Consider the following 68982-nt stretch of genomic DNA (forward strand, 5'->3'; position numbering starts at 1 on the left):
ACGTTGTATCACGATTCCAGAAGTGTTTGCCAAGTCCTTTCACAAAATAAATCGTTTTCCCTTTTTTTCTTTTTTCCTCTTCTTATCTTTTTGTATATTTTTTTTATTTTAAATCTAAAATATCTATGACTTGATCTTCCTCAAGTTTACTCAGTTGAGTTCTTGAGAAAAAGCTCTAGTCGTTAATCCAAAAACTTAAACTCAGAAAGTTATATTTCTTAGAGAAAAATGAGAGCCAAGTCAAAAAGTCCCGTTTTTGGTGTAGAATGTTGTATTTATATGGCTAGGGCAACAGAGCATAGTCGCGTCACGCAGGTAATAGATGCGTGGCGCGCCCGTAAGCTGCGTGACGCGACTTACTTTTCGTACAGTTGCCGCGTATCCATACAAACAGTGCAGGCCGTTGCACGGGCGCGCGCCAGAGGTGTCAGCCCTATTAGAGCTGCGTGACGTAGGTAATAGTGCCGTCACGTAGGTAATAGCTGCGTGACGCAACCCTAACGCGGGTCAGACTCGTTTGGGCCGGTTTGATTCAAAATTTGGTTTAAACACTTCTGGTTGATCGTGATGCCTTATCCCTTATCCTCATATCATCATCGGGTCAGGTGGGGGCATAAAATTACGCATCAACACCCAAGTAATTTTAATTAATCAACACTTACATTATAACTCAATTAACTACTCACAATTACTAAATTAAATTAACTAAATTAATTAACTACAAATAATAAAATTAATTTAATTAACTAATATTACTAAAATTAAATTATACCCAATATATATATTGTTGCCGGAATTTTGATTAACCGAAAATGGAGGCTGGTGGCCAGAGGTCGACTGGCAGTGGCAGAGAGAGGCGGAGGTGGCGCGAAGGAGCTGGACAGGCTCGTTTCTGGTGGTCAGAGGCATGCTGAAGTGATGGCTGGGCGGTGGTGATGGCGCGACGAGCTGGATGAGGCGCGATGCTTGCTCGATCGAAGGCAGAGGGAGGTTGAGTCTACTCGTGCCGCACGATCTGATCCAGGGAGCTTGCGGAGTCGCTGCGACATGGAGCGACTGGATGTGGCGCGCGGAGGAGTCCGATCGAGCTGGAGGTGTCGCGCGGCGCTGCTACAGCTCTGTCTCGCCAAGGACGCCGACGCAGTGAAGGGAAAAGGAAAGAAAGAAAGAAAGAAAGGAAGAAGAAGAAGAAGAAGAAGAAGAATAGAGGAGAGGAGAGGATGGCAGTGGCGCCGGTGGTGCTACGCGGTGGTCGGAGGCGTAGGAAATGGGTGAGGAAAGTGAGGCGTGTGCTGGAAATAGAGGAAGAAGAGAATTCTAGATGGTCTGGGTCGAACCGGTTCGATTCGGTTCGATTCAGCCCAAATCTTTGATTTTCAATTGGTTTACGGCTTTTTCAATCGGTTTTCGGTTCAGTTTCTCACAGTGTTCACACTAAAATATTAATATGAATTTCCAGGCTATCGGTTCATTAAATTTAATTGAAAAATGTTTTGAAGATAAAAATTCGGGTTGTTTCATTCTAAAAGGATTGGGTTTTTTTTTTGTTTCTAAAAAGTGAAGATTTAGAGTACATATAATATATAATGCAAAAATACAATTATATAATATAAAATTTTTGTTACAGCGACTGCAAAAATAAATTTTGCAAGAAAATAGATATAATTAAAATTAAAATATCACAAATTTATTAATCATCATAAGTTATATTTTTCATGGCTTGAGTAACAAATTTGAGATTTCAAATCAAATAGCTCTGATATTTTATAATGGTGAAAGAAGAGTTATGCAATCTCAAATTCTTTATTATAGTTTTAATTCTTAAAACTCTTTCAAATTTACAATATCTATTTCAAATATAGATTCATAATGCATCTAAATTATTATAAAAAAGTATTAATTATTTTTATTATATTAAATTTAGATATAAAAATAAAATCAATATTTTTTAAATTTCAAATATTCATCAAAGTTTTTAATTTATAATTTCATATTGAAAATTTTTTTATTAATAACAATAGTTAAGCCTTATATTTATTCATCCATTTATGAATAAATATAAGGCTTAACTATTGTTATTAATAAAAAAATTTTCAATATGAAATTATAAATTAAAAACTTATCAAAGTAATTCAATGATAATATTTATGAAATAATATTTAAATACCCGCGTGGGAAAGCATAAAATTACAACTAATATATATATATATATATATATATATATATATATATATATATATATATATATATATATATATATATATATATAAACCTATAATTCAAACACTGGTAAAACCTAGGTATTCTACTTCAGATTTACCTAATTCTAGTCAATCATTTAAAATGAAAAGAGTTGATTATAGTAATACAGTTCCACAAGCTATTTATAACCCAGTTGACAATTACTTAAATCAACAATCCAACTTAGTAAATACTTCACCTGAATCACCAACAGCTTCAACTATAACTGAAAATGTTAGTGAAATAAATCGTGAATTAAATGTTTTAACTAAAGAAGATATTAATAAAGACCTTATAAAAGAAATTACTAAATCTAAAAATTTAATGAAGTTTAATAAAATTTTAAAAGATTATAATTTCGATGATTTAAAAGAAGAATATTTAAAACACCAAGTTGAAACTCAAACTAAACTTAAGTTTCTAGATTGGTTTTCTTCAGTAAAAACATGTTCTAATAAAAGTATAAATCCTATTACTACTAGGGATAAAAGACCTGAATGGATAGTAAATGATAGGATAATTCAAAGTGATGTTCCTCCTAAGGCAATTAGTAAATTTAAATATCAAGATAATGATATAATATGTGCACCATATAAAATGGCTAGAGAAAATGATTCTGATAAAAAATTAATTGAGCAAAATAATTTTAGTAATGCCAGTTTAATTTGTTTAAACACTCAATTAAAGCGGATTGAAAATTTATTAGTTAATCAACCAGTTATATATATATATATATATATATATATATATATATATATATATATATATATATATATATATATAGTTTTATGCCTATTTTGCTTTCTTTCTTTTTTCTTTTTTTAAAAAAGACTAGGTTTGAATTAATATAAAATAAGACTTTATTAATAATAAAAATGGAGTAATTACATATTTGTTAGATTTTGATCAAATGAACTAATAAGGATTCTAATTTTTAAAATTAAACCATCCATGCATTATCTATCTATTATATTAGTAAGTCCTTACCTACAAAATTCTTGCTTTTTTTTTTTTCTTTTAGTCGGTATAACAATAGCAATAATAAAAAATATATATAAATCGAATATATATATATATGCAAAAATATCTTTATAGTAAATGGACGAACCAATATGGTTCTTATCAATGTATTTGATAAAATTCTAGAGACTGTATGCTAATTTACCTCTTAAAAACATTTTTGACGTTAATGATTATAACACAGAGATCAGATAATTTAATTTGAAAATTAAAATTTCTTAATATTTTCTCTATTCTATAATATTTGTCACATTTGAAAAAATAATTTGTTCTAAAATATTTTCAATGAGTAATAAATTCATTTTTTTCATATTTACTCTTAGTTTATGACCAATAATTATTATTTTATTTAATGATTTTCTTAGACAATTAATATTAAATTAAAGATAATATATTCAATTTGTTTAATAAGTTATTGTAATTTAGACAATTTGATAGTTTTTCATGGAGAGTGAAATTCCAAATGTGAAAAGTATTATGGAATAAAAATATTAGTATAATTCATCTAATTTGAGGGACTAAATAGTAATTATACTTTGGGGTATAATTACCACGCAGGTACAGAAACGGCAAAAGCTGCAGCTAGTAAAGAGTCCATGTGGTCCCCCCAAGTCCACCGCTTTTCTCAAGTCAAAGTCCAAAAAATGAGCGTGAACTGTGAGCTTGAACTTTAAACCGATCTTTGGAATTTCTTGATTTTGTTACAACTACTCTGGTTTCACACTTACCATTCTATTTAATGAATCAATTCTCATTTTCTTCAACACTCAACCAATTCTTGATTATTATTTACTGCTGTTTGTCATCTCTCATTTCAGCCTTTCTTTCTTCTTACTCCCCATTCCAACCAACTTAAAAAGTCCTCAGTTAAGGTATGTCTCTCGTTTTTAACCATTTCTTGCTTCTATGTCTGTCGTCTTTATCTGCTGTTTTTGCTCTCAACTCTGATGGGTCTACTCTATTGTCACTCTTAAGGCACTGGACTCATGTGCCTTCTTCCATACATTCAACTTGGGATTCTTCACACTCTACTCCTTGTTCATGGTCAGGCATACAATGTCACCCTACTTCTTTCACTATACTCACTGTGAACCTTTCTGGTTATGGAATTTATGGCCAACTGGGTCCAGAAATAGGAAATTTATCTACTTTGCAAACCTTGGACTTGAGTAATAACAATTTCTCTGGTCAAACACCCTTTCAGTTAGCTAGTTGTAGTTTACTTGAGTACTTGGATTTGTCCACCAATGGCTTTACTGGACAAGTACCTAATAATTTTAACTACCTGCAACATTTACGTTTCTTGGGTTTCTACTCTAATTCACTGTCTGGCAAGGTACCTGAATCATTGTTTCTTATTTCGAGTTTGGAATCCGTGTATTTGAATAATAACAGTTTCACTGGTTCAATCCCTACTAGTGTGGGTAACTTGACTCATGTTCAAGAACTATGGCTAAATGGCAATAAGTTATCTGGTACTGTTCCAGAGACAATTGGGAATTGTAGTAAATTGCAAAGGCTGTATTTGGGTGAGAACCAGTTGGTTGGTTCTTTGCCAAAGACTCTCACTAATCTAAAAAGCCTTGTTTTTTTATTTCTAGCTCATAATAGTTTTCAAGGTAGCATTCCTTTAGGTTTTGGCAATTGCAAGAATTTGAGTGTTTTAGACCTTTCATACAATTGCTTCAGTGGGGGCCTCCCATCAGATTTGGGAAATTCAACTAGCTTAACAATCTTAGCTATTGTTCATAGCAACTTAACAGGCAGCATTCCCTCTTCCCTTGGCCTGCTAAACAAGCTCGTTGCTCTAGACCTTTCTGAAAACCGATTGTCTGGGAAAATTCCCCATGAACTTGCAAATTGCAAGTCCTTGACACGCTTAAATTTATATAAAAACCAGCTTGAGGGAGCGATTCCTGCTGAATTGGGAAAGCTGACTCAGTTGAAGGACCTTGAATTGTTTACTAATAATTTGAGTGGGGAGGTTCCAATAAGCATTTGGAGACTACAAAGTCTTGAGTATTTCCTCGTGTACAATAACAGCCTTTCTGGTGAACTACCTGTCGAGATGACTAAGCTGAAGCTTCTAAAGAACATTTCTTTATATGATAATAACTTTTTTGGAGTCATACCCCAAAGTTTGGGAATCAACAGCAGCTTATTGCAGCTGGATTTCACTAATAATAAGTTCACCGGTGAAATTCCACCAAATCTTTGCTTTGGAAAGCAACTACGGGTTCTAAATTTGGGTCATAATCAACTTCAAGGCAGCATTCCTTCTGATGTTGGAAGCTGTTCGTCACTCTGGAGATTGATCCTTAAAAATAATAACATTTCCGGGACCCTTCCTGAATTTGCAGAAAATCCAAGCCTTTCTCACATAGACATCAGTAACAATATCATATCAGGCTCAATTTCTCCAAGCCTGGGCAACTGTTCTGGTCTTACTTCTATTGACTTCTCCAGGAACAAGTTGACAGGGCTTGTACCACCTGAGCTTGGCAATCTTGTAAAGCTTGAGGAGGTAAATCTTTCATATAACCAACTTTTTGGTTCTTTACCATCTCAGTTATCACATTGTCACAAATTATACAAGTTTGATGTGGGCGTCAATTCATTGAATGGTCCAATTCCCCCGAGTCTGAGGAATTGGACCAACTTATCCACTTTAATTCTGAGGGAGAATCAGTTTACCGGAGGCATTCCGCATTTTCTGTCAGAACTGGAAAGGCTTACAGAACTACAAATTGGTGGAAATTTATTGGGAGGTGAAATTCCTTCTTCGATTGGATCATTGAAAAGTTTACAATATGCATTGAATCTCAGTAGTAATGGATTGACTGGTGCAATACCTTCAGAGCTGGGAGATTTAATCAAGCTAGAACAACTCGATATATCTAACAACAATCTTGCCGGAACATTGAATGTTCTTGGTGACATCCATACATTGATCCTAGTAAATGTCTCATACAATCTCTTCACAGGTCCAATACCAGACACCTTGATGGCCTTGCTTAACTCATCTCCCTCATCATTTGTGGGCAATACTGGCCTATGTGTCAATTGTGCTCCGTCAGGTAGCTTCACATGTGATGGGAATGGAAATTTGAGATCATGTGCAAGTCGATTAAGCAATAAAAAAGGCCTTACTAAAGTTGAAATTGCAATGATAGGCTGCGGTGTGGCTTCTGCCTTTGTTCTTCTTGGACTGGCATGTACATTTGTCCTGCATAGAAGGCATAAGCAGGACGCGGAGATTGCTGCAAAAGAGAGGCCAGATTCACTATTCAGCAAAGTGATGGAAGCAACTGAGAATCTAAATGACAGATACATTATTGGAAGGGGAGCCCATGGAACTGTTTATAAAGCTTCATTAGGCAAGGACAAAGTTTTTGCTGCAAAGAAAATTGCTTTTAGTAATAACGGAGGAAACAAAAGTATGGTTAGAGAAATTCAAACCATAGGGAAAATCAGGCACCGGAATCTGATCAGGTTGGAGGAGTTTTGGTTAAGAAAAGATTATGGGTTGATTCTCTATAGACAAATGGAAAATGGGAGCCTTCATGATATTTTGCATGGAAAAAATGCTCCATCAACTCTCGAATGGAATGTGCGCTTCAGAATAGCCATTGGAACTGCCCATGCATTGGCATATCTACATTATGATTGCGATCCTCCAGTGTTGCATCGAGATGTCAAGCCAGAAAACATTCTCTTAGACTCTGATATGGAGCCTCATATCTCAGATTTTGGTATTGCTAAGCTTCTGGATCAATCTCCTGCATCGGCACCCTCCAGCTTGGTTATAGGTACACCAGGATACATTGCACCAGGTAACTTCTTCTGAAACATTCTCCTAGAATCTGCTAGGAACGCTGCTTCATTTGGTACTCATATTTGTGTTGATTTTGACAGAACATGCATTTATAGAGACGAAGAGTAAGGAATCAGAAGTTTATAGCTATGGAATTGTTTTGCTTGAACTAATAACAAGAAAGAAGGCATTGGATCCATCATTCGGGGAGCAAACAGATATTGTGGAATGGAGTAGGTGTGTATGGAGAGATACAGAAGATATCAGAAGGATTGCAGATTCAGGCCTTGCGGAGGAATTCTATGATTCAGATATAGTGGAACAAGTAACTGATGTGTATTTGTTGGCCTTGAGATGTACTGAAATTGAACCAAGAAGAAGACCTTCAATGAGAGATGTTGTCAAGCAATTACAAGGAGCAAAAGCCCAAAATGGGTCATTGCACATTTGTTCTATTCAAGATGCAGAGATGTGTATTTGAGCACAAGGAATTAGTTAGCAGATCAGTCATAATTGCTTGTATTTCCTTTCTGTTTTAATAATATCATACTAATACCAGGCTTTCAATTCTACAATAGTTGCTCTTGTTGATAACTAAAATATAATAATGAACATTAGAAAATTACGACCTAATTTTGTTATTTTTTCAATTAGATTCAGAAAATGAGAAATTTATTGGAAAATCAATGCACTTTATTTAATCAAGCAAGTTAGGATTAATGTACAATTTCAAATGAAAAATTAGAACCACGTCTTAACTGAAAATCAGCATTGCACTTGGAAAAGTGAAATGGGTTGCGAAGGAACAGAGACTGTTGGGCTGTTAAACTCGTGATCCCCGTCAACAGCTTTTTTTTTTTTTTCTACTTAAACTTTGTTCGGCAATAACTTTTTAAGTAGTTTTTAGCGACTAATCAAAACGTTATAGTGTTTCGTAACATAACGTTTGAACTAGCTTTTATAGGTTAAAGTAATATTTTATAAAAAGTTAACTCATATAAACAGAACCTTAATCTTTCCAATGCTTCCTGACAAATCTCATTAAGTCAGACATCTTCTATCTTCTGACAACACAGTGCAATATTAATGTCTATTATGCAAACTATTGCCAATTAAATCTAGAAATTAGAAACTTGGGTCTGTTCGGCAAAATTAACTGTTTTAGTAGCTGTTAGTTATTTTAGTAGCGTTTAGCAATTTAAGTAGCTTTTCATAAAACGAAAGCTAAACGAGCTGTTTGAGTAACTTTTCATAAAATGTTATGAGTTAAATGTTACATGAGTTAACTTTTCACAAAACGCTACCTTAATCTATAAAAATTAATCCAAATGCTTTATTTCAAACGTTATGTTACCGAATACTATAAAAAGTAGCGACTTAAAATGTTGTTGTATCTGCTTTGCAAACCTTAAACCACTTTTCGATTAGGTAGCTGTAGATTACTTGAGTAGTTGGATTTCCTTCAGTGTTGGGTATAATTAAAATTTTGAGGTATTTGTCCAGTGAAGTTACAGATGTGTTTTTGTGGGTCTTGACATGTACTGAAAGGGAACCAAGGAAAAGACCCTCAGTTATAGATGATGTTAAGCAATTACAAAACGCAAAACTTTCTTCTATTCAAGTATTTTTAACTGATAGATAATTGATTTTATTATAAGTAAAAATAATATTAGACTTTCTATAATAATTTGTTGGTGGTGGTGTGCCCACTCAAGTGGGACCCACACAATTTGAAAAGAAAAAAAAAATAATAAAAACGTGCCGTTTGAAAAAGCAAAAGGTTGGTTGCCAACTATTCAAAGGTCGGCAACCAACTACGAAATTAATGGAACACGACTCTCTCATTCCCTCTCCTATAAATAGGAGAGGATGTTTCTCAGTTTAGAGGTACCAACAAAATGTGAGAGAAGAATTAGAGAGTTCAGTTTTAAGAAAGGGTTCTTAAAACTAAAGGTTTAGAAAAATAGTGAAAATTATTGAGGTCTTTTTGGGAAAAACTTGTGAGTGCCACTATTTTGTATTACTCTCTTTGTAAGCCTACTATTTTTAATAGTGGAAGAAATATTCGGAGTTGGTCCCGTGGACGTAGCCTTAAACAGTTGAGGGTGAACCACATAAATTTCTGTGTGTCCCATTTCTATTTTTCCGCTGTCGTAATTATTTTCGTAAGTTTATTGCCGGTATCCTAACATAATTATCTTAATTTGATAAAAAATTATTAAATATAATTAACATTTAACATTCAATATGATAATAGTTACTGCAAAATCTTCCTATTTTGTTAGCTTTTTCAAATTAGGTTAGGACTAATGTAGAATGTAAAATGAAAAACTAGAACCACAGTTCAACTAAAAATCAGAGTATCAGGTGCATTGAACTTGAAAGAATAGCTTAGTCAAAGAATAGATACATAATCGAATTCAGGATCGAATAAAATATTCAGCATTTACAGACTCAAACTGAACTCAACCATGAAGAGATTCCCAGACTTCACAAAAATTGAGAAGATGAAAAAAATGAGATCAAACCATATGCTAATCTGCTTAGTGCTTACAAATCCTTCAAGGAATATATTCAACGAGCCAAATATAAACAAGGGTTTAGAACTTTGTCTTAGGAACTCCCATGAGATCTGACAGATGAAATGGATTGTGCAGAAACAGAGGCTGTTGGGCTGTTGAGTTCTCGGTCCCCATCAACAGCTTTTGGTTTTCCACTTAATCTTTCCAATGCTTCTTGACAAATCTCATTAAACCAGTCATCCTCTGGCAATACACTGCATTAAAAGTGGAAAACGAATCAGGTTTTGTAAATGCAATCCATTTAATGTCTGGTAAGCATATTGAAGAAAGCACATGAATGTAGAATTTGAAATAAGGAGGATAATAATGTAGAATCCTTCAAGGACAATTGGTCATCTTCTCATATAATTTGCTTCCACTTAATTACCCTAAAGCTTAAACTGCACATACAAATTGCAATATATATTTGAATTATTACGACTCGTTCTCACACTAGTTCTGGGTCCACTATATACATATTGTATAACGCAATTCTCCGTAACTAGCCCCATCACTTGATCCCCATGCAGTGCCCAATAAGCAGAAACATCTATGCAGCATCAAGGGGCAATTGCCTTCTATAATTCTCTAACGGAGGGAGAAAATATTTAACTCCGTAGATGTATAACCTTATTGTTACTATAAAGTTATCCTGTTGAGAGAGGCCCAACACATTCGCTCTCCCAAATTTGGAAAAAAGAAAAAAAAATTGTGGTGCCTCCTGAAATTTGAAAATCCACCTCGTGAAACCTTAAACTTCTCTTTTTACAATAATATCACACGTTGTCGGGCTAGTAACAATGATTTTAAGATTTTTAAATTTTATAAGTAAAATAGTGATTTTATATATGACTGGTATAACTATTGATAAAAAAATAGAGAAATAAATAATTCTCCATCAATAGAGAACTCCTAATTTTCCTCAAAAAAAAAAAAAAAAAAAAAAGAGATTTCCTAATTGACTTTGACATAGTAAACTTTTTACAACAGTTTTGCTAAATTAAATAATTTATGATTAAATCTTACATAAATAAAATTATAAAATATTTATAAGACATATTTATTTGCATAAAAATTTATTTTTTATACTAATGTTTAAATATTTAAGCTAATTTGTATATTCAAGCAATCACCTTCTTAAACTCAATTCAAGAACACACAGTAGCAATCACCTTCCAATGTTTCAATTTGATTTCTAGTGTTTTTCATTTTTTAACGTCAAAGATTTGCTCTACATTTTATCTATTCCAAGAAACCTTAATTTTATTGAGCACTCCATTGATATACACAAAATCTGCTAAGAGCTAAGGGGAAAGAAAGATAAAGCTATGTATAGTAGAGAAGATGGAGCAAGAAGAAGGGAGGGAAAGAAAAAATGTTGGGTTAATTTAGGGTTTAACACGGTGCCGTTTTTTGGAATCTTGGGTTAACTTAACCTAAGGTTTTGACATGGTTCCCATTATATTAATTTTTTATTCACAACCTTAAATTTAATATTGATTTGGGTGCTAATATATTCATGTTTCAAAATCAGGATGTTCTTGGTACAAAGATCAATTTGGAGTGTTTTTTTGCAACAAATCGAATAATTTAGGGTATTTTTATATGAATATATTGCAGGTTCATGAGTCATTAGCTGCTGATTTATCGTTAGTTCAAAGAGAGAAAGAAAAGAAATTGAGTTTCACAGGGATAATTAATGGCGATTTGAATAAAAAAATGAAAATTTTAAGAAAATTTGGCTTTTAGCGGCAAGAGAGGAACTGCCTCTATTTTTAGCACTCCTAGTTCGAATTCATCTTTTCAACAACAATCAATTATTATTATTATTTTGTTTTTGCCATTTTTCTTTAGTAAATTAAATAAATTAAAATTTGAGATTACTTTTTATTAAATAAATTAAAATTTTGACACCAAAAATCTGTATTGTTTTCTTAAGAAATTATTTACCTAACACATATAAATATTGAATACATAAGATCTTATCTCTGATATCCTTTTATTTTTTTTTTAATTTTCATAAAAATTAACTTTGTTATTCTTAAATTATATACTTAATTAACTTAATTAACACGATCTCCTTAATTATGGCTTATGAAATGCCACGTATTATGCTATTAGGCTACCTAACTCACTCCATCGCGTGTGTTTTTTTGTTTCTATTTTTTGGCGTGTCCAGGTGTGTATAGATTATAAAATATAGAATTTAGGGCAGCACAAGATCACTTTAAAAATACAGGAGGTTATAAGACTTTTTGGTGAAAGTTCAGAAGACAATTTATGTATTTTGGCCCACAATTAAATTTGAATTTTTGTTTTTATTCATTGGGTATAATTAAAATTCCTTAGTTTTAGGAGTGTGCAAAGAGAGGTATTGTGGGATTATATTTTTGTTTTTTAGATTTTAATTTATAAATGGATTTAGATTTTCAAAATGAGCTAACATATTAAGCATAGACCAATTTAATATTATGGTAATTGTTGAATCTATTTTGTGATTTTCGAGGTTTAGGCTTTGTGTTTTGGATTTGGGTTTACTTGATGTATGATTGATAATGTCCCAACTAATATTATTTTATGTAATTAATTAATTAATTAAAAAGAAAGGCATAACGAAGTGAATTGTGATTGAGAAAAAAAAAGAGCACTCATTAAGTGTTGTTCACGTACAAAGGTGGGAGATAAAAAAAGACCGATTGCGGTTGTTTTTATTTTCTTTTTCAAGCATTGTCTATTTATTTTTAGGTAATCACAAGCTCTTTTTTCAATACAAACAATCAAACTCTCTTTTCAATATAAATTTCTTTTACTTTCCAAGCAAATCAAAGCTTTCTTTACAATTTCATTTATCAAATTTATTTTAATTATATAGTCGATAAAATGTATATAGTGAATCTAAACCCACATTCTAGAAGTCAAATCAAACGCACTTTATTTTTAATTGGTTTGCTTCAGATACTTGGCATATCTGCAATTAATTTTCCAATGTCAACCAGTGAATTCGTTGCTTTTTTCCCGGAAAGAACCAACACTAATAATTCTAAAAATTTTTGAAAAGATAATTTTAAAATGATAGTCAACAACCTAAAACAAAAAAATGTCTACCATTGACTGGAAATGAAAGACCTAAAAAGGAAGAAAAGAGTAATTTCCAAGTACCAACTCCTATTCCACAGCCTTTCTCAAGTCAAGCGGAAAAAGCAGCACGAAGTCTGAACCCAACATTGAATTTCTTGCAACATTAGAAAAATGTACAAGCTTCCATTTGTTACTTCCAATTTTATTATGTCTCAACCATTAGGCCTGAATATATTTAACCTATTACAATTTGATAAAAAATTCTTATGGCCTCTTAAATTTTAAATCCACGTCGTGAAACTTTAGACTTCACCTTTTTTAATAATCTCATACATCGTCGTACTAGCAACAATAATTTTTTTAGAATTTTTTAATTTTATATGTAAAATATTAATTTTATATATAGTTAGTGTAAGTTTTAATAATAATTTTCACTCAACTATTCAAAAGTGTTTAATTGATGTAATTTTACACATTGAGGTGTTCAATTAGTCGAATTAAAATGTTCTGTAATTTTATAAATTAAAATATTAAATGACTCAAAATAAAAATTGAGAATGTTACAAGATTTTTCATAAAAGTACAGAGGTTAATTTATATATTGAGCATCTAAAGAAAGCCCAATATATATATATATATATATATATATATATATTATGTACAAAACATACGTAAAATCAGAATTGTTTTGCCATGAAATTTATATATATAAAAAAAAACAGAATCTACAAGTACTAAACTCACCTGAATAATATGAGTGCCACAAGATGAATTTGTTTTTACTAATAGATTGAATCTTAAGAATTTTAATTTGGGGTTGAAAATATAACTTTAGAACAATAAAGAAAAAACTTCTAAAATTAAATAAATATTTTTATGGGCTTCTACTTTTGTAGAGAAATAAAATAATTCTCTACCCATGGAGACCTCCTAATTGACTTTATAATATATATAAATATAATCTGAAATAAGGAGAAAGCTCAAGCATTCTATTTTTCTTCTTTCATAAATTTTTACATTTTTCTTTAATTTTCTATGCCGTGATTGGATGACTTAAATATTTTAATTATTATTTTGCGATGAATTATCTATATTGAATTATTTAAATTGTTGAATTGTCTACATATACTTATAATTATCTATGCTAAACACGATTCGAATTGTTTAAATTATACACTCCACCTCTAGCCATTCTTGTAGTTTTTATATAACACTACGCCTTATATATATATATATATATATATATATATATATTATGATTTCAAATATTTGATTTTTTTTTTCGGTTTTTGTGTCTATCTACAATTCTATTAGATTCAATATTCATGGTTTTAAGAGACCTGAGAATATATTTAGTGACTTTATTCACGAGTTATGGCCGCTGGCCACCTGCTTCTTCTTTTTTTAGGCTTTGTGTGTCTTACACGAAGGCTTAAGAAGAAAGTGCTGTAAACATGATATTTTTTGCTTCACCATGCCACGAATATACTTGGTATTTTTTTTTTTTTTTTTAGATTCATGATTCGCAATTGACCATTTATCTTACTAAATATAAATAATTAGTCATTACAGAAATGCAAAATTACCTGATATGACATTTTATTTCAACACAAGTGACAGTATTTTTTCTTATTTGTGTATTCTTTTACTATTTTCGTTTAGAACTTTTTCTGGCCCGTATACTTATTGTTAGTTATCAAAATTTAGAATTGGGAGTATTTGAAAATTTTTTCTCACTTGGAGTAAATTTAGGTATATATATTGGAGTCAAGATAAATTATATTACGATAAGCATCACAGGAATCCTATATGACTTGTTAGTTAAAGTTTGTTTAAGAGTATAATATATATATTTATATATTGTTCTTTTATGTATATTATCATCCCCGAAAAATATTGGTCATTTTATTTCCAACAAATGTTTAAATTTGAATGGGTGAATTGCTTAAATATGAGCTGTTGGACTGCTTAAGTCCGAGCAGATGGACTATTTATGTCCGAACTGATGGACTGTTTATGGACAGCTTAAGGCTGAACCGGAGAATTGGTTATGTCCGAACTGATGAGACTGTTTATGGACTGCTTGAGTCCGAACTTTATAATTGGAAAACTGCTTAAGTCTGAATTTGTCGATCTCCATTTGGTTGTGCTACCTGCGCTTTTATCATGATATAGAGAATAAAAATTCTAGACAACAAACTAATTAATAAAATTGCTCTGTATTAAATGAAATGGAGAAAATAAATAAATATCATTGTCTTATAATTTCAATTTAAATTTTCATTGGCAATCAGTGGTAACTTACCATCCTTTCATCCACAGAGAGAAGATAAAACGTGTAGCTCGATACTAAAAGCAATGATATACTCAGCTAAATAATAATGAAATTGTAATGTAATGTTACAAAGCAATATTGCATGTTGTAAAACTACATTTTTTTTTTTTTTGAGATATCAAATTAATTCTATAATCTTTTGTAATTTTCAATTCATTAAAACACCAACAATGGTATACTCTTCCATTCTAGGTTGCTTAGGAAAGCATAATACCCATGCTTAGTGAAATTTGAAGAAACTAATGTAATTCATGTTACCTTTTTTTTTTTTTTTTTTTTTTTAAAGTGCATAAGCACAGCCAGCCATGTGCGGTTTACCAACCATTTAAAGCATTTAATTAACCCAACATAAATATAAAATGAAATAATTAGTCACCAAAAAAGCAAAGCCAGGGAAGCTATTTATACATAGAATTCAATTTCAAATGCAGGAGCATTCTTAGGGGTTTAGCCAAACAAGTTGTATTTTCACTATGCTGGGTTTTACCAACTTACTTGTTAGGTGTTAAATGACTAAAAACTGTACACATAATTTGTACAATGCAATTAGTTATCAATTCTAATAGTACATGCTAGAGTGTGAAAAGGCATGGTTTGGTTCCACTATAAGCATTATTTTTGCCTATTCTAACAACTCCTTGGTCGTTATTTGCTACAAGACAAAGGTCAGACTTGTTTGAAGTCAATTCAAACATGTTTCTTCTCTAAGCATCCATTATGGGAAAAAGAATAGATAAGCTCCACTATGACACAAACTAAAAATAAAAAGGAAAAATTATGCATAATATAGAAATGCTGCCATACCATTTTAGTTCAAGACTCAGTAAAGAATTTGGATTGGGATAGAACAGAAGGATGCAAGGGAACTCATGCAACATGACCCACTTATATTCTGAAAAGGTTTTGATTGAAAGTTATAATTTTTGGAAATGGATCAAATGCTCTTTGCTTACCCAGAACAAACTCGAGATTTTTTTTCTTTTGGCCCATAAACTAATATCCTTCCGTCTGTGACACGGAAAATCTTGCCAAATTATCTTTATGAGAGGCAAAAAAATGACAAAAATTTTAAAAAAGAAAGAAAAACTACAGTGCAGGCAGAGATTTTCTTAAAGGTCGCCTATTTTTTATTAATACAAGCTGAAAGAGTAAACAGCTTTGAAAATGACCAAAAACTAAATAAATAAAAAATAAAAACCCATGAACCTCGTGATAAGCCAGGAATCTTAACTTGTTTTTTTTAGCTTGACATGAAGAATTCCAATACCATACAAACTGACATTTAGTCAGATCAAATACCAGTTTCAGCTAACACAAAAAAGATACAAATATATAGCAAAATTAGAAAAATCTTAAATCCCAAAAAGAAAAAAATGTAGAGAAAAGATACAGAAAGTACCAAGAGGCAAGAAAGCCTAGAAACATATACAATCTGTTGCTTTTCCTTTACAATCCTAGAAGAAAGAGGAAAAGGGAATTAAAGCATAGGCAAGCTGAACCGGAATCGAACCATACTGTAGATGAACTAGAATTGATGGTCCAAAATTTTGAACCGGAATCGGCAGTTCAAGGGCTGATTAAGATTTATGTGAATGTTAAAAAATGAACCTGAATCGGCCCGAAATCGGCGGTACCAATCTGGTTCGAACCGGACGCCTAAACAAAATTATTTGTAGCTTAAAATTTTTTATAAAAAAATTCATATCGCTCGATTTGATTGTAGTTGATTTGATTTATGGTGAAGAGAAGTACACAATGGTACATAATTTATAAAAAATGGTGAAAAAAAATACACATGATTTGACTTAATTTTTACAAATTGACTTAATTTGAATTAATTGGATACCCAAGTAACTCATCCACCTAACCATGTCCTTCATGGACCTCCTTCATACAATTCTGAATATGACTTGTCCCTCAGATTTTTACAGGTTATTTTCAGTCTCTACCAAAACAAAATAAAACTTATCTCTTTACCAAACCCATCACTTCAAAGAAAATCTATCACTCTGGATTTTTTTTTTTTCTAATATATTTTAACTTTAACGCTCAGATTTTTAAAATGATTTTCTATATATAATTTGATAAATTTTTTTTTTTTTTTTTTTTTTGCAGATGCATTATTAATTCTCTCTCCTTTTCTTTTTCTTTTTCTTTTTCTTTTTCAATTTGACCAAGTTTAATGAGATTCTTTTAAATTGTTGATATGAAATGCTAACTCATGCATGTAAATGGCTTATATAAAACATGTGGTTTCGAAAAACGTACGTGGACTTCATGTTCTTTTTACTCGAATCATATGAGTGATATAGTTATCTATGTTAGAATTTCCAGTGAGTTTTTTCTTCCAGAATCTTAAAAATGATCAGATTGAAGAAGAAAAGAGTTCTGTCTATCAAACTAATGTTTCATTCTTTTAGTTTTAACTATTCAATATCAAAAATTTACTAGTTTGATTAATTAGGATTCATGCTCGATAAAGGTGAAATGCTCTCTTCTAAATATTTAAAGGGATTTCATATCTAGTGTTCGAATTTAAAAACTCTAATTAACAAAGAAAGGACTTTTGTCTATCTCATCTCTCTTTTTCAAAGCAAATGATGTTTCAAATTTTAATAATTGTATGCCATTCATCTAATAATTTTACCCTTAAATTCTAATAATTGACCCCAAAATTATCGTTTTTATTCTTTCAAATGTGTAATATTGGAATTATCTATTGTTTATTTTTTATTTTCATACATCCAATTCTAAATTCCTTCTAATCTCAATTTTCCCATTCATAAATTTACTTCATTTGATTTTTTTAATAATTTTCTTAGTATTTGAAATTAATAATTTCTAACTCATTTCATTAATTTCATATTTCATTTAATCATTTTTTTTTCCATAATTCCATTTAAAAACATGGCACACAATTCACAAAACTCCAAGGGAAAGGGAGTTGCTCAAAGGGTGGAAGAAATTGATTCAAATGATCCATTGATTGATTTTTCACCACAATTTAATGATGAAGTTTAATATCAAACTCTAGTTGAGGAACATTATATTCGTCGTCATCCACCACAAGAAGCAACATCTCTTAATATTTCAATGGGTAAACCACCAAAATCAGATATTTTCAATAAGCACTTTGCAAAAATTGTTCAAAATAACGGAGAAATCAATGCGGTTCTATGTAATTATTGCAAAAAAGAATATGCATTCAAGCTTCGAGGAGGCTATGGCACTCTGAATAGGCATTTAAAATCACATTATCCAAGTGAGGTAGGAATGGATGTAACTCAAACTCAATTATCCCCGTAAAGGTATAGTGATCCTAACACTCCTCTATTTAAACATAGTGATGAAACTAATAAAATTGAAATGGCTAAAATGGTTTGTCTGGAACGATTATCTTTTTCATTTGATAAAAAAATTGGATTTAATAACTATTGTAAAAAAGCATTAAATCCTTTAGCAAAAAAGATATATAGAAATACACTTAAAAGGACTATCTTATCTACTTATTTGAAAAAAAGAAATTTAAAAAAATGTATTTGCAAATTTTGATGGTAAAATTGCTATTTGTTGTGATATCTAGTATAATGCATGGCAAAATCATTCTTATATGGGTGTTACTTCCCATTGGATTGACAATGAATGAAAAATTCAAAAAAGAATTATTGCACTTAAGGTTTTTGATGACTCTCACACCGCCCATAATATTTTTACGATGTTAAATATTATTTTAGAAGAATATGGTTTGACTAAAAAAATTTTTACAATTGATTTTGATAATTCTAGTACAAATACGACATCAATAAATGAATTAAAAACTCTTTGTCAACCCAAATTTGGTGGACAATTTTTTCACACTAGATATGCTTGTCACATTTTAAATTTATGTGTTCAATATGCATTAACAACATTAAATATATTTTTACGTCCAATAAAAAAATGCTTTAAATCATTTATGGACACATGGATATGTTAGAAAAGAATTTTAAAATTTTTGTCACTTTATGGGAAAAAAATATAAAAAATTTTTAAGAGATATTCCCACATGGTGGAATTCAACTTATAAAATGTTAAATGAGTCTTATGAATATAAATATATTCTTTTTTCATTTATGCAATTGCATGCATCACATTTTCAACTTTATCCAACCAATTGGACTATTCATAAAAAAATATTAGATATTTTGCAAGTTTTTGAAAATTGTTGAAGAATTTTTAATGGTGTTTATTATCCTACTTCCCATTTATTTCCATTTCATTGTTTGGCCATAAGTAATGCCATAATTGAAAATGAAAATGATGATGATTTACAAGAATGTATATTCATGATGAAAACGAAACGGTTAAAATATTATACTGAAATTCCTGATTTAAATTCAATTGCATTTTTCCTTTGTCCTAGATTTAAGTTAATTGCATTACAATAATTTTTTCATCTTTATTATGGATCTTATAATATTGAAGTAGATTATTTTTCTCTTACTAATAATATTTTAAGGTATGTCCGTCAATTGTATGATGAGTATTCTAAATTAGTATCTCCCATTTCTAAGTATCATATCCACAAACTACTCAATCCACTAAATTTCATTTTATATAATTTACTTTCATGCAAAATGTTTCAAAAAAACCAAGGGAGGGTCCACATTCATACATAGAAATTGAGACATATATTAGCACAGATTTTGAGTATTTAGGTGATGATGCGGATGAAGACCCAACAAAATTTGATATTTTAGGTTAATGAAAAAAAACATGCAAATCGCTTTTCAGTCTTAGCTTTAATTGCAAAAGATATTCTTGCTTGTCCAATTTCTACTGTTGCAGTGGAATAAGCTTTTAGTGCAGATGGACAAATTTTAGATCCAACACGGTCAAAATTATCGCCAAATAATGTTAAAATGCAAGAATGTATTGACGATTGGACTAGAGCGGCGCGTTGAGAACTCAAGACCAATAAAATTCAAGCGATGACGATAATTCCGACTCATTAACGAGGACGAGTAGCACCGATGACTAAAATTAATTATAATAATTGGGAGGTTATTTTCCATTGTAATAATAATAAAAAAAAAAGAACTACATGAGCTTTAATTTACTCTAATTCCCAAGAAGATACGTAGGCAATTAAATTAAAATTTTTAAATTTTAATTTAATTCAATCCCAAAATAAAAAAATTATAATTTTCTATATTAGTGAATTAGCAAAATTTGTAAATTTAATGTAATAATAGTTCTAAGTTAATAGAAGTTTTTCTTTTAAAATTTTATAATAATTTAGTTAGTTAATAAAATCTAAACATTTTAAAATTATTATTTATTTATGAATTGAGAATCAAAATTTTATTATTTTTTTTAAAAAATTGTGTAATACTAGAACCAAATCGAAACCGTAATTCGAACCATCGGTTCATCGGAACCGTGCCGAAGGTTTAAGGGTCAGTTCCGCTTCAAAATTTTAAACACCTCGAACCGACGGTTTAATGAGACAGACATATAATGATGAACTCATAAGAATATGATGAATTAGTAGATGAATTAGTAGATGAACCAGTAGCAAGAAGTTCAAAAACAATTTGAGATCCAAATAAGTGAAATTGAAATATTCATAAATCATATAAATACCTCAATTTTTTATTTAACGTAACCATCTACCCATTTAATTGGGTCCATATATGGCTATCATAGAAGTAGTCATGTGCAGTAATGGGTAAACATTTGTTTCCCATCTTGGGATGGAGTTCAACGGTTAGTTGTTCTTCTTCCCGGTTGTCATATTTGTCACCAAAGGCAATGAACGATGATTAATGTTCAGGACAAAGGAGATTAGATCAAGTTCTTTTATCAGTCATTTTCTTCAAAACGAGGGTAATAAAATTTTGAAGTGGATTTAAGAGGGAAAATCACACAAACAATATTTGAGGACTGAACAATAACATATTTCTAGTTGATTTTGACCACTTAGTAAAATGGATTCCAAAATAAATCCAACAACCAATGACTTGTTTGCAATGAACTAAGATTAGAAAAAACTATTTAAACAATAACGAAAAAGCTCATAAACAACCACGTTGAGTAGGTGGAACACTCGCAGGCAGCATAAGCCATAAAGTAAGAATTGCCAGCCAATTAATGTTCCGAGATACAAAAAATCAAAAAACCAAGATTGTGATATAAAGTTTTGCAAGCTGCTTTATGCACCATATAGAAATTTATTTTTGCCCTGTGCTAGGAAAGCACTGATTAGAACTACTCACCTACTGAAGACATGAAGGAAAGCATCCTCTCTAAGTTGTAAGTGCATTATTTGTTATTTCTAGCAATAATGTCCTAATTAGGCAGGTATGCAACCAATTTTTAGTTTTCATTTCTCATTTTGCTATGTTACCTTTAAGCCTCTTATTTATTGACCGATCAGTGACAGTGAGAAAAACATGGAAAATGCATAAGGTTGATGATAACACCTCCTATACCCTCTGAAAATAATTATCAAAGAATAGCAAAATCGGCAAGAAATTCACAAATGAGGATAACATACCAGAGGCTTGATTAAGCACATTTAAAGCCATCGAGTCCCAAAGATCCACAAGTTCCTGTCCGTCAATATTAAATTTACTCTGCAATCGCAATGCACGGAGAACCCCCTCAGCAGATTCAAATTCAAAAAACCCAAAGCCTCTAGGAGTCCCATCGGTGGGGTCTTGAGCGTACCATAGCTGGGTATGGAGATGGATAACATTGAATTCCATTTGGCATAGGCGAGTTATGTCTAAAGGCCGGATTTGGAGGCTGAGCTGGTGGAATCTGATAAGGCATCATAGGAGGTGGAGCTACTACTACTCTAGGAGTACTAGAAGCCATAACTGGCTGAGCACTCACTACAAGCGGTTGAACGCCAATGGTAGGGTTTTGATAATTCGGCAACGTAGAGAATTGAGGAACTAGATGGAAAGATTGAGCAATGGGAGGCACAGATGCCCCAGCGACTTGAGGCAGCGGCACGTGTGATGGAAACACATGTACTGGTGGAGATACTAAAGTTGGGTTCGGATTTAGGCTAAGGTTAGGGTTAGCGTTTGGTGGGGGGAGGAGTTGCGGATTATTGTTGTGGCGGTGCCGATGCTGTTGAGGAATCAAATGTTGGATTGGGTAGAATGTTTAGAATTTGATTCTATGGTAATGGCGGTAGTAGGAGAAGAGAGAGGGTTCACCATTAACACATATTACAAGGATTTATTCTCCTTTTTTTTATTACTTTTATTATTATTGTGGTGTAAGGTGTGTTCCACACTCAACGTATCATTTATTAATTATCAGAATTTATAAATTTAGGATATATATATTGAAGATAAAGTATATGTGGATAAAAATTATAGAAATCCAATTGAAGTGTTAATTAAAATCTATTTTCTTCCTATCAATCGAATAATTCTTTTCATACTAAGTGAATTTCTTTTGGTAGGTAACACTTGCACGTATTTATTTGCATGTATCTGTTTCTCCTACCGCGTGAGATGACACGCATATGTTAAAGGAACATCTCTAGCCACCTTCATTTTTGACAACTGCAATGCCTCGTGTCTTTCTGGCTCTCCATCGTCACATACGTATGAGAATCATCAGAGTTTACAATGACGATCCTGTTCATTTCTTTATATATATTTCATATTCTAAGGCCTGGGTTGGCGTGGGAGCAGACTGCTTCAAACGTGACCATTGGATGTATTATCATACATATAATAATAAGATCTAATTTTCTTCTAAAAAGATTGGGTTTTTTTTTTTTTTTTTCCTAAAAAGTGAAGATTTAGAGTACATATAATATATAATGCAAAACTACAATTCTATAATATAATTTTTTTTTTTACAGAGACTGCAAAAATAAATTTTCCAAGAAAATAGATTCAATTAAAACTAAAATATCACAAATTTATTAATCATCATAAGTTATATATATATATATATATATATATATATATATATATATAGTTTTACTTTGCTTTCTTTCCTTTAAAAAAAAAAAAAAGACTAGGTTTGAATTAATATAAATAAGACTTTATTAATAATAAAAATGGAGTAATTACATAGTTGTTAGATTTTGATCAAATGAACTAATTTTTAAAATTAAACCATCCATGCATTATCCTGCTATTATACTAGTAAGTCCTTCCCGACAAAATTCTTGCTTTTTTTCTTTTAGTCAATATAACAATAATAATAATAATAAAATATATAAATCGAATATATATATATATATATATATATATATATATATATATATATATATATATATATATATATATATAGTAAATGGACGAACCAATATGGTTCTTATCCATGTATTTGATAAAGTTTTAGAGACTGCATGGTAATTTATCTCTTAAAAGCATTTTTTACGTTAAAGATTATAACACACAGATCAGATAATTTAAATTTTGAAAATTGAAATTTTTTAGTACTATCTCTATTTCATAATATTTGTTATATTTGAAAAATAATTTGTTCTAAAATATTTTCAATGAGTAATAAATTTATTTTTTTCATATTTATAATTTGTATATGACTAATAATTATTATTTTATTTAATAATTTTCTTAAACAATTAGTATTAAATTAAAAGTAATAAAATCAATTTGCTTAATAATTTATTATAATTTAGACAAATTTAATATATTTTTTAAAGAGATTGAAATTTTAGATGTGACAAGTATTATGGAATAAAGATATTAGTATAATTCATCAAATTTGAGGGACTAAATAGTAATTATACTTTGGGGTATAATTACCACGCAGGTACGGAAACGGAAAGAGCTGCATCTTGTAAAGAGGACAGGTGGTCCCCCCAAGTCCACCGCTTTTCTCAATGTCAAAGTCCAAAAAATAAGTGGGAACTCTGAAACTCGAATTCTTGAACCGATCTTTGGAATTTCTTGATTTTGTTACAACTATTCTGGTTTCACACTTACCATTCTATTTAATGAAACAATTCTCATTTTCTTCAACGCTCAACCAATTCTTGATTACTATTTACTGCTGTTTGTCATCTCTCATTTCAGCCTTTCTTCTTTCTTCTTTCTTCTTCCTCCCCATTCCAACCAACTTAAAAAGTCCTCAGTTAAGGTATGTCTCTCGTTTTTAACCATTTCTTGCTTCTATGTCTGTCGTCTTTATCTGCTGTTTTTGCTCTCAACTCTGATGGGTCTACTCTATTGTCACTCTTAAGGCACTGGACTCATGTGCCTTCTTCCATACATTCAACTTGGGATTCTTCACACTCTACTCCTTGTTCATGGTCAGGCATACAATGTCACCCTACTTCTTTCACTATACTCACTGTGAACCTTTCCGGTTATGGAATTTCTGGCCAACTGGGTCCGGAAATAGGAAATTTATCTACTTTGCAAACCTTGGACTTGAGTAATAACAATTTCTCTGGTCAAATACCCTTTCAATTAGCTAGTTGTAGTTTACTCGAGTACTTGGATTTGTCCTCCAATGGCTTTACTGGACGAGTACCTGATAATTTTAACTACCTGCAACATTTACGTTTCTTGGTTTTGTACTCTAATTCACTGTCTGGCAAGGTACCTGAATCATTGTTTCTTATTTCGAGTTTGGAATCTGTGTATTTGAATAATAACAATTTCACTGGTTCAATCCCTACTAGTGTGGGTAACTTGACTCATGTTCAAGAACTATGGCTATATGGCAATAAGTTATCTGGTACTGTTCCAGAGACAATTGGAAATTGTAGTAAATTGCAAGGGCTGTATTTGGGTGAGAACCAGTTGGTTGGTTCTTTGCCAAAGACTCTCACTAATCTAAAAAGCCTTGTTTATTTATTTCTAGCTCATAATAGTTTTCAAGGTAGCATTCCTTTAGGTTTTGGCAATTGCAAGAATTTGAGTGTTTTAGACCTTTCATACAATTGCTTCAGTGGGGGCCTCCCATCTGATTTGGGAAATTCAACTAGCTTAACAATCTTAGCCATTGTTCATAGCAACTTAACAGGCAGCATTCCCTCTTCCCTTGGCCTGCTAGACAAGCTCTTTGCTCTAGACCTTTCTGAAAACCGATTGTCTGGGAAAATTCCCCATGAACTTGCAAATTGCAAGTCCTTGACAAGCTTAAAGTTATATAAAAACCAGCTTGAGGGAGCGATTCCTGCTGAATTGGGAAAGCTGACTCAGTTGCAGGACCTTGAATTGTTTACTAATAATTTGAGTGGGGAGATTCCAATAAGCATTTGGAGAATACAAAGTCTCGAGTACTTCCTTGTGTACAATAACAGCCTTTCTGGTGAACTGCCTGTTGAGATGACTAAGCTGAAGCATCTAAAGAACATTTCTTTATATGATAATAACTTTTTTGGAGTCATACCCCAAAGTTTGGGAATCAACAGCAGCTTATTGCAGCTGGATTTCACTAATAATAAGTTTACCGGTGAAATTCCACCAAATCTTTGCTTTGGAAAGCAACTACGGGTTCTAAATTTGGGTCATAATCAACTTCAAGGCAGCATTCCTTCTGATGTTGGAAGCTGTTCGTCACTCTGGAGATTGATCCTTAAAAATAATAACATTTCCGGAACCCTTCCTGAATTTGCAGAAAATCCAACCCTTTCTCACATGGACATCAGTAACAATATAATATCAGGCCCAATTTCTCCAAGCCTGGGCAACTATTCTGGTCTTACATCTATTGACTTCTCCAGGAACAAGTTGACAGGGCTTGTACCACCTGAGCTTGGCAATCTTGTAAAGCTTGAGGAGGTAAATCTTTCATATAATCAACTTTTTGGTTCTTTACCATCTCAGTTATCACATTGTCACAAATTATACAAGTTTGATGTGGGCATCAATTCATTGAATGGTCCAATTCCCTCGAGTCTGAGGAATTGGACTAACTTATCCACTTTGATTCTGAGGGAGAATCAGTTTACCGGAGGCATTCCGCATTTTCTGTCAGAACTGGAAAGGCTTACAGAACTACAAATTGGTGGAAATTTATTGGGAGGTGAAATTCCTTCTTCGATTGGATCATTGAAAGGTTTACAATATGCATTGAATCTCAGTAGTAATGGATTGACTGGTGCAATACCTTCAGAGCTGGGAGATTTAATCAAGCTAGAACAACTCGATATATCTAACAACAATCTTGCAGGAACATTGAATGTTCTTGGTGACATCCATACATTGGTCCTAGTAAATGTCTCATACAATCTCTTCACAGGTCCAATACCAGATACCTTGATGGCCTTTCTTAACTCATCTCCCTCATCATTTGTGGGCAATACTGGCCTATGTGTCAATTGTGCTCCGTCAGGTAGCTTCACATGTGCTGGGAATGGAAATTTGAGATCATGTGCAAGTCGATTAAGCAATAAAAAAGGCCTTACTAAAGTTGAAATTGCAATGATAGGCTGTGGTGTGGCTTCTACCTTTGTTCTTCTTGGACTGGCATGTACATTGGTCCCGCATAGAAGGCATAAGCAGGACGCGGAGATTGCTGCAGAAGAGGGGCCAGCTTCTCTATTCAGCAAAGTGATGGAAGCAACTGAGAATCTAAATGATAGATACATTATTGGAAGGGGAGCCCATGGAACTGTTTATAAAGCTTCATTAGGCAAGGACAAAGTTTTTGCTGCAAAGAAAATTGCTTTTTGTAATAACGGAGGAACCAAAAGTATGGTTAGAGAAATTCAAACCATAGGGAAAATCAGGCACCGGAATCTGATCAGGTTGGAGGAGTTTTGGTTAAGAAAAGATTATGGGTTGATTCTCTATAGACAAATGGAAAATGGGAGCCTTCATGATATTTTGCATGGAAAAAATGCTCCATCAACTCTGGAGTGGAATGTGCGCTTCAGAATAGCCATTGGAACTGCCCATGCATTGGCATATCTACATTATGATTGCGATCCTCCAGTGTTGCATCGAGATGTCAAGCCAGAAAACATTCTCTTAGACTCTGATATGGAGCCTCATATCTCAGATTTTGGTATTGCTAAGCTTCTGTATCAATCTCCTGCATCGGCACCCTCCAGCTTGGTTATAGGTACACCAGGATACATTGCACCAGGTAACTTCTTCTGCAAACATTCTCCTAGAATCTGCTAGGAAAGCTACTTCATTTGGTACTCATATTTGTGTTGATTTTGACAGAACATGCATTTATAGAGACGAAGAGTAAGGAATCAGATGTTTATAGCTATGGAATTGTTTTGCTTGAACTAATAACAAGAAAGAAGGCATTGGATCCATCATTCGGGGAGCAAACAGATATTGTGGAATGGAGTAGGTGTGTATGGAGAGATACAGAAGATATCAGAAGGATTGCAGATTCAGGCCTTGCAGAGGAATTCTATGATTCAGATATAGTGGAGCAAGTAACTGATGTATATTTGTTGGCCTTGAGATGTACTGAAATTGAACCAAGAAGAAGACCTTCAATGAGAGATGTTGTCAAGCAATTACAAGGAGCAAAAGCCCAAAATGGGTCATTGCACATTTGTTCTATTCAAGATGCAGAGATGTGTATTTGAGCACAAGGAATTAGTTAGCAGATCAGTCATAATTGCTTGTATTTCCTTTCTGTTTTAATAATATCATACTAATACTAGGCTTTCAATTCTACAATAGTTGCTCTTGTTGATAACTAAAATATAAAAATTAACATTAGAAAATTACGACCTAATTTTGTTATTTTTTCAATTAGATTCAGAAAATGAGAAATTTATTGGAAATCAATGCACTTTATTTAATCAACCAAGTTAGGATTAATGTACAGTTTCAAATGAAAAATCAGAACCACGTCTTAACTGAAAATCAGCATTGCACTTGGAAGAATGAAAGGCGTTGCAAAAGAACAGAGACTAGTGGGCTGTTGAGCTCGTGACCCCATCAATAGCTTTTTGTTTTTCCACTTATGCTTTGCTCGGCAATAACTTTTTAAGTAGTTTTTAACGACTAATTAAAATGCTAAATGTTATTTTTTATAGTGTTTTATAACATAACGTTTGAACTTGCTTTTATAGGTTAAAGTAATGTTTTATAAAAAGTTAATTCATATAAATAGACCCTTAATCTTTCCAATGCTTCCTGACAAATCTCATTAAGTCAGACATCTTCTATCTTCTGACAACATAGTGCAATATTAATGTCTATTATGCAAACTATTGCCAACTAAATCCGGAAATTAGAAATTTGGATATGTTCAGCAAAATTAACTGTTTTAGTAGCGTTTAGCAGTTTAAGTAGCTTTTCATAAAACGAAAGCTAAACGAGCTGTTTGAGTAACTTTTCATAAAATACTAAGAGTTAAACGTTATATGAGTTAACTTTTCATAAAACCCTACCTTAATCTCTAAAAGTTAATCCAAAATTTATGTTATATTACCGAATTCCGTAAAAAGTTGCTTTGCAAACCTTAAACCACTTTTCAATTAGGTAGTTGTAGATTACTTGAGTAGTTGGATTTCCTTCAGTGTCGGGTATAATTAAAATTTTGAGATATTTGTCCAGTGAAGTTACAGATGTGTTTGTGGGTCTTGAAAGGGAGCCGAGGAAAAGACCCTCAGTTATAGATGATGTTAAGCAATTACAAAACGCAAAACTTTCTTCTGTTCAAGTATTTTTAACTGATAGATAATTGATTTTATTATAAGTAAAAATAATATTAGACTTTCTATAATAATTATCTTAATCTGATAAAAAAAATTATTAAATATAATTAACATTTAACATTCAATATGATAATAGTTCCAGCAAAATCTTCCTATTTTGTTAGCTTTTTCAAATTAGGTTAGGACTAACGTAGAATGTAAAATGAAAAACTAGAACCACAGTTCAACTAAAAATCAGAGTATCAGGTGCATTGAACTTGAAAGAATAGCTTAGTCAAAGAATAGGTACATAATCGAATTCAGGATCGAATAAAATATTCAGCATTTACAGACTCAAACTGAACTCAACCATGAAGAGATTCCCAGACTTCACAAAAATTGAGAAGATGAAAAAAATGAGATCAAACCATATGCTAATCTGCTTAGTGCTTACAAATCCTTCAAGGAATATATTCAACGAGCCAAATATACACAAGGGTTTAGAACTTTGTCTTAGGAACTCCCATGAGATCTGACAGATGAAATGGATTGTGCAGAAACAGAGGCTGTTGGGCTGTTGAGTTCACGGTCCCCATCAATAGCTTTTGGTTTTCCACTTAATCTTTCCAATGCTTCTTGACAAATCTCAGTAAACCAGTCATCCTCTGGCAATACACTGCATTTAAAGTGGAAAACGAATCCGGTTTTGTAAATGCAATCCATTTAATGTCTGGTAAGCATATTGAAGAAAGCACATGAATGTAGAATTTGAAATAATAAGGATAATAATGTAAAGAACTGCAGTAGGGGACGGGAACTAGAAGGAGAATTAAGGATGGATAGTTGACAATTGGTCTTATTTCTATGGATCATCTTCTCATATAATTTGCTTCCACTTAATTACCTTAAAGCTTAAACTGCACATACACATTGCAATATAAATTTGAATTATTACGACTCGTTCTCACACTAGTTCTGGGTCCACTATATATATATTATATAATGAAATTCTCCGCAACCAGCCCCATCACTTGATTCCCATGCAGTGCCCAACAAGCAGAAACATCTATGCAGCATCAGGGGGCAATTGCCTTCTATAATTCTCTAACAGAGGGAGACAATATTTAAATCCGTAGATGTATAATCTCTCCGCACAAATTTCATGCCCCTTCTCTAGTATTGATCTTTTGTTGGAATATAAAGCCAGCCAAGCAAAATAATGCTTCTCCTGTTCCAAATTCCTGAATTCATTTGGATCTTTTACCGATGAAAATCATCATTCCAAGGGGGATTTGGATTTGGATCAGTTTTTTTTCTTCTCTTGCAGAGTTACTGATTGTGGTCCATATACTATGTGCTGAAACAAAATCCCTAAGTGTAAAGGATCTCTTTTTCGTTTTTTGAACAAAGGTGAAGGATTAAAGATGTAGAATATCTCAGGAACTTTCACATAGTTTTCAGTAGCAATAACTGCATCCTCTTTTAATGATGTTTGCAAATTATACATAAAACACACAATAAATTCATAACCCAAAGAAGAAACTGCTTATTTACCTGTCTGGGTCCATTCCTGTAGCAGAAAATGCTGCAACAGCTTTAGAAATTATCTCATTGACTACCCGAATCAAATTCCGTGACAAGTAGCGTCCTTGTGAAGCAAAGCACATCACAAACTTCATGTCCAAATAAAACTGCACATAGACCAACAAATGCAGTATATCAAAACTCAATACACCAATAAGAACTAGAGGAAAAGAAGCCAGATTTACATACTTGTTGCAGACCAAGAGGACCCAATGGCCTTGGACCTTCTTCAATATCATCCCAAAAGCTTTGATCTTCCGAAAGCCATAGTATAACAGTTTCTGTGAGCCTCATCAATAGCAATGTAGCAAATCTTTCCCTTCCTACAAACATATCCGCTGCTATGCTAGCCATTCGGTTCAGTTTTATAAAAAGTTCCTGAATCATAACATAACAAGAACCCATAAGAACTCGTAGTGAAATAGATTGTTCATCTCCAGCAATACACTGAAACTATATATATTAGACAGTTAATTCTCCACAGCCAGCACAAAGTTCCAGTTCTTGAATTTTGAAAGGCCAATCTAACATGAAGGTTAACTTAACAAATTTTCAATTTTCTTTAAATCCAGCTAAGTTCAGTGAAAATAATCTCACAAAGTTAAGTTCACTGAAAATTAGTTTTTCCATAGAGTTTGATAAATTCAATGCTTCCTCCAAATTCCAGTTCCTAGGGTCTGTATTCTTCTGACAAAAAAGAGATACAAAGTTATAAATAACTATATTACACACCCAAACAGGTGTCCAAATAAATACAAAAACATATTAACCGCTAATAAATTTTATTTTTGATCTTCTTTTACCCAAAAAAACTTGTGAAAAACATCTTTAGGTAGCAGGTGCAACCCCAGGGACATGAGGTCAAATCAATATACAGATGAAAATGCAACCAGAATGAAAAGCAACAACATTCTATTCTCTCCTGCAACAAATATTTAATTGTCTTCATATTACTGATACTTTATCCTATGAAATCCCAAGCATAATATGTATTTTCAGTTGACATATATATCATAACTGGACCCAAAAATGGCCTAAAGTTCATTCTGACAAGCAGAGCGATCTATACATGATATATATACATCTACAACACCCCTCTCAACCCAAAAAAATAAAAACAAAAAGTCAGCATTTTGTACCAAAAAGATTTTACCTGGAATATTGGGGATGGAAACCATTCCATCTCATCCATATTTCCATCCATGTTTATGTACATTTCTGCAGTAAGATGACTATCACCCTCTTCCGTAAAAATGAGATCAAGGGCATGCTGTCGACAAAAACTATCTTTTAATCTATCAACTGAACTCACAAGCCGCTTCCTCCATTCTCGTTGTTCAGGATGACGATTTTGCCTGTCTAGAGGTCTCCTACGGAGATCATCCTTACTATTTGCTTGATGAACAGGGGATACCTTCATGGCTGCCCGCGGGAGTAGTTCATCAGCCAATAATGATGCATTGGCTAGCAAGGCTATCTGCTGGGCTTCAGTCTCAGCCATTCGTACAATTTTATTTCCTGAACCCTCAAAGTTTCCTTCTTCTTCCATTGAACCTGGCAATGCTTTTATCAGCATGTTCACATATGAGTTAAATACTTGAAACAAACCCTCCAATGATTGACTTCCCAACTGCATGCTTAAAAGTGGTCCAACATCCTCAAAGAAATCCTGAAAAATAAATGGAACAATTTCATCATTTGAAGAAAATAATATAATTCAATTCAATCAGTTATCCCGACAAGCATGAGGAACACATGCACCAATGTAAGGAAATTAGTAACTCAAAGCACTTTAGAGGTGCAAAAAGTTGGGGAAAGCTCTACTCAATTGGAAGAGAAAATTCAAGTGAATAAATACAGCACATGCATATGGAGCAGGAAAAACCCATGTCAGCAGATATACTACAGAAGGAACAAAGAATCAAAATTTCAAAAGATCATTGGAATCCAAACAAGCAGCAAAATGGCAATTCAAAGCAGTAATAGCCAGGGATGGATTAAAAAATAGAGTCTATAATTGTCTTGCGACCATAAGTTATAGTAAAACTGAACTTTCTGTTAACAGGTTAAAACAACAATATGCAATACATTTGCCAGAACCACTGTTTCAGCCGAAAAGAGAACAGATGGCAGTTCAATGTTCCAATTAAATTTTAAAATTTGCAGTATCAGTGATAAGAAAGTCAGAGACAATGATCTTCCAATGATGTATCAGTGATATTTTCCACAACCTGAAAAACTTTTATCTAGTCTTCAAACAATAGGACACACATACACCAGAGAAATTGAAGCACAATGGACAATATGGGAAGAAAGGAAGGAGGTGAATAAAGGAAAACGAGCAGCAGCTGCAAACATACAGTCATCTTTAGACAACATGGTAAAAAGAAAAAAAATGTATTGTACTTCGTATACACACACAATGTGTGGCTGAGGAGAGAGATGTATCAATCTATTGGAAATAGTGAAGGAAAGACTATTCACCTGGACCATCAAATTGAACCGATGAGCGCTGCTTGTAAGTTTATGTTGAAATACAGCTGTATTACCAAGAGACGCAACAGAAGATCTGCCAGACTGTCGAGTACCTGTTGGAGGGTAAGTGAGTATCCAATCGTCAGCAGCAGCCAAAGCAGCTGTGCTCTCTTCAATTCGCTTTAGATTTGCATCTAGTGCCTGTTCAACACTCGGCCTAAAGAGCTTTATGAGCACAGGACAAAGTGCCAATCCACGGACTTCCAACAAAGAGCAATGACCCAAAGCTATTTGAACACACTCTGCAGCAGCTCTTAAGCCTCCAGCAGCTGCTGAGGAAGCTAATGCATGTCTTTTAACAAGAACTGCAAAGGCCTCTGTTTGCTTTGTAGCCCACATTACAAGCTCAGAAGTATAAGCAGGTTCCTTGCCAAAAATAGCCAGTGAATCATTAGCAGCTTGTGCTATAGCAGAGAATACTATCTGTGAGAGTGCAGCAGTATATGCTCCTCCATACGAGGTGCTTGATGGACGAAGACTTTGCATGTTATACTGATATCTCTGGTAATGTGCATTGAGGAGTAAATTATGAGCACGAGGACCATCCCCAAGCTTTTTAAGAGCTGATATAGCTGCACGAAGTTCACTACCACGGGTAGACGGCTGGCAAGCAGCTTCAGCAAGCTGATCAGCTAACTTTTGCCGGCGCTCAAGAAGAGCAGTCTGTAATGACACAAGTACATCAGGACTCAGCAATTTTGTTTCTTTTGCTTCAGATGCCACATGCTCTCCTTCATCAAGGGCTGCTAAAGCTTCATCCACTCTCCTCTCAGCTAACAGAACATCAAGGACATCAGGAAATTCAACTGACCACTTCTCTAGGTCAGAAGGTTCTTGATCTTCGGCAGTTGGTAAGCCATTTACCACAGAGGCTTCTGAAGCTTTTGTTGGTGTAGAATCAATATGAACTCCCTCTGCTAAACCATGAATTAAAGTAGCCTGAGTAGATAGCAGATTTCTGATGGATGAAAGCTCCCCCTCCAAGTCTGATATCTCTTTTGAAGTTCTTTATGCAAGAAACAAAGATCCTTTAAGTTTCAAAATCCTTTAAATTTTGAAGTGCTTTATGCAAGAAACAAAGATCCTTTAAACAAAGATCCTTTAAAGTGTTTTAAGAAAGAAGATGATAGTTGTATATTCCCAACATCTAGACTAATTGGAAATGATTAAAGTAGCATTTAGTTCAAGAGATGTGCAAGATACTGTAGTAAGGAGTCCAAGATGTCTAGTTTATACAGGATCTCACATTTCAATAAATCAAGAGAATTTAATTACCATAACATTATTCAATTCATGAAATCACAATCCAATAGTGGGTATCAAATCCACAGAAATGTATTGTGTATGCTTCATGACATTAATGTTTTGTTTTTGGAATCATAAAACATTAGAAAAGATTACCCTTATGTAGTTAATAGTGTTAATCTACTACTATCATTTCACTTTGAACTGCTTTGACAAAAATGTAAATTTTCCAATATGAACTCTAAAGGCAGCAAATGGAAAACAAGTCTTATTTTCTAGAAAATTATTCCAAAAATATTGAGACATTGATATTAAAGTTTATTTTAATTTGTTTAGATTTTTTTATTTATTAAAATATATTTTTTATTAGTTATCAAATTAAAATGTTAAACCTAGCTATTTCATTTTCCGAAATGGAGTTATACAATCATTTTTTTTAACTACTGTCCTTCATTAATTATTGATACTATTAATAACTCAATTAATAAAAACTTCTAAAATGTTAGTTAACTTTCATACTATTTAATATAAAATTTTTTACATAAAGCTTAACTAATATAAAAACTCCTTTTCAACAACTTAATTATTAATATAAATTTTTTTGAAAAACAAATGAAAATGTTTAGTAAGAATTTCGAAGCCAATTTTGGATTTGAAATATATCTTTAGATAGAAATTCATATTTACGATATTCAACTATGAAATTATTTATATTTTCAGCAAAATAATAGGCCAAATGACTAGAAAAATCCTAAACTTTGGCCAATTCTTTTAATTTTATCAATTGACACCATGAACTATTTTTTTTATATAACAATTGTGATCTTCATTCATCTATTGTCCAAAACTTGCTATCGTGGCTATTAAACTTACAAGTGGACCCCACATGCAGTTTAGTTAGTGCTAAGTAAGCAAACAATAAGTCACATAATGACCAAAAAAGCCTGAACTTTGATCATTTTTATAATTTTAGCCATTCTTTAATTTTTCAATTTTTTTTTACAATCGTGGGATTTACCTATCTGCCGTCCAAAACTTGCTAACATGGCCGTTAAACTTAATAAGTGGGCCTATGCACGACTCAGTCAACGCTGAGTGGATTTTCCATCAAAAGAGTCACGAAATCAAATAATAATTGCATTAATTTCCAAAAACTACCAAAACTCCTTAAAGCAAAATTCGTTTATCTTCCATTAATTTCTTGAAGAAGATAAATTACACTTATCTAATAAAATGCTTTGTAATTACTAACCAAAAACAAAATTCCTCTAGATCTTAAAGAATTCAACAAAACAAAGCAAAAAAACTACTTCCACATCGAAGTAATATCTACCCTTTAATCTTTTGAACATTTACATCGGGCAAAATAATGACCAAATTGGATCAAAAGCCCAAAAATAAATACAATTCTGCTAGTAAAACAAGAGGAGGTACCAAAAGTTTCCATCAAAGTCAAGAAGCCAAATAAAGAGATATAGAAAAATAATGAAATGTTTATATATAAAAAAGAACCCATCTTATTTGGCTTATATATAAAAAGCCCTAAGGTGGATTCACAGTATCAATTGATTTGTAAAAATGGTACAGATGGTCAAAGTTTAAGCTTTTTTTTGGTCATTTGGCTTTTATTATTTGCCTACTCAAATTTGACTAATCCGCATGTGGGGCCCACTTGTTAAGTTTAAGTACCAAAACAGCAAGTTTAGACTGTAGATAGATGGAGGCTACAAATGTTAAAAAAATTTAGCTCATGATATCAATTAATGAAATTTTAAAAATTCGCCAAAATTATGAAAATTATCAAAATTCAGGCTTTTTTTTTTACCATTTAGCCAAAATAATAGCTATTTAATATAATGGCCTTAATTAAAATCAACAAAGGGAAAACAAAAACGGACAATTGAATATTTGGATATATTAATGTAACATCCTGACCAGATGAGGTGACAGCTTGAGATGTTAGCTTACCTTCAGGCGGATCCCACATTGGCTAAGTACAAGGTGGAAATGATGTATATTAAGGATGGGTAAGCCTTAGACTAGCAAGAGACTTTTCGAGGGTGATGGATTATCACTCTCAAGAACAAAACCCTACGGGCTAGGCTTGGGATGTTAATTAACATGATTTCCAATTTTGCAATTTCTATTCGGACTACAAAAAATTAGGAAATTGGGAAATGGAGAAGAAAATTCGAAATTGGAAAAAAAAAAAAAAGTTTTCTACCACTAAACATGGCCATAGTGTTCCATTGGAAGAAAGGAATATCACTTACACCAAGAGAATATGTCATGACATAATAATCTCTAAAAATCAATTTGCTTTTATGCCAAAAAGATCAATTACAAAGATAAATTACCATAAGAGGGAAACTGGAGAAGAATAAAAAGGACACAAAAAAAGACCTCCATAATGTATTCTATCAATCTAGAGAAGGCATATGACACAATATAGAGAAATGGCACTATAATGATTTTGGATAGGAAGAGTATTTATTAGGTAAATAGAAGTGTTTAAGGATCACTAAGTCATTGACATTTAGACAATTGTAGATGATCTAATGGGTTTTCCTGAAGTTGGATGGCACCCAAGGTCAACTAAATGCTTATCATTATGCTTTGTCATGGATAAGTTAACAAATGATGAAAATATGATATTACCAAGTGTGTGAAACTAATGAGAACCCAGATTTGAGCAAGACAACTATTCAGCAATATGTGTAGATTTTACTAGAAATATGCTTACACTATTGATGCTTTTATTTTGATGCAAACCAAGCAATCAGCAATCCACATATCTCAAAATATCAACTTTGTTAGAATTATTTGCTCAAAAATTTTGGCAAAAACATATTACTTCAAGGGATTTCATTGTTACCATATGCTACTTGCATCACTTTTCCCAAAATGAAAAAGAAACAGAGAAGAAACTCTTCCATAAAAAAAAAATGTTGAACGATATGAATAATAAAAGAAAAACTAACAAGGATTAAAAGAAATCTTCCTTCACTAGCTGGATGCTTTAAGGAAGCACGGCAATCATTTATCGCCAAGAACCACTTATTGCTAATCAAATAAATTAGTTGTAATTGCAGGAACTTTTATACCCTAACATCTCATTCCTTGTGAAATGATTCCAACAGGTAAATAGAATTCAAGAACAAAATGCCACCAAAGTTGATTGTGAAATCAAGATTATAAACAGGTTAGATGATAAAATCAAAGAAAAAGAGTCATGATCTTTACAACTACTGTTTTATGATCATATCATTAATCTCAACAAAATTGATAATGTACGAGAAAAATCCATTGAAAAGTACCAAAAAGTATGTGTTTTTGTGTGTTAATTTTCCACATAAAACTATGTTAGACCTCAACTTCTATGATGATTTCCCAATGTACAAACTATAAAGAGAATAATTTATTGGGCAATTTGAGATTTATGTAAACAAATTCTGCAATAAAATGGCATGGAGCAGTAACTACCATCTACATAATAGTGAGAAACAACTCACCGAATGAAAGCTGCATAATTTGCATACACACTCTTCCGCATTTCTTCAGCAGAAGCTTTCTTCAAATCCACAAGATATGAACATAATTGCCTTATTTCCTGTAACCAAAAGCATAACGGTATCATAATGAGGTTAAACTGACCCTCATTTCGTTGCAAAACGCAACTGGAGCCACTGAAGCATGATATACAGTGACTTAAATACACAGAATCATAATCATGAAGCTGAAGAAACTTCAAAAAGAAAAAAGTTTAAAGATAAATTTATAATTAACGAAATTCAGCTAAATTTATAATTTCCTCTACAATATAATAACCAAAATGGCACATACTTTAAGCTGAAGCTCAGAAAAATATGCATATGAAAAGTTAATTCAAGAACTAAATAAAAGGAAAAAGAAAGTATGTATCGACCTTGTCGTTGAGAGAGCATTTTGACTGAACATAAGAATCGGCGTCGAACTTATCGGACTTGAAGACCATAAGACCTTCTTCAAGTTTGGTACCATTTTCCTTGACCGGAGTTCCTCTCGACCGGCCACTTTTCACGGAGGCCATTCGAGAATTGGATTCCTTCTCCTAAAATGAGTCAACTGCTGCAACAGATCTGATGATCATCAATCAAAGTAACTTGTAATTAAAGAGAGATCTGATATTAAACGCAGATTAGGCCATTATAGATCAAAGAGAAAGTAAGAGTTGGTGAGCAGAACAATGATTATTTGATTATTTATTGTCTCTCTACTTTGGGGAGAGACGAGAGACAGCAGCACCACTCTGTCTCCAATTTTTCTCCGGTCAAAAAAAAAAAAAAAAAAAAAAGAATGTTTTCTCCTCTTTTTCTCGTCAAAATTTTGTCTCTTAATAGCTAAGCTAAGATAATTTCTAATTAATAGGGATGGCAGCAGGGCGGTATCCGCAAAAAATAAATTATCTGATCCCAAATTTGTTATCATTTTAAGTATCCGTCCGTTAAGATAATATTATATATATGGTAGTTATATATAGAATTTACTTTTAGACACGCTTTAACTAGAAATAAACAATTATTTTTGAAGCTAATATCCAACGTATAAAAGTACACACTCCAAAAAGGTTAAAAGCATGAATTAACCCAAGAAAATTCATGGAATCTCCAAGAAATTAATCATCCAGTATCAGTTTAAAAGACTCCCACTTCCTTTAATATTGTAGAAGATACCTATTGAAGTATTCATGTTCAATTCCTTCCTTTAGAAAATCCTACTAGATAAGTATTTAGTTACGAAAACACTAGGTTATCTACATCTACCCAAACGCCAAATATTCAATTACAAAGTCTAGGTTTTAATAAATCTATATCTAAACCCATATATCAAGAAGTAGAACAACCAGTTAACTTTTTACCTCTCTCTCTCTTACGAGATATTTGTCTCCTACAAGATCCCCCTATGGAACAACATATATCTCTATTAAATGTTATTAGTGAAAATGAATTTTCAATTAATAAAAAATTTCTTAGGAAAGAAATGACTAATAATTATAATTTAGATAAGTGTCATTGGTCTTTTGAAAATTATTTGAAAGAAAAAAGAGATCAAATTAGAGAATTATATTATGGTTACATGAATCAATATAAAGTTAATATTTCTTTCTTTCAGTAGTTTTCTATTTATTCTATTGAGAATAGTATAGAATACCATTTTCAAGAAGTTTTAGCTAATCAAAATGTAACTAAGAAATGGATAACTACATCTAATGATGTTGTTACATCCGTTCATCCTCATCTAGAAGAAATTAAATTTGGTTATCAACATCAGATAGTTATAGGTTCTCCTTTTTAGATGATAAATACAATAGATGATGATAAGAAAAATCTTGCATTAAAAGATATTAAAAATGTTCAATTTCAAAACAATTACACAAACCAAATACTAAACAAAATAACATTACAATTAGATAGATTAGAAATTCAAACTCCAGTATCTTATACTTATCCTATTCAAAGACCCTTACCAATTACTAAATCAGAAATTATAATATTTAAGTCCCATGAAATACCTACAGAACAAATAGTTAAGTTAGACAAAACAGAGTCTATGTTAGAAAAGATACAAAAAGATTAAATTATTTGAGTATTTCCTCTTCTTCTAATATTAAGTAAAAACAAACAATTTGAAGAAGAAGAAGAAGAAGAATTTGACACAAATATTAGTCAACTAAAAGAATAGTTTAGTGAAAATTTTATTTTATTATTCAAAAGATTCATATGCACCGTTACCCAAAACTAAAAATTTTTACCCTAGGCTGACACCTCCAGATATACATATGAAGATAGATCTGCCATGACTCAGGCTAGATATGATGGAGAATCAATTAATAAATGGAATATAGATGGATTATCAAAATATCAAATAATAAATATGTTACAAGAAATGATTATGGCCTCATCAGCTCATAAGTCTAAAGGTAACACTGATCCAGCTGTAGCTCATATATTAATCTCATGATTTACCAGTCAATTAAAAGGATGGTGGGATAATTATCTTTCTTTAGAAGAAAAATAGAAAATATTAAATGCTACTAAAACTATAGTTAAATAAGAAGGTCAATAACAAATACATACAACTGTACGAGATGTAGTTAATACATTAATTTTTGAAATTACTAAAACCTTTATAGGTGACAGGAGAATATCAAGCTAGAGCCTTTGAATTATTAACTACTTTGACTTGCCCAAAGTTATAAGATTTTAGATGGTATGAGGATGTATTTCTTACAAAAATATTTATTAGGCAAGATTATAGTCATGCCTTTTAGAAAGAAAGATTTTTTGGTGGATTACCTAAGTTATTTACTGAAAAGATATGCTCGAGAATATGAGAGATATGTGGTGGATTTATACCTTATGATACCCTCACATATGGATAAATTATTAATCATGTTAATGATGAATGTTTAGCTCTATATACAAATCTTAAGTTAAAGGTAAAAATGAAGAGTGAGTTCCATCAAAGTAGAAAAGAATTAGAAAGTTTCTGTAGTCAGTATGGATATGAAAGGTTACATCCTCCTTCTTCTTAAAATAAGAGGAAACATAAGAAAATCCTATAGAAGACCTTTTAGAACTAGAACTTTTCGAGATAAGACCCTTAAGGATAACAAACCCCGTAGATAGCTAAGAAGAATACAGTTAAATGACAAATAGTGTATTGCAAGTGTGAAAAAGTAGGACACTATAAGTCACAGTGCAAGATGAGAGAATAAATAAATAGCCTAGATATATCGGATAAGTTAAAACCGCAAATGGTGAGTTTACTTCTCACCAATATAGATATAGATTTAGAAATAAGTGATAATCCTGAAGATTTATATAAAATAGAATCTAATTATTTAGAAGATATTCAAGTGATATAGATAACTGTGGATGCGATGGTCCCTGTATTTGTAAGATAAATAGTATAAACGTAGTTACTAGAGAGACATATTTTCGTTTAGATTGTATAGAAAAGATTGAAGATAAGAACGTTAAAAAGCAATATTTGTTAAAATTAAAAGTTGTGACATCACACAAAAACAAAAAAACAATATGACCTTATAAGTTACAAGAAATATTTAATAGGTCCAATAGTAATAAAGAGAAACTTTTCCCTTCTTTAACCGACCTATAAGGAGAAATTAAGATAGTTAAAAGGGAAATAAAAGAATTAAAACAAGAACATAATAAAATTAAATAAGACATCATTTAGTTACAAGTTAATAAAATTATAAATATTCAAGCAGAACCCTCAGAAAATAGAAAAATTACTAATTTAGCTTAAACATTATCTTATGATGAGTTTATTAATGTAATATCTAGAGTAAATTTTCAAAAATAGATAGTTTTAGTTTAAATAGTAGTTAAAAATATTTTCATTTAACTATGACTACATTAGTTGACTCTGGTGCAGATCAAAATTGTTTGTAAGAAGGATTAATTTCAATTATACATTATGAAAAAAAACTAAGGAAAGGCTATACACAGCTGATGGTAGTAAGTTAAAAGTATAATATAAATTAACAAAAACAAAAATATGTAGTGATGGTTTTTGTTTTAAAATTCCCTTTATTTTAGTTAAAAATCTTATTACAGGAGTAGTACTAGGAACACTCTTTTTAGCTACTAATTATCCCTTTAAAGTAGATAATGACGGATTAAAAATAAATATCTTAAATAATCAAATATGTTTTAAATTTATGCAACCAATTGGACAAAAGGATTTAAGTGCTATGCAAGATATTTCTATATATAAAGAAATAAATTTTATTGAACAAAAACAAAAATATATTAGCTATTTGAAACAAGAAATTAATAACATTAGGATTGAAAATCAATTACAGTAGACTCACATACAACAGAAAATTAAAGATTTTGAAGAACTTTAAATAAAGAAGTATGTTCAAATATCCGAATGCCTTTTGGTCTAGAAAAAAACATATAGTTTATTTACCTTATGTAAAAGATTTTAATGAGAAAAATATCTCAACTAGATCTAGAGCTATTGAAACACCCTTAATTTTTATTTTCGAAACTTTTGAATTTTTATTAAATCAAAAATCTGAATTTTCGACTGTCGGGACTACAAATATCGTTTAATTTTAATTCGGGCCCAAGTTTACGGAGTTGGGCTCAAGCCCAAAAACATGTTATTAAATATTTGCCGAGTGGAGGACCTTTAGAAATTTTTAAGAGTAACTATGGAGCATTAATAATTAATTTATTAAAAATGTATATGTATATATGTGTGATTACTATATAAATTAATTATTCTAAAAATCTATTATTACTCTTATTATTCTTATTATTATTTAGTAAATTGAGGAAATGTTCTAGAACCTAACTAAAAGAATCAAAATAAATCAAATCGGATTAGAAAACCAAGCAAATCGAGCCGAATCATTGAATTGGACCAAACCGATTCGAATTGAACCGGAATAGTCTAGAAACCCAAATTTCTTTCCTTCTTCTTCGTCCTTCTTCTCCAGCGCCGACCTCACTCTCGCCTTCTCCTTTCCTCTCCTTCCCTCTAGTTCCGGTCACCTAAGACAGCGAAGCCACCATCTTCTCGTCGCCGAGCCATGACCTCCCATCTCGCCTTCCTCCGTTTCTGCTCTCGGTGGACGCAGCAGAGGCAAGCTGCGATGGCAGCTTGCGATCGTCGCTCCTCGCGTGCTCCGCCACCGATTACCTCGCTCAGTTCGCGTCTCCTCTCCGCCAGTGATTCCGGCGACTGCTGCTGTGAAGGCGAACTGCGGTTCCTGCGCTTCGAGGGACAGCGCCCTTTTCACGCATAAGGCTACTGTTGAGCCCGTTTCAGCCAGCTACGGGCTGATCGCACGCAACTGAAGCCAGAATTGAACCCCTGATGGAAAATGGAGTCTGATGGTGCATGAATCGCCCGATTCCGGAGAAGTTCGACATTCCGGCCACCGTGCACGGCGGCCGGCTGGCGGCGGTCTGATGACCGGCCGGCGACACTCCGGCGAGGCCCGGCAGACAGAATCCTCTTTTCTTCGCGTTGAGCAAGGAATCGTCGCCCGATTCTCAATTGGTACGTTTCAAGACTCAATTCTCAATTTTTACATATAAAGCATTAATTGATTAATAAATTTAATTGTGTTATAAATGTCAAAATTTAAATTTATGGGACATTTTAGTTAATTTCGAATAGATAGTTAATCGATGGACTTTGAAATATTAGGTTGGAAGCTTGTGAATTTAATTGGGGAATTTATAAGAGAATTCGAACTTAGGATTCACTTGTTAGAAATTGTGATTATATTAGGTTGAGTACATAATTTGAAAATCACTATTCAACCTAATTAAATATATTTAATGTTGAACATCTAGGACATAAGTCATTATGGAATAACTGTCGTAAATCGAAACGTGAAGGACAAATTGGAAGTAATTAGTTAGATAATTAGATGAACGAAGTTAAATAAATAGTAGTTACAAATAGTTATTGTTAAAAATGAGTTTTATCAACTTAACAATTTAATTACCATAAGTTATTAATTTGGTTAGCTTATGATTTAACAAATAATCTTGTATGAGTATTGTTGGAACAGATTGAATTTCGTTATATTTATAAACCTGTGGTTGAGATAGTTGGGTGTTACTGTTGATGTTTAAGGAGGATGGGAATAAAGCTGGTTGATTGCCCGACGGATGGGCTGTGTATTGATTGATTGCTATATAATAATACTGTGTTATCTAAACAGGTGGATAGTCCAATTTTTAGGGGAGGTGCTGCCGAAATTTCGGTAGAGCCTAGACTAGTTTTAATAAATAACATAATAAATAAGTTTATTTAGATAATTTCTATAATATGATGCAAAATAAATATAGTGCATTAATTACTTTATCATTATTCTTATTATGTAATTATGTATTTATTTTCATTATCATTGTTTATTATTATTATTATTATTATTATTATTATTATTATTATTATTATTATTATTATTATTATTATTAGTGTTTATTTTATCGTTGTTGTTTATTGATAGTATTATTTATTTAATTATTTAGTTGCATTCGAGAATGGATGTTTAATTGTGTCTTTCATTATGATGTTCAACTGATCAATATGTTTGCATTTAATTGCAATATTTGATTAATTGTGTTGTGATATTGCCGTGCTTTACTTGTGTGGAATTGGGATGAAGTGGGTCACCATGGGTTTGTGAGGACGGTTGGACCGTCGGCCGGGTAAATGGGAGATCGGCGCCCCCGTGTGTACCTATTGTTGTGATTTGAATGATATGGAAAACCACAGGTTGGCTTCTTTATTGGCGCACCTGATAATCTAGGTTTGTTCGCAGCCCGCAGGGTGGCCTCCTGTTGTGAGCGCCTGATGATCTAGATTTGATGGAGATGACCGGGTTGCCTCCTGTTGGTATGGGAAAAGAAAAGAGAGAATGGAAAAACAATGAGAGGGCTGGTCAAGTGAGGATTAGACCGGTCGGCCAGTATGGGGGATCGGCTCCCTGGTGCACACGTCATGAGAGGATGAGCCATGTGGGAGGACGGCTCATCGGGGGTTTCGGTGACGCCACAGACCAATTTCCACGTGATGTGATTATATGAAGATGTTAATGATTGTGAGTGCCGGCGATTTGCCATTTGTGTGACTGGCTGCGTGAGCATAAAACTAGTCGGACGACTAGATTAATTTGTTTACACATTTGTGTGACTGCGTGTGTGGTGCAAAAATTGTTACTCCTTAGAAAACTTATATGTCTTGTTTGATTGTTTTCAGGAATTAGGAATTTCCTTCGATTTGGCTAAGGCTATGCAATTTTCTTCGCAGGGATATAAAGTGTAAAACTTTTTAAATTTTTGTGGTTAATTAATTAATGTACCGTTATATATAAGGATTTCACTACTCCTAGATGTTACCGAACTCCGCAGTTGTAGGAACTATATACCACTAGTCATGTATTAAGTTGGTAGAATAATTTATGAGAACCAAAGATGTATTATAATTAGGCCCAAAGTATGTATTATTCGATATATCTGGGATTGGGCCAAGAATTGTGCGATTGTTAGTATATACACATATTTTTTTTTTTAATTTATACAGGCTTACTACGGGCCTCGGGGGCCTTAAGCTTACCTGGGCCCTAGTGCCGGTCCGGCCCACGGAACCGGGTCGTGACAGCTATATAGATGAATAAACAATTATAAGAATATTGTTACAAAGAGATAAATGATTTATTAGATAAATAATTTATTAGATAAATGATTGATTAGAAAATCTAAGTCCCTTGGAGTTATTTAGCTTTTTATGTCCAAAATGCGGCAGAAATAGAAAAAAGAGCACCCAGGTTAGTTATTAATTATAAACCTTCAAATAAAATATTACAATGGATTAGGTATCTATTGGCTCAAGGGTCAATTGTTTCTTGAGATTTTGATGATCATGCTCAACAAATAAATTTAATATTTTTGTAGGCGCTAATATTAATTTATGCAGAATTTTTAAATATGGAAATTGCTAAAGAAGGCAAGTCCCTACAAATCCAAGATTTTGAAGACCATGAAGGTTATTGTAGATTTTTTTTTTTTTTTTTTTTTGTGGTTAGTATCTTAGGATATTTTGTAGGATAGAGAGAATATTCTTTTATAAGCACAAAAATATTTTTCTTCTCTCTCAAAAGGATTTTCGAAAATTACCTTAATAATAAAAGTCAAAACTTAATCTTTTTAAACTTATTTACCTAATTGAAAAGATTTTGGCTTAATTATTTTTGGTAACGAAATATTTGAAAGAGATTTGCATATCTTTTATTATTTTCAAAAATTACCTTAATAATAAAATCAATTCATGATCTTTTTAAATTCACTTATCTATTTGAAAAAGATTTTGGCTTAAATATTTTTGGGAACAAAATATTTGAAAGAGATTTGCATATATTTGCATTTTCGAAGATCATTTTATAAAAAGGAAAGTCAAATCTTATTTACTCTACTTTCCTAAATGAAAAGATTTTTGACTCAAGTATTTTTGGCAACAAATATGTAAAGATCTTTTCGTATCTCTTATTTTTTGGATGTAAAAAATATTCCTTAAACTAAAGATTTTATTCTTTCTAAACGGGATCTTCATTCCTCTATATAAGACTTTTTCCTCTTATGAAAACGTAGGTATTTTATTTTAAGAGTAAGATTCCATTGATCATATGTTTTAAATCTCTCAAAGCTCTCTCTCAAAAACTCCATTATTTCTTTTTCTCTTTTTGCTTCACGAATTATTTTTAAAGAGAAAAGAAAATTTTATAACAAAATCTTTCAAAAAATAGTTTTGATCTTTAAATCGATTTTCTAATCTTGATTTCAGTTTTCTCTGTGCTTATATTTGTATTTCTCTCCATCTATATAGATTCTATAATCTGTTGTAGACAGGCTTTTTAATTAAAAAAACTTTTGTGTAATAGCTTAGGTGAAAAGCTATGGTGGTATAGATTATCAAGCAACCTTCTCCTTGTGTGAGATTCTAATGTCTTGATGTGAGTTTCTATTCTTTGTAAAAACAGAAAGGGTTAAGGTTGATTAGAACCTTTGGAAAATCTAGCGGGACAAAGGTTAGATCTAGGTGTTGATCTATTTTCTTTTATTGTTTGTTTGTCTCTTAGCCTTGAAAAGAGATAACATAGTGGAGGATCTTAAGATGAGTCTTGAGGAGTGGATGTAGGCGAGTTAGTGTCGAATCATATAAATTGCTGTGTTTTTCTTTTTATTTTCTAAAGTTCTGCTTGATTCCATTTTACTTACACTTCTGTTAATCTTTTAGAAATACAGAGTTGTTAATGGTTTTATTGTTCTAAACTCGAACAAGCTTTATCTTTATTGAATATTAGAACTCTAGATTTCTGCATTGTGATTACAACAAGTTCTAATATGTTCTTCTATATTCAGTATATTTCACAATTTAAGTTTTAATCAGTTTTCTAAGTTTACTTAAAGTTTTGTGAAACACTTCTAAAATTCAATAACTGTCTTTCACAGATTCTTTAATATTTATCTAAATTTTATGAAGTAGTTCAAAACGTAATAACTTTTCTTCATAAAGTATTTTTGAAATTGATTAAGATATTGTGAAGCAGTTTTAATCAATAACTGCTCTTTACAAAGTCTTTCTAATTTTTGCGTTAAGCTTTGTGAGAAAGTTCTAATCTTGATAACTTACTCTCACAAACGCATTCTATTGCGCTGCAACAAAATTTTGATTTTCGCTTTTGAAAGTTATACTTAATTTTTTTTAAACCTAATTCACCCCTCCAAACTTGGGTTGTGCCATACATATACGGGACCCGTAGTATCAAATACCAAATAAAAGAGATTTGTTAAAAAAATTACATAGTGCAAATATATTTTCTAAATTTGACATGAAATCAGGTTTTTAGCAAATACAAATACATGAATCTGATAGGTACAAGACTAGTTTTTGTGGGTCCCGTATACGTATGGCACAACCCAAGAGGAGGGTGAATTGGATTTTCTAAAAATAAAAATTTAACTTTCAAAAGGAAGATTATTTCAAAAGGAAGATTAGAATTCTGTTGCAGCGGAAATAGAATGTATTTGTGAGAGTAAGTTATTAAGATTAAAACTTCCTCACAAAGCTCTATGCAGAAAATAGAAAGACATTGTAAAGAGCAACTATTAATTAGAACTGCTTCACAATAACTTAATCAATTTTAAAACTACTTTATGAAGGAAAGTTATTACGTTTTTGAACTACTTCATAAAGTTTAGACAAATATTTAAGACTATGTGAGAGAAAGTTATAGAATTTCTGAACTGCTTCACAAGTCTTTAAGCAAGATTAGAAAACTGATTTAAAACCCAAATAGTGAGATATACTGAAAAATAGAAGAATAGATTAGAACTTGGTATATTCACTATGTAGAATTTTAGAGTTCTAATGTTCAATAAAGATAAAGCTTATTCCAGTTTAGAACACCAAAACCATTAACAACTTAGCATTTCTAAAATATAAACAGAAGTGTAAGTAAAATAGTATCAAGCAGAAATACAGAAAATAAAAATATTAACGCAGTGATTTATAGTGGTTCGGTACTAACTCGCCTATATCTACTCCTCAAGACTCATCTTAAGATCCTCAACTATGTTATCTCTTTTCAAGGGTAAGAGACAAACCAACAGTACAAGGCAATAGATCAATACCTAGATCTACCTTTGTCCCACTAGATTTTCCAAAGGTTCTAATTAACCTCAACCCTTTCTGTTTTTAGCAGAGAATAGAAACTCAAATCAAGACATTAGAATCTCTCTCACGGAGCAGGTTGCTTGATAACCTATTTCACTATAGCTTTTCACCTAAGCTATTATACAAATGTTTTTGAATAGAAACCTGTCTACAAAAGATTACAGAATCTATATAGACAGACAGAAATGCAAATATAAGCATAGAAAAAACAGTAATCAAGATTAAAAAATCGTTTTAGAGATCAGAACTATTTTTCAAAAATTGTTATGAAATTTTCTTTTCTCTTAAAAAAAAATAATACGTGAAGTAATATGATGAAAAGAAATAAGGGGGTTGAGAGTGAGTTTTGAGAGATTAAAGATTTGATCAATGGACTTATACTCTTAAAATGAAAACCCTGCATCTTTTAAAGGGAGAGATGCCTCTTATAGAGAGGGATGAGAATCCCACTTTAGAAAGTAAAATCTCTTCTTTTCAAAATAGAATATTAATTTTCCAATTTTAAAAGATACAAAGATCTTGTTACCAAAAAATTCTTTAAGTCAAAATCTTTTCTTTTAAGGTAAGTGAATAAGAGAAGATTTTACACTTTCCTCTAAAAAATAATTTTCGAAAAATAAGAATAAGAAAATCTTTTTTGAAATATTCTATTACCAAAAACGATTGAAATAAAATCTCTTTCATTTAGGTAAGTAAAATAAAAGCAAGATTTTGAACTTTCCTTAAAAATTAGTTTCCGAAAATAAAACATAAAGATCTTTTTCAAATTATTCTATTACCAAAAACGATTGAGACAAAATCTCTTTCATTTAGGTAAGTAAATAAGAATAGGATTTTTATATAGATATTTTCTGAAAATGTGAAATTCTTTTTCTAAAAATTTTGTGACCAAATGATTGAGACATAATCTCTTTCATTTTAGGTAAGAGAATTAAAGAGCAAAAACTTTGACTTTTTAAGGAAAAATTTTCGAAAATACTTTTGATAAAGAGAGAAGAATTATTTTTGTGCTTATAGATGAACACTCTCTCTATCCTAAAACAAATCCTAAAGAGCTAACCACTAAAATCTTCAATGGTCTTTATGATCTTCGATTATCCTTGGATTTGTAAGAATTTGCTTTGTTTATTATTTTCCATATTTAAATATGTATAAAATAATATTAGCACAAATAATTAAATTTATTTGTTTTGCTTTAATCATCAAAATCTCTAGATAAAAATTGACCCTTGAGCCAACAATCTCTCCCTTTTTTATGATGACAAAACCAATAAATTTATCAAACATAGAATCATGTGCTGCCCCTAAATTTATGCATGTCAATAAATTATAAGTTCTAAACATAACATATTTTACCATGAAGCAAGATGAGAACATATATAAAGTTCTCCCTGAATAAGTGCAGTAAAGTATCTATGGGGATTTAGAACAAAAAAATTGTTTTAAAAACTGATATTAGAACATATATTTAGAATTGACATCTTAGTTCTGAAGTCTAATAATCAAAGCATATGATCAGAGCAAAAGAAAAATAGATACTGATATTAGTATTAAAAACTAAGTCCAAAGTCTAACATGCAGAGTATACATTAGAATAGAGAACTAAATTCTAAAAATCTAACTATCAGATCATCATATAACAATATAGCTCATATACTATTTTCTGTTTATATGGAAAACAAAATAACACAGATTAGAACATGATTAGCATACAGAGATTAGTACCAAATAAAAAACATACTGCTTTAGGTACCTAATCATCAAAGTATCTTGTGTTCTCCCCCTTTTAATCATCATAAAAAAGGGTTAGTAAAAACAGAGCAAATAAAATAAAAAATTAAATAGAATCCAAAACAACACAAACCACAAAGACAAATAAAGAACTAAAAACAAATAATAGAAATAGTTCACAAAACATAGTCAGAGCAGATTAGAAGGGAGTCAAAGGGGTTTAGAATCAGTTCTAAGTCTCTTAGAACTTCTGAGGTTCTGTGCAGGAGAAGTTGCAGCAGGATTCTCAGGACGTTTAGAAGAGGGATGCGGAGGAGACTTCCTTCCATGAACCTTATGCTTTCCAGCAGTGTGCTTCACTCTCTTAAGCTTTTCTGAGATAGGAGTGTAGGGTGTGTCCTTTAACTTTAGAGTAGCTAGGCTTCGTTTATTGAAATTCTTCATCCTTTCCGAAGACTCAATGAGGGACTGGTTGTGTGCAATCACAGCCTTACTCTGTTTAATAGCCTCATCAAGCTCCTTATTATGCTCTTCAATGAGTTCTTTTTCCATTTTGCGCAACATAGCCTCTCTACTCCTTTGTGCTATCAGAAGTTCAGATTCCTTCTCAGCCTTAACCTCAGTTTCTTTTTGTTCTTCACTCAACTCTAACTTTTCTGTATCAGTATCACTGGCTTCCTCAACTTCTACTGCCTCTCCTTTCTCAATCCTTTCTTCAGAATCCTTTTTCCCTTCAGCTCTTACTTCAGCTTTCTTTTTTTCTTCTTCTAATTCCTTTTCTGATTCTGTCTCAATCTCAGCTACTGTCTCCTTTTCTTCTTCTGTTTCTTCCTTCTTCTATTCTTCTAATTTTTCTTTCTTTTCTTCTGTCTCGGTTTCCTCTAATTTTTCTTTTCCTTTTTCCAATCTTCTTTTCTTCTTCTTACCTTCTTCTTCTTTTCTTCAATAACTTCTTTTTCTTTTTCCTCTTCTCCTTCTTCATCCTTTATTTTCAAAGATCCACTTTCCAACCTTGAAACACTGTGACCCTCGCTATCATCTAAATTCACTTTCAAAAACTCAAACACAGGGGTAAGTACCATACCATAGGGTAATTTCTTTGGGTTGTTCTGCATTTTATCAAAAATAGTATGACACAGATTGAAGAGTTTTTTTTCAATTATATGCCACATTATGCACATCTCAACTTGATTAACATATGTGAGCGAAGCACTCTTTGGATAGATAAAGTGCACAATCAACTTATATGGCCACTTCATGCTGTCAGTCAAATTTAAGCACTCAATCACACTCTGTTTTTCCGCAGAACCTTTCTTCATAATTTTCTTTACAAACTCTTCCTTCTTATATCCATTTACCCTAGAAATATCCTTAATCTTTCTTACCCTAGACCCAGTGTTTGGTATTTTGAAAATTTCGCTCAAATCAACGTAGGATAACGCTTTGGTTTCACCCTCAATTTTCACAGAAATTGATTTTGAACCACTTTTTTTTAGAGAACCATAAAATTCCTTTACCACATTCTCATAGCAAAGTCTATTCAAGGACAAAAACTCCATCCATCCTTGGAACTCAAATAGTTCCCTAAAGTTGAATTCTTCTTTTCCAAAGAACTTCCAATCAATAACATATGAGCGCATAAAAGGGTAAGGAGATAGAATAATTTTACCTTTGCTTCGAGAACCAGAGACATGTTCCTTTGATTTTTCTCCCCCTTTTGATTTTTTCATTTTTAATGTTCTTTCTTTGAACTTGATTCCTCATTGGATTTCTTCTGTCCTGACTCTTTCTGTCCGTACTTCTTAGATAACCTCTTAAGAAGTTGAAGTTCTTGTTCTGTCAGAGAATCGGAGGAGGAAGAAGTAGAACTTGATCCGACCATGGTTAGGGTTTTAAAGCAGAAAGATTTTAGGGTTTCGTTACAAGAAGGGAAAAGAGAAGATAGAGCAGTTTTAATAGAAAAGAAAATTGATTAATTTAGAGAAGTTATAAACTTTAGGAAAGAGAGAAACACTTAAAAGAGAAGTTAGCAAAAAATAAATAAAACAGTTTTAAGGAAAATTAAACCGACTCAAATATTTTAAAAAAAATACCGCCAAAACTTAAATAAAAGACATAAAACACACAACAAAAAAATCGCCTGTTTTTAATTTTGTCTAAAAATAGAATCTGATAATGACATTAGAATGTCACACCAGAGCAATATGCATTTCTTTTAGATAAAGAAAAATTTTTTCAAAATCACACAGAATAGAGTATTAAAAACATAACACAGAGCAAGTCTTTCAATCTCAAATATAGAAAGCATTTTAGAACATACTGGTAGAGTTCTCAAGTTAAGAGTTTAGAACTAACATACCAAGTTCTCTTCTGATTAAGCAAAATTGGCTTTCACTTAAAAGTTTAGTAAAAATGCCTGCCAATTGCTTCTCCGTTGGAATGAACTCGATCACTATATCACCTTTTTGAACATGATTACATATGAAATGATGTATGAGTTCTATGTGCTTGGTTCTAGAATGCCGGACTGGATTTTTAGATAAGTTGATGGTGTTTATGTTGTCGTGGCACTGTTTCTAATTTCAGACCATAGTCTGCCAATTGTTGCTTGATTCATAGAACTTGTGCAACAGAGCTTCCAGCAGCAATATATACTCTACTTCTGCAGTAGAAAGAGCAATAGATGTCTGTTTCTTGCTAAACCATAATACAAGGGCGCTACCTAGAAACTGGCAAGTTCCAGATGTGCTTTTTCTATCTATTCTACTTCCTGTAAAATTAGAATCACTATACCCAATAAGATCAAATGTATCACCTTTAGAATACCACAGATCCAAATTAAAAGTTCCACAAAGATATCTTAGAATTCTTTTTACAGCTATTAAATGAGATTCTTTAGGACATGATTAAAATCTAGCACATAAACAAACACTAAAGTGAATGTCAGGTCTGCTTGCAGTTAGATATAGTAGAAAACCAATTATACTTCTAAACAATTTAATATCTACATCCTTTCCTTTTTCATCTTTTTCTAATTTTGAGGATGGACTCATTGGTGTACTACATACCATGGCATTCTCCATTTTGAATCGTTTCAACAATTCTCTAGTATACTTACCTTGGTTTATGAAGATTCCATTTTCACATTATTTGATTTAAAGTCCAAGGAAGAAATTTAATTCTCCCATCATGCTCATTTCAAACTCACCCTGCATAATCTTAGAAAATTCATTACAAAGAAGGTCATTAGTAAAACCAAAGATTATATCAGCAACATAGATTTGCACAACTAGAATATCATGTGCTTTATTTTTAATAAATAGTGTTGTATCAACCTTTCCTCAAGAAAAACCATTTTCTACTAAAAACTTACTTAATCTTTCAAACCATAAAGAGCTTTAGTAAGTTTGTAAACATGATTTAGTTTATCATAGACTTCAAAACCGGATGGTTGTTTTACATACACTTCTTCATTTAAAAATCATTTAGAAAAGCACTTTTCATAGCCATTTGATATAACATGAAATTTTTGAAGCATGCAAATGCACAAAGCATTCTAATAGCCTCAAGTCTAGTAACCAAAGCAAAGGTTGCATCAAAATCGATGCCTTCCTCTTGGTTGTACCCTTAAGCCGCTAACTTTGCTTTATTTCTCACAACATTACCTTATTCATCAAGCTTATTTCTAAACACCCATTTTGTTCCAATAACACAATGGTTTTTAGGTCTAGAAACAAGTTTCCAAACTTGTTTTATCTCAAATTGATTTAGTTCTTCTTGCATAGCAAGGATCCAACTTTCATCATTTTGAGCATCTTCGAAGTTTTTAGGTTCTAATTAAGAAACGAAAGCAACATTACCAAAATATCTTTTAAATTGAGCTCTAGACATCATCCTTTCTGAAGGATTATCCATGATGCCCTCTTGAGGATGATACCTGTGAAAACGCCATTCTTTTGGTAATTGAGAATTTTCATTTTCTGTTTCTGGCATTTAACTTTCAGTTGCATTCTGATCTTTATGTTCATCTTCTAGTTCAGCCTGATTATCAACATTCCGCTCATTTTTTGGCTGTTCTAGTTGTTCTGATTGTTCATTCTGCTTTTCTTGATTAGAATCTACAACATCATCATTTTCTAAACTTCTAGAAGTAGAGTCAGATTCATCAAACACAACATGAATAGATTCTTCTACAATTATAATTTTCTTATTAAACACTCTATATGTTTTACTATTACTAGAATATCCTAGAAAAATTCCTTCATAAGATTTAGCATCAAATTTAGTAAGATAATTTTTCTTGTTATCTAGAATAAAACATTTAAACCCAAAAATATGAAAATAACCAATATTTGGTTTTCTTCCTTTGTATTGCTCATATGGAGTCTTTTTAAGTTTAGATCTTAACAAAGCCCTGTTTAGAATATAACAGGCAGTGTTAACGGCTTTTGCCCAGAAATACTTCATTTTCCTGGGGTGTTCTAGGTGCTGAGAAATTATGGAAGATTCCTGACTCTTTACACAATGCATCGAATTTTTTTTTTCAAATTCTCCTCCATGATCACTTCTAATCGCAGAGATGTTGTATCCTTTTTCATTTTGTATTCTCTTGCAAAGATGAACAAACATGTCATATGACTCATCCTTATTTCTAAGGAAGACTGTCCAGGTGAATCTAGATTAATCATCTATAATAACAAATGCATAGAATTTTCCTCCAAGACTAGAAGGAGTAATACGACCAAATAAATCAAGGTGTGGCAATTCTAAAGGTCTTGAAGTAGAAACCATGCCTTTAGATTTGAAAGATGTTCTGGTTTGTTTATCCAATTGACAAGCATCACAAATGTGATCTTTTTCAAAATTAAGCTTTGGGAAACCATGGACCAAATCTTTCTTAGACAGTTTAGAAATAAGGTGCATACGTGCATGTCCAAGTCTTTTATGCCATAACCAACTAGATTTATTAACAGAAACTAGGCATATGTCTAGATTATGCATATCAGAAAGATCTACTAGGTATATATTCTCAAACATTTTTCCAACAAATAAAGTTTTGGTATCATGCATGTTCTGAATTTCACAAAAAGAGGGTTCAAAGATGACTCTTCTATTTTTATCATAAATTTGACTCACACTTAACAAGTTATAATGTAATCCTTCTACTAGGCATACATCTTCTATTGAAGGATTAGAAACTACCACACCGATACCAACGATTTTACCTTTTGCTTTGTCTCCAAAGCTTACTTTACCTCCCTTTTTCTTTTCTAATTTGGTGAATTTCTTTCTGTCACCAGTCATATGCCTAGAGCAAGCGCTGTCTATGTACCACATTTCTGTTTTCAGCTCACTCCTTAGGCACACCTAAAAAGATCATGCAAATTTAGGTACCCAACTCATATTAGGTCCTGGAACGTTAGTGGTAATAGGTGTATTCAGCTTACTATGATTTTTATTTCTGATGAGACTGTCAGATTTCTGATGTTCTAAAATCACAATATTAGAAACAACATTTTTCTTATTAGAAACATGATTCTTTTTTGAAATGCTACCATAGCTAGAACTTATCTTTTCTTTAGAAAACGATTCTGAAATTGACTTTAGAATTCTAATCTTAGTTTTCAACGACTCATTTTTAGAATTCAGATTCTCACATTTTTCTTCAAAGTGTTTCAGATTTTCAGAAAATTTATTATTACAATCTTTAAGATCTTTTATCTCTATGATAAGATCTTTGCATGCAACTTCTTGATAAAAAGCATCTTTCAAATGATTACATTCAGTTTTTAATTTTCTAAAATCCTTCTTTAGAACTTTATGCTTTTTAACAAGCTTTTCAAATTCAGTGCAAGGGTTATTATAAGTATCTAGAAGATCATTTTCAGATTCAGGTTCAGAGATACTTACATTGCTTTCTTCACGTTTTTGAACCATTGCATCTGTTTCATTACTTTCAGCTTTCTGTGTTGAAGTCAGAGTGCTAATTTCCTTGGCGTCAGAATTGATAGTTGCCATTAGATAGATATTTGCAGTTTCTTCTTGGTCACTTTGGCTTTCAGAATTAGAAACATTTGATCACTCCAAGCAGCTACGAATGCCTGCTTCAGCTTTTCTTTCTTTGACTTCTTTTTCAGCTTAGGACAGTTAGGCTTGATATGGCCAGGCTTGTTGCATTCTTAACAAACCACTTCAGAAGGTTCTTTTTTAGGCATGTTGCTATTTTTAGATGGAAAGTTCTTTTTGATAAACTTTTTCTGTGGCCTTCCACTCTTTTTATAGAACTTTTTGAATCTCTTAGCAACAAGTGCTAAATCATCACTATCAAGATCAGAAGAACTTCTTCACTAGAATCTACTTTCAAAGTCAGTCTTTTCTTTTTCTTATCTTCTATAGTCAAAGAAGATCTCATCTCTTCTAAAACAAGAGCTCCTATCAAGTAATCATAAGTAACGAGAGTCTCTTTGTAATTCATAACAGTTCCTATAGAATCTCATTTTTAGGTAGAATTCTAAGGATTTTCTTAACAAGCTCATCTTCTAAAATTTCCTTTCCGAGAGTTCTCAAAGGATTAACTATATTAGTAAATCTAGAATTTAATTTAGCAATAGTTTCTCCTTCTTTCATACTAAACATTCCATATTCTCTCCAAAGGATATTAATCATGGATTCCTTCACACGATCAGTACCCTCATAAGTAACTCTAAGTTTTTCCCAAACTTCCGTTGCAGACTTACATCCAGGCACTTTGTTGTATTCTTTTGGATCCAATGTATAGTGAAGAATATTAATAGCTTTTGCGTTTATAGAAATATCATTCCAATCAGCATCAGTACATTCTTCTTTTGTTTTTCTAACTCTCTCATTTTCTACAGTTTTCATATGAATACAAGGACCAATAATGATATTCCTCCAACAGTTTATGTCAACTAATTTTATGAAATTTTCCATTCTAGTTTTCCAGTAAGAGTAATTAGAACCATTGAACAAAGGTGGTCTAGAAACAAATTGACCTTCTAAAGATCTAAGAGGAAGTGGGGCTACCATGGGATCTTTCTCTCAAGCTGTTAAGCTTCGGTAAGTCAAGAGCCAAAGCTCTGATACTAGATTGTTGGTCCTGTATACATATGGCACAACCCAAGAGAGGGGTGAATTGCGCTTTCTAAAAATAAAAAATTTAACTTTCAAAAGGAAGATTAGACTCCTATTGCAGCGGAAATAGAATGTATTTGTGAGAGTAAGTTATTAAGATTAGAACTTCCTCATAAAGCTCTATGCAGAAAATAGAAAGACTTTGTAAAGAATAGTTATTAATTAGAAATGCTTCACAATATCTTAATCAATTTCAAAACTACTTTATAAAGGAAAGTTATTACATTTTTGAACTATCTCATAAAGTTTAGACAAATATTTAAGACTATGTGAGAGATAGTTATAGAATTTCTGAACTGTTTCACAAGTCTTTAAGCAAGATTAGAAAACTGATTTAAAACCCAAATAGTGAGATATACTGAAAAATAAAAGAATAGATTAGAACTTGGTATATTCACTATGCAGAATTCTAGAGTTCTAATATAAAGATAAAGCTTATTTCAGTTTAGAACACCAAAACCATTAACAACTTAGCATTTCTAAAGTATAAACAAAAGTATAAGTAACATAGTATCAAGCAGAACTACAGAAAATAAAAAGATTAACACAGTGATTTATAGCGGTTCGGCACTAACTCGCTTACATCCACTCCCTAAGACTCATCTTAAGATCCTCAACTATGTTATCTCTTTTCAAGGGTAAGAGACAAACCAACAGTACAAGGCAATAAATCAACACCTAGATCTACCCTTTGTCCCACTAGATTTTCCAAAAGTTCTAGTTAACCTCAACCCTTTCTGTTTTTAGCAGAGAACAGAAACTCAAATCAAGACATTAGAATCTCTCTCACGGAGCAGGTTGCTCGATAACCTATTTCACAATAGCTTTTCACCTAAGCTATTACACAAACGTTTTTGAATAGAAATCTATCTACAAAAGATTACAGAATCTATATGGACAGACATAAATGTAAATATAAGCATAGGAAAAACAGTAATCAATATTAGAAAACCGTTTTAGAGATCAGAACTGTTTTTCAGAAGAAGTTGTTATAAAATTTTCTTTTCTCTTTTAAAAAAAAATAATACGTGAAGTAATAAGATGAAAAAAAATAAGATGAAAAGAAATAAGAGAGTTGAGAGTAAGTTTTGAGAGATTAAAGATTTGATCAATGGACTTATACTCTTAAAACAAAAACCCTGCGTCTTTTAAAAGGAAAGACACCTTTTATAGAGAGGGATGAGAATCCCATTTTAGAAAGTAAAATCTCTTCTTTTCAAAACAGAATATTGACTTTCCAATTTTAAAAGATACGAAGATCTTGTTACTAAAAAATTCTTTGAGTCAAAATCTTTTCTTTTAAGGTAAATGAATAAGAGAAGATTTTACGCTTTCCTCTAAAAAATAATCTTCGAAAAACAAGAATAAGAAAATCTTTTTCGAAATATTCTATTACCAAAAATGATTAAGATAAAATCTCTTTATTTAGGTAAGTAAATAAAAGCAAGATTTTAAACATTCCTTAAAAATTAGTTTTCGAAAATAAAAAAATAAAAATCTTTTTCGAATTATTCTATTACAAAAAACGATTAAGACAAAATCTCTTTCATTTAGATAAGTGAATAAGAATAGGATTTTTATATAGATATTTTCTGAAAATGTGAAATTCTTTTTCTAAAAATTTTGTTACCAAAATGATTGAGACATAATCTCTTTCATTTTAGGTAAGAGAATTAAAGAGCGAAAACTTTGACTTTTTAAGGAAACATTTTCAAAAATATTTTTGATAATGAGAGAAGAATTATTTTTGTGCTTATGGATGAACACTCTCTCTATACTACAACAAATCCTAAAGAGCTAACCACTAAAATCTTCAATGGTTTTCATGATCTTCGATTATCCTTGGATTTATAGGATTTTGCTTTGTTTATTATTTTCCATACTTAAATTTGCATAAAATAATATTAGCACAAATAATTAAATTTATTTGTTTTTCTTTAATCATCAAAATCTCGAGATAAAAATTGGCCCTTGAGCCAATTTGAGCCAATAGTTTTAATGTCCTCTTTAGTCTCTATGAGTGGAATGTTATGCCATTTGGGTTGAAAAATGCCCCTTCTGAATTTCAAAATATTATGAATGACATTTTGAATAATTATTTTGAGTTTTCAACAGTTTACATCGATGATATGCTTATTTATTCAAATAATATTGATCAACACTTTTCTCATTTGAAAAGGTTTTATAATATAGTTAAGCAAAACGGTTTAGTTGTTTCTTCTCCACAAGTCAAATTCTTTCAAACTAAAATAATATTTTTAGGACACGACATTTTTCAAGGTACTATTAAACCGATTAATAGATCAATTAATTTTATTAAAAAGTTTCCAGATGAAATTACTGATAAAAATCAATGATAAATATTTTTGGGATTCTGAACTATGTTGATTTCATGAAAGATATTCGAATCTTATATCAACCATTGTTCGATAGGTTAAGAAAAAACTCTGCTCCTTGGTCTGAAAAACATACCCAGTAAGTTAAAACCATAAAATCTGAAGTTAAGAGCCTTCCTTGTCTTTCTATACCGAATCACAATTCATTTCTTATAGTAGAAACTACCATCTCAGATGTAAGCTATAAAGGTACTCTCAAACAAAAATTATCAAATCAATCTTTTGAATCCTTAGTTAGGTACCATTCCGGAGCATGGAATGATATACAAAAACAATTCAACTATTAAAAAGGAATTACTTTCAATGGTTTTCTGTATTACAAAGTTTGAAGATGATTTGATAAAAAAAATTCCTTTTACAAATTGACTGCTCAGCAACCAAAAATGTTTTGGAAAAGGATGTTAAAAATATTGTTTCAAAGCAAATTTTCACTAGATAGTAAGTCATTTTATTGTGAATTAATTTTGAGATTGAAGCCATTAGAGCTACTTCTAACTCATTACCTGATTTCCTTACCAGCAAATTTTCGCAGTGAGAAGATAGAAAACAATAAGTTTTTTCCTTTACCTGAAGAATTTGTTAAGTAAAACTTAATGGCACTCCCATTAAGAATAAAATTACAAGAAAAAGCTACGGAAAAAAGAGTGTAAGTATTTTTTCTCAACTACCTGGACCTTCAACTACTCAATTACTAATACCAGCCTTTGCTTCAACTACTTCTGTTACAAATAGACCAATCAATTACCATAATGCCCTTACTGATGGATCATCATTCACAACTAATTATCCTTATGTTAATAAAGATATAGAAATACCAATTATCTATATCGAAAAGGAATATACTAAATGTTCAAATTTTTTGGAAGTCGCTCAAAAGGTATTTCTTTCTAATTTCCATTTTGTTTCCGAGTCACTTTCAAAAAATAGAAAATTTTATGAGTTTATATTCGTTGATACATATTCTATAATTCTGGAACATATTCATGATCCAGAAGATGTTAAGAAGGTTTTGTATTCAAAAGTTCAAATAAAAAAGGTTTTCTACACTGAGAAAAAATTTAGTCAAAACTTTGTACTGTTTTTCAACTATGAGGATTATAAAAAGGCTTGGTATAATGTGTTTTATTTAAGAAATCATAATCATTCATGGTTCATGATGATTCCACGAGGTTCAATTACATAATTTTCTTATTGGTTTCAAGAATGGTTCAAGCATTTTGGATGTTCAATTAAAACTTTCCCTACAAAGATACTACAAGGCTTTGAGCTCTATGATAAACAATTAACCAATTTCGGTCAAGATAAGCTACTCTCATTCGCAGCTACTTTTGGGATTTCATGGATTTTATCCTGGAATTATCAAATCAAACAAGTTCAACCACTACCTTTTCCTCTTATACTAGTCAGAATTTTCAGGAATAAAATGGTGGAAAGATTACACTAGATCCAAGCCTGTGTTCAAGTCGTTCAAACATATTTCAGTTCAAAGAGATATCTACCTTCGGGGAAAAATCCAAAGAATCTAGATTTCTTAATAGATAAGAGCAAGTTGCAGGCAGCCCTCGCCGCTACCAGTTCAATTGAAGAATTCAAGAAGACACTATAAGACATAAATAGTCAAGTATCGCAAGAAGACGAAGATGAAAATGAAGCCACTTCTAGCTACTCACTAATCTATGAAGACGATTGTTACGATATAAATTAGATAGATTGAAGTCTATCCAGTTCAAATAAATATTAGATATGTTCAAGTAAAGTTGCTTGTCTTATTAGACTCGTTCTATCATTATATAAATATGTGAAGTTGTTTGCCTGTGTTAGGCCCTACCCTGTTTTTTTATATTCAGCCTATCCATCTTTTGTAGAGAAGGTTTATCTTATTAGATGATGACTATTTGGACTTTAAATCAAATAAAGTCCATACTCTTCTATAAATAGCTAAGTGTGCTATGAGAAAGGCAGAGTTTTTGGAAGAAGCGTGCTTGTGCTATCTATATCCCTTGCTCTTTCAAAAACTTTTTACTCCCTTTTCTTGTAAGTAATAAAGTTTTCTTTTGTACAATTATCATTTCAACTCCGCTTTGATTTAAATTACTTTGATTAAATTATTATTTTGATTTAGTTAGTTGATATGATTATTTATACTTATGTATATCATATTACTTTGCCCGGACTATATTCTCCTTTCCATTTCAGTTTAACAATTACTATTATATTGTCCTTTCCATTTCAATTTAATAATTACTCTTACTTCAAAATCAAAACTAAACATACATCTCTTCCTTCGTCCCTCCACACTTCCAGTCATCTCCCTTCTGGTATCAGAGCCTAATTTTTATGGGTTGTAGGGGTAAGATTATTAATTATTTACGGATTAATTACTAGTAATGTTGATAAGTAGCTTTAAAAATTTTTAAATAATAACATTATTATCATTCTATTCAATTAATAAATTTTTTATTTTTAATAAATTTCATAATTACCAAACTATAAAACATTCGATTAAATTATTAAGACATGACATGAATATTATATATATAATTTTGTTTAATATTTTTTATAAAAAAAATTAAATTCAATTTATTAGGATATTATAATTTAATGTACAAAAATTTTATTAAAATTTTACTTATAAATAAGATTATATTACTATCCAATAATATTGTGGATTCATTAATAAATGTTTAAAGTATAAATTATTACAGTTGCCAGTATGTATATTCGCTGCATATTGTTTACACAAAAATGTTAAATAGCTTGATGATAAGGTAATTTAATTAAAATACAAAGGTCATAGGGTCAATACTATTGATCAATAAAAAAATTTGGCTTTAAATCATATGGGTAATGGGCGGGTACCCGTTACCCGGCCACTTGAATCCGAATCCGCTTCGAGCCTAATGCAAATACTAAAATTATTACCCAAAAATCTGCCAAAATCACTACTAATTAATGATTGCCATTAAATTTATAAATCACTTTAAAATATTTCATTTAGAAGAGTTTCGGTAAATTTTAATATGATAATTATTTAAAATATTTTTTAAAAATAGAGAAGAAAATGAAAATGAGAGAGAGATGGAAGAGAAAGAAATAAGAGAAGGTGAAAAGCAAATTTTATAAAAAATAAGAGAGGAAAAAAAATGATTAGAAACGCATAGGTAGAAGAATTACACTTTTTTTTTTTTTTAATGAAAGAACTTCATTAAGAATTACACTTGTCTCTAGATCCATTAAATGGATATATCAAATTTACGAACTAAAATATTCTTACAGTCATTCAAAATAAGACCAAAATAAGAGTTATCATTATTAGAATTACATAAAACAATAATTTAATTGTTGAGAATCAATCATTATTAGAATTACATAAAGCAATAACTAATTGTTGAAGATACAACCTTGTCCCATGACATTTCCTTCAATCCATTGAAGGGCATGTTCCACAATACTAGCTGTTATCTATTTTAATAGTTGTTAGCTGTTTTAGTAGCTGGTAGATGTTAGCGGTTAATTGTTTAAATAGTAGTTGAAAGTGAAAGTGTTTGATAAAAACGGTTGTTTGATTATCAATAAATTCAAAATGATAAAAAAGGACATTAAAGTATTCACCTAGAATTTACAATTAAATTCATTTATAAAAAAATAATTTCCCTAAACCTAATTTTAAAAATTGAAGGGAGCTAAAATTAAAAAGTTTACTATTTTATAAATAAAATTGGAAAATTTTAATACTTAGGGGATCAACATTTTTAATATTTGTTTGAGTTGAAATACAAATATATAAATAATGTTTTTTTTTCTTTTACTATCAATTATAAATAAGCTAAACATAAAAATAATAAAACACATATTTTGATAACAGAAGGATTTTATATTAATTAAGGATAAGGATAAGGATGATGATAATGATAAGGTTGTAAATAAAATTTCAGTAGAAAAAGTGAAACACTAAACGTTAGTTGAAATAATGTTTTAGAAAATATTTCAAGTACCTCTGAAAGCTACTCAATATATCAAGTTATCGAACACAATAATTTAAAGAAATAATATTTTGATTAGTTCAAAACACTAAATGCTACTGTCGAACACGCCCAAAGTGCACTCAGCAAACCTAGTTCAATGGAATTACATAAACTTATTACATAAAGCAATAACACTTATCACTCATGTTTTTTAAAAGGAATAAAGTTCAATTTACTCCTTAAACTTAGAAGCAATATTTAGATTGCCCAAAAATCAACTTTTTTTTACAATTTACCCCCTCAACTTGTATCAAAAGAATAAAACATCCAATTTTTCATAAAAAATAATTTTTAATATTTTAACTAATCAAAATTATTTAAAAAGTTTAAAATTGGGAAATAAGAATTATTTAAAAACATAACAATAGTTATAAAAAATTATGGTGTCTTATCTTTGATTTAAAATATAATTAAATAAAATATTTGATTTAAAAATTATAGAATATAAGAAAAATATTTTATTATCTGAATATTTGGTTTAAAAATATTTCTTTTTATTCTTTTAATTATTTCTTGATTATGTTTGATCTAAATCAAATATTTCATTATTTTTTACTATATTTTGATTTATATTGAAATTTTTTTGCGTAGTAAAGTGGACTTTTTATTCTTTTGGTGCAAATTCAAAGAGTAAATTGTGCAAAAAATTGACTTTGGCAAACTAAATATTTCTCCCAAGTTCAGTCGGGAAATTGAATTTTATCCTTGTTAAAACCGGACCAAACATTAATGGCAGTTGAATTGGATAAACTTGGTTCAACCGGATTTTTTATCTTTATTTTTTGTACTCTCTTCGATTCATTTATCTGCACAAAAGTGGCTTTGTACGAGAATTAAGAAAATTGATATTTTTTTCTAATTTGTCCTTATTCTCTTGATCCAATAAAGTCATTTAATAACTTGAAGATAAAAATAACAGATTGATGAGTGAAAATTTTAAAGAGAAGCAATGATTTAAGATAATCTCTCTATAGTATTGCACTAGTTATATTAAAGCTCATTTGTTTCAGCAGTTCATACTAGCTGATAGCTAATAGCGGTTACTCATAGCTAATAGCTGATAGTTAACCGCAGTTAGCTGATCAATATTAGTGTTCCGTAAAATTTTAGTTGTAGTTGCTGTCAAAATATAAATGATCATTAAAGGCATAATTCTTTTATATACTATGATGTATAAGGCATATTTTTTTCAATGTTTAAGGTGAATATATTGTTTTTCAATTTTAATGTATTATATAAATAAAAATATTAATTAATATTTTTAAAATAAGATCCAACAAATGATTTTTTTATTATAAATAAATGATCATTAATTAAAAAAAATATTAACAGATATTTTTTTTAGGTTAATGAAGTCCAAATAAAATAATATTCAAATTAGTTAGCATCTTATATGAAAAAGCTCCAAAATGTAGTTGATGGAATGAGCAGCTAATTGAGAATTCTATCAGCTCTTATCTACTTATAAAAAAGCTTATCAAACAACTAAAACATAATTGTTGGATACGAATTAGCTAAGCGCTACATGAGTCAGGTAAACCAAACATCCGCTAAATTGACTGGTTTTGTATTATCTAGAACACTGTACATGAGTAAAACATGTCCACCAATTTTGGAATAAGCACTAGTTTTGCATTTTTTCAATGAAGTTCAGTATCTACCATAACACCTATTATATCATCCAGGAGAACTAGATAATAAGCGTCTTATTCTATGTCAGAGGCACATACGCAAAATATGAAAACTTAACTAAACCTAAATGTACAAATATAAAACAACAATATTACGTATCACTAATACTCCAAAATGATTTAGAAAATTTTTTGAGAAGTTATGCGGAAATACTGAAAGAGTTTCCCTTACATAATCAAAAATCTCAAATTTCAAAACATGTTAAAACACTTCTAATACCATTATACATCTGAACTCAACTTCATTATTCTCGACCCAACATCATCATTCAATCATCATCAACAAAATCTCATAATTGAACTCAAAAAGTATTCCAACTCATATTCATTTCTATTTCTTAAAGCATACTTAATATTCATACACATCAAAAAAATTCTAACTCAATTCCATCATAAACATAAATTGTGCTTCAATTGTACTTAATACAAATCTCATCATATATAAACCACTTAAAAGTAATTAAAGCATTCAAACTCATATTCATTTCTAATTCTTAAAGCATACTTAATATTCATACATGTCATAGAAATTCTAACTCAATTCTATCATAAACATAAAAGGTGGTTCAATTGTACTTAATACAAATTTCATCATATATAAACCACTTAAAAGTAATTAATATATTTACATGCTCAACTGAAAGAAAGAAAGAAAGAAAGAAAAATTATGCTAAATACCGAAAAAACTACCACTAGAATATAAGCCTTTATGCTGGATATCTGCTTTCGGTCCAAACTGCTACTAACAGCAACCTGCATATGACAAGTCAATGCCCTAAGCATAAAGTTTAAAGGTGCGTCACATCCCGAAATCGGGATATCCACTCAAGTATAATCAAACAACATAATAGCATATATATTTCAATACAATTCAAATCATGCATCATTCAACATTTAATCTTAACATAATTATCAATTCATATTATATATCAAGAAAACTCGATAATAAGCATAGAAACCTCTATCACCAATCATGCATTGTTCACATTATTTCAAGCATAAGTAATCATTTTAAGCATTAAGAAATCATTTCAAGCATTATTGACCACAATCATACTTATTTCCATATTTCATAGTATTTAATCATAAATTAGCAGAATCCATACTTAAAGAAAATACTTAGCATTTTTAATTACTTAAAAAGCATTTGTTAATTTTTAGGCCTTCACACCATGTAGAATGATCAAATAGTAGCCAGAGAAAAATTATATATAGGGCTCAAAAATCAGCTCAGAAGCTTCAATATAATCATATGAGCTAATCAACTCAACCATATCATAGGGCACCCGTGTGCTAAAATCCATAATCACATCCAAATGATGTACATACATAGTAGTGTTGTAGAACACATGTGATTAGGGATAGCAATTAAAATCAGCTGACCTGATAGGTATGCACCCAACCCAAACTCAATGAATTCCAAATTATAGAGTTTTGACTAGGTTTGGGTAAAATTCGAAAGTTTCGTTTTGGGTTTGGGTATTGCTATTATAAACCCGAACCTGATTCCGAACCCGAACTGAACTTGTTACCTAAACCCGATACTCAAACCTTAAGAGGTTTGAAAATTAATTTTTCTAAAATTATATTATGAAATATTTAATAAATTGAAATAATTGTAATTTGAATCAATTTGAATAATTTAAATTAATTTGAATAATTTGAATTGATCAAATTTTTGAAATTTTAAAATTTGAAATTTAAAGTTCAATATTTAATATTTGATTTAATTAAATATCTTATTTTTAATTTTATATTTTAGTTTATATTTTCATTTCATTTACTATTAAATAAATTAATATAATATAATTATAGATTACCTAAAATTATAGACTTTTATACTATTTATTGTAGATTAATATTACCATTAGTTTGCATGAGAAATTGAAAATTTCTTTTTTGTTAGAGTTTCTCTTCTTTTCCTCTTTCTTACAAAACAAAAACCTTTTATCAAGAGCTTGAACACAAACAATAGTTACAATACAAAGTTAATTTATCAAAAATTTCAAAGCGAGTGGTGTCAAGTCATCATTGTCTTCATTAATCCAATAGCAACGATCGTCAATTGAACATGTATGATTATTTTATAATTATTTTATTTCATATTCTATTAAGTTAATATCTTATTATTGATTTCATTGAATGAAAAATAGAAAATTATGTTGATCTTGATTACTCTTTAACAAACAAACAAATGATTACTCTTTAAAGTCTGGATACAAACAAAAAAATGATTATATTATTGCTTTATTCATCTTGTGTTTGAAAAAGTCATAAGTTTTTTTTTTTTTTTTTTTTGGTTATAGGAAATCCTGCAATTCTTTTTTTTTTTTTTTTTTTTTGAAATTCAAACCTTTCAATTATAGAATGACAAAAGACAAGCCCATATCCTAAAGTGAGCGAAAGAGTAAGATGCCCTTGCAAGAGAATAAGCACCTCCATTAGGTTACCTTCTAATCCATCTAATAGAAATATTAGACCTACGCAACAAAATCTTCTTGTAATTGCAAAATCTTAGATTCATTAGTTCCCTAGGATGTAATTGCAAACACAAGAGATTGAGAGTCTGTAAAAATACAACTAGAAGTAGCAATGTTAACATCTATCCAACTTAAATAAAATATAAGAACGAAGGCTTCCACAGGTAACACATCCATGTAGCTTTCCATGGAACCCAACAAAGCCTTGATAAAACTTCCTTCGGCACCCTCGATCAACGCTCCAAAACCTGCCAGTCTAAGATCGCTAAAGATTGCACCATCAATAGATGTTTGCTAACCTTGATTATATTGCTCACTAAAGGCCGACACCTGTCGTGATGATTCTGTTCTTGGGAACGTATAGGTGCGCTGTGTGGCTGCCTCTCGCTAGTCCTGAAGCACTCGTCTTGTGTGGGTTACCGTCATGTGCATGGACTGGTCTTGCCATAGCTATTGGTTTCTTGCCCAACATGTACCCATGTCGTGACATCCACCAGTTGGCTTATAACAACATCATTAAAAGACAGAACTTGCTAGAAAAGAACATTAAAAGGCACTCCATTCCCCAAAATCGGGTACCTATAACTCTCCTATACTTCCTTAGCCTTAAAATAATGTAGCAACACATGGCCTTTTGATTCCTCCAAGTCACAAAAACAACAATTGCTTGCTACATTAATCCCTCTAGTCCTTAATCTATCTCTGTTGGCAATACATTCCTTAAACATCTCCATAAGAAATCTTTAACCTTAGGAGGAATATCCAGCTCCCACAATTTCTTCTAAATAACCCCAGGGTACCCCTCTCCCCCTCTCTAGAATATGAAGACCAAAAAATAACACGATCTAACATTATATGTCCTTTTTTTTTTTTTAAAGTGCCAAATGATTTTGTCCTCTATATTCGTTGGTGATAATGGAATATTAAGGATATGATTAATGTCACAAGTGGAAAACAACTCAATAATTTTAGACATCCCAAGCCCTTTGATCACTTAGAAAAAGATCCTTAACTTGCATAATAGGTGAAATAAACTCCAAACTCTCCTTCATATGAAAACCCCACTCCTTTAGAATCCATAAATCCTGTCAAACCAAAATTTTCTTTTCATTCTCTACCCTCCATCTAACTCCATGTTTCAACATATCCTAAGCAAATAAGACACTTTTTCAAGTAAAACTAGGATTGTTACCTAATGTGGCTAACAAAAAATCCCCCTTGAG

At 31.3% G+C, this 68982-nt stretch overlaps 3 protein-coding genes and 1 long non-coding RNA gene across 4 annotated transcripts; 2 read left to right on the top strand and 2 right to left on the bottom strand.

Moving 5' to 3' along the window:
* The first annotated feature begins 3974 nt into the window (after positions 1 to 3974).
* On the top strand, positions 3975 to 7650 carry LOC105637282 (uncharacterized). The gene is made up of 2 exons (XM_089726541.1): positions 3975 to 7094; positions 7177 to 7650. The coding sequence occupies exons 1-2, from the start codon at positions 4136 to 4138 to the stop codon at positions 7554 to 7556; spliced, it is 3339 nt and encodes a 1112-aa protein (XP_089582667.1). The 5' UTR covers positions 3975 to 4135; the 3' UTR covers positions 7557 to 7650.
* A 1836-nt stretch (positions 7651 to 9486) lies between these two features.
* LOC149493348 (uncharacterized) lies at positions 9487 to 10243 on the bottom strand. Its single transcript, XR_016318541.1, has 2 exons — positions 10089 to 10243; positions 9487 to 9851 (listed from the first exon to the last, which is right to left on the bottom strand). It is a non-coding gene; the product is annotated as an uncharacterized LOC149493348 (long non-coding RNA).
* Positions 10244 to 23957: 13714 nt separating this feature from the next.
* LOC149493349 (uncharacterized) lies at positions 23958 to 27687 on the top strand. Its single transcript, XM_089715760.1, has 2 exons — positions 23958 to 27130; positions 27214 to 27687. Exons 1-2 carry the CDS (start codon positions 24172 to 24174, stop codon positions 27591 to 27593), a joined length of 3339 nt encoding a protein of 1112 aa, XP_089571886.1. The 5' UTR covers positions 23958 to 24171; the 3' UTR covers positions 27594 to 27687.
* Positions 27688 to 28895: 1208 nt separating this feature from the next.
* Positions 28896 to 38351, bottom strand: LOC105637268 (exocyst complex component EXO84B). The gene is made up of 7 exons (XM_012220694.4): positions 37942 to 38351; positions 37529 to 37626; positions 32721 to 33777; positions 31390 to 31905; positions 30426 to 30614; positions 30207 to 30343; positions 28896 to 29328 (listed from the first exon to the last, which is right to left on the bottom strand). The coding sequence occupies exons 1-7, from the start codon at positions 38083 to 38085 to the stop codon at positions 29166 to 29168; spliced, it is 2304 nt and encodes a 767-aa protein (XP_012076084.1). The 5' UTR covers positions 38086 to 38351; the 3' UTR covers positions 28896 to 29165.
* Between the last annotated feature and the right edge of the window lie 30631 nt (positions 38352 to 68982).

This window comes from Jatropha curcas, chromosome 10 (genome assembly GCF_041381405.1).
Source record: "Jatropha curcas cultivar XTBG-Jc1 chromosome 10, XTBG_Jcur_1.0, whole genome shotgun sequence".
NCBI classification, from domain to species: Eukaryota; Viridiplantae; Streptophyta; class Magnoliopsida; order Malpighiales; family Euphorbiaceae; genus Jatropha; species Jatropha curcas.

Excerpts from the sequence above, each read along its gene's own strand:
- LOC105637282 (XM_089726541.1), top strand. The coding sequence starts at position 4,136 with ATGTCTCTCGTTTTTAACCATTTCTTGCTTCTATGTCTGTCGTCTTTA. Across the intron at positions 7,095-7,176 it reads ACCAGGATACATTGCACCAG|AACATGCATTTATAGAGACG; the intron begins GTAACTTCTTCT and ends TGATTTTGACAG.
- LOC149493349 (XM_089715760.1), top strand. The coding sequence starts at position 24,172 with ATGTCTCTCGTTTTTAACCATTTCTTGCTTCTATGTCTGTCGTCTTTA. Across the intron at positions 27,131-27,213 it reads ACCAGGATACATTGCACCAG|AACATGCATTTATAGAGACG; the intron begins GTAACTTCTTCT and ends TGATTTTGACAG.
- LOC105637268 (XM_012220694.4), bottom strand. The coding sequence starts at position 38,085 with ATGGCCTCCGTGAAAAGTGGCCGGTCGAGAGGAACTCCGGTCAAGGAA. Across the intron at positions 37,627-37,941 it reads AATGCTCTCTCAACGACAAG|GAAATAAGGCAATTATGTTC; the intron begins GTCGATACATAC and ends TTTTGGTTACAG. Across the intron at positions 31,906-32,720 it reads GGTTCAATTTGATGGTCCAG|GATTTCTTTGAGGATGTTGG; the intron begins GTGAATAGTCTT and ends TTTATTTTTCAG.